This window comes from Anomaloglossus baeobatrachus, chromosome 3 (assembly GCF_048569485.1).
Source record: "Anomaloglossus baeobatrachus isolate aAnoBae1 chromosome 3, aAnoBae1.hap1, whole genome shotgun sequence".
In the NCBI taxonomy this organism is placed as follows: domain Eukaryota; kingdom Metazoa; phylum Chordata; class Amphibia; order Anura; family Aromobatidae; genus Anomaloglossus; species Anomaloglossus baeobatrachus.
In genome coordinates, this window is record NC_134355.1 from 654,395,324 (window position 1) to 654,467,412 (window position 72,089).

General features: G+C 48.1%; 2 protein-coding genes across 3 annotated transcripts in view; both read left to right on the top strand.

Annotated features, from left to right (window-relative positions):
- The first annotated feature begins 21,397 nt into the window (after positions 1-21,397).
- Positions 21,398-54,712, top strand: LOC142297383 (uncharacterized). The gene is made up of 2 exons (XM_075341609.1): positions 21,398-25,460; positions 54,570-54,712. Exons 1-2 carry the CDS (start codon positions 21,398-21,400, stop codon positions 54,710-54,712), a joined length of 4,206 nt encoding a protein of 1,401 aa, XP_075197724.1.
- Positions 54,713-61,556: 6,844 nt separating this feature from the next.
- Positions 61,557-72,089, top strand: part of LOC142296985 (adhesion G protein-coupled receptor F5-like) — a 316,164-nt gene continuing 305,631 nt past the window's right edge. For both annotated transcript variants that reach the window (XM_075341170.1, XM_075341172.1), the window contains exon 1: positions 61,557-61,594. The gene's annotated coding sequence lies outside the window, so the exon portion shown is untranslated. The remainder of the gene's footprint in view (positions 61,595-72,089) is intronic.

A 72,089-nucleotide genomic window follows, 5' to 3' on the forward strand; every position in this document is an offset into this window, starting at 1 on the left:
GCGGGCAAAGAGGGGATCCTCTGGCCCATATCCAAGTCGGGGAGCGGGTTACCGGTGGGAACCCATCGCTACCAACATTTCACTAGGTGCAGGGACAGAGACCGTCACCGCCAACTACCGGGGAAAAGCAACAGCAGCCGTCCGTGGGAACCGTCTTTCCAGCCGTGTGTTTTACCGAGAACTGTGTCAACGTCTCAGGCTGAGTGACTACCACCGTGCCGTACGGCACAGCGCTGCCCCTGCGACCCTGCACCTCACCAGGCCCCGCATCCGGCCTGCCATCCATCCCTACCCCATCACCGGGCCCCGGGACAACCAACCCCCTACCCACGGAGGGGAGAAATAACAACAAAGCTGCTCCCTGTCTCCGCTCCCGGGATCCCCATACAGAGCAGCGGTGGTGTCCACACAATCACCACAACCGTGGGTGGCGTCACGGACAACAATAAATCCCCAAAACCAATCCCCTTTTCACTCACGGGCGAGGAGCGCCGCTCGAGTCCCCGGGATCCGGCCCATCGCTCGAGCCACCGAGCAGCAGAGGCTGCAGCAGCAGCGGCAGCCGGACCCGAGCAGTGGGAGAGCGCAGCGTCCCCTCCTCCGCCCGCGACAACTTGGCGTCACAAACAGGATCTTACCGCTCTGCCGTTGGGTAGAGGTGCGCCTTGTTACCGCCGGAGGTGTCCGGCCGGAAAATTTCAGAAGCCGCCATCTTTGGCGCGAAGAGTTCCCGCTCGAGCGTCTCCTCGAGTAGTGAAGGCGCGAAGGCCAAAACCCCGCCCCGATAGAGGAGGGGCCGGAAAGACGCTAAGGGGGACGAAATGGCGACTGGTTGCATGTAGCCGCGGCTATAAAAGCGGAGACGCCAGGACTCTGCAGGAATACTAGGTTCCTGGAAGGCACGATTGCCAAGATGTACAGTTCTATTCCCGACGAGGAAGCCCCCGTGCCCGGCACGGCGACGTGGTTGAGGGACCGGACCATCCCGCTGAGTAACCGTCTGCAGGCCCACATGCAGCTCCTCCTAGAGGAGTGGGAGACCGACATGGCGGATATAGTAGCTGCTATGCGAAGACGCGAGGTGGAAGGGGATCTGGAGGAGCGGGTAGGAGACCCACGCCCCTGTATTCCCGAGGGATCGGCCACTGAAGCTGAGGAGCCCGGCCTGCCTCCGCTCACCCTGCCTCTCCCCCCGCTACCCGAGTTAGCTGCTGCTGCTCCGCCACTAGGCCCGCTACCTGCCCAACCGGTAGCGATACCCTGCCAATCCGCCCCGGCGGACCAACCGGCTGCAGACGCCCAGGACATCCCTGAATCACTCCCGGGGGAGCCGCTAAGACCGTGGCCCCTTAATAAAAATGTGCCAGAAGTCCCGGCAGTGATTGCGCCAGACCCCGAGCCCGGGACTGTAGCATGGATGAAGGCCCGGGTGATTGCGTTCCACCAACGCCAACAGGATCAGATCTTCCGGATGATGGAGCAGTGGACCAACGAGGTGGAGATGCTGATTGCAACTGCCCCGATGTACGGGAGGGGAACGGATGTAACAGAGTCGACTGGTGACCCACGTCCCTATGTCCTACCAGGACCGGCCGCTGCGGCTGAGGGGCCCGGCCTAGTCTCGACCTATGCATCATCCTTGCCGTTACTTATGGGGCGCCTCAGTGTAAACTCGCCTGACCTGCTGCCCCGTGCTACTGCAGAAGGATCTGATGTACTGGATGCTGGAGGCCAGGAGGCTGCGGCAGCTGGCGGCAACACGCCTGACGCAGGAATAATTGATGATGACTCCAGCCCCGGGCCCACTGCTGAGTTTGAAGGGGTAAGTGAGCATCCCCGCTATGAAGGAGACCCAGTGGTTGTCTACACCCCGCGCACCGGTGGAAATGGGTACCGGGCACCCTTGTCACAGCAGGCATGTCAGTGCATGTTTGATATGCTGGTGGCGGAGGATGGATCCACCTCAGCTGAGGACTCTGAGTGATGGCAGCGGAGCACCGTTGCACCGTCCCCGTTGGGACCAATAGGTGTGTTGAAAGCCCTGTTTTAAAGTTCTGAAAGTTATGAGAAAGATGAAAATGATCACCGAAGTCTCATCTGATTGTCTGCAACCGTGATTTGAAACCGGCCGTTGCCGGCACCGTTGTCCCCGAGGGGACTGATTGAAAAGTTGCGTAAGGGACTCCTTACGGACAAGCCCATGAACTTGCAGGGCAACCACAAACATTAGTGGCATGTAAATATGTTTTGTTGCAGCTTACCGTTACCGCCTCCGGAGAGGCAGGTTGGAGGGAGGGCCCGCAGTGGAGCAGGCTGGGGCCCAGCCACCACAGGAACCGGTGGCTACCCTCTGGAGGGGAAGGACAGATCCCGCTCGGGTGACTTGGTTCAGGACTGGGGTCAAGGGGTGCTGCCTGTTTCTTAGGGGCAGCATCAGGGCCAGGTTACTTGGGTGGGAGAGAGCGGCAGCCGCAACCGTTACCGTAACGTTTAAGAAAAGTGCCTCCCGTTCTGGGATGATGTTCTTCTATTTGTATTATGCTTTATCTTTTTCAGAAAAATAAAACCGGTGTTGAACGGGCAGCCCGCCGACGGTCTGCATTTTGCTAAGGGGGAATGTGACACCCTGGGCAAGCCAGGGGTCACAGGTAATGACACCACCACACCCTACACCCCGGATAGGTACACCAAAGCTACACCAGAAATCCTTGTTGCCTTCCTCCAGGGTCTGATGTCCACACCAGGGGGTGGGCCAGGCGGTTGGCTCTGCCCAGCGAGGAGTTCACAGCCCTGGAGGCGGGAAAACCAGGCAGATTAGTTGGAGCTGAAGTTGAGAGGAGAGTGAAGTGGTAGAGGAGCAAGAGAGAGGAGTTAAGGTGGAAGTGAAAGTGACAGTTGAAAGCCTGAAGTTGGTCCGGGTGTGTGCCCCGGACTGAAACAGCAAGGTTAGCAGACGGTGGTGACCGTCTGCAGGAGAGGTTGATCGGAGGTTGCCGAAAGGACCATGGATGGGTGGTGGCCCGGCGGTACCGGACCGGTATACGAAGAGAAGCCAGCACCATTGGCAGGGGCCTATAGGATCCCGGCAAGGCTAGGAGTCGCCGTGAATTTGCCAAATCCGTCAGTGAAGGGGACCTCCGGGTCTCCCAACAACTAAGTCCCGATTGAAGGCAACAGTCCAACCGTAGGAGAGAGACACCGCCACCGCCAAGGCACCAGTTTCTCAGGGCCAGCGCCTGCGGGCAAAGAGGGGCTCCTCCGGCCCATATCCAAGTCGGGAGCGGGTTACCGGTGGGAACCCATCGCTACCAACATTTCACTAGGTGCAGGGACAGAGACCGTCACCGCCAACTACCGGGGAAAAGCAACAGCAGCCGTCCGTGGGAACCGTCTTTCCAGCCGTGTGTTTTACCGAGAACTGTGTCAACGTCTCAGGCTGAGTGAGTACCACCGTGCCATACGGCACAGCGCTGCCCCTGCGACCCTGCACCTCACCAGGCCCCGCACCCGGCCTGCCATCCATCCCTACCCCATCACCGGGCCCCGGGACAACCAACCCCCTACCCACGGAGGGGAGGAATAACAACAAAGCTGCTCCCTGTCACCGCTCCCGGGATCCCCATACAGAGCAGCGGTGGTGTCCACACAATCACCACAACCGTGGGTGGCGTCACGGACAACAATAAATCCCCAAAACCAATCCCCTTTTCACTCACGGGCGAGGAGCGCCGCTTGAGTCCCCGGGATCCGGCCCATCGCTCGAGCCACTGAGCAGCAGAGGCCGCAGCGGCAGCCGGACCCGAGCAGTGGGAGAGCGCAGCGTCCCCTCCTCCGCCCGCGACACACATATATGGAATATCAGTATGTCTCTGGGGACACATATGGTAGCACTCTATATCTCTGTAGATGGAACCATTTATGGCAGCACTATATATTTCTGGAGGAATGTTAATTTAATTTTTTGCTTTTTATTACTAGAACCTATTTGTTCAATGTATTCTCATAATTCACATAGGGCTGAAAACTAAACTTTGGGGTACACAGAACTTTGTTATTTGGTTCTACAATTTTAGCACAGAGTTTTGGACCCCCCTCTAATCCTGATTTTTGCTGCTTAATTACCCATTGAAAGAATAATTTAGTTATGAGAACAGGAACAATAGAGAGCAGATATGACATCTCACCAATACAATGACCACAAATCTGGAACATCCGGTGGAATTTATTCCAGGCTGCGGACATCGGACCTCACAACTTGAAGACTTTATTTTTCTCGTATAAACAAGTTAAGTGAAGAAAATCTACTAATTACATATTCCCCTGAGGAAACGACCGCTGTGGTCGGACATGGTAAGAATAGCTGTATGAGAAACACACAAGTGGAATAATCTGCCCCCGTGTCCTCCCGTCACATCACAGGACTGGTGGACGGGAGGGAGAGGATGCATGGCTCATGTCAGGGTATATAAACTATATATTATGAAGCCTAGGTTGCATTCCCACATCCATTGGAGTAATTTTTTCTTGGATAGCATATTGACCATATCGTTTCATTGACCCAAACACAAAAATTTTAAAGCGCACCAATCACCAGGATTTTCCTATATAACCTAAAGCCAGTGCTATACTGGCACTATCAGGCTGATTCTATACATACCTTTAGTTGTCAGCTCGGATGTATAGGTTTTGAAACACAAGCAGGTAAAGTTTGTAAAATGAACAGTTTTTTGATTGACAGCAGCTGCTAATAGCTGGGGTGGGGTTTGATAGTGATTCCCACTCCCCTGCCTGTCCATCCTCCCCTATCTGTTATTAATGCTAAATCCATTATTGAGGCATTTTACTAATGGTTGTGGCTATAAATCACGGTGGCTAGAAGGACCTTGCTGACGTCATACTCATGTGACCAAAAGGGGCAGGGCCTCAGCCAACATAGCTAATACCAGGAAGCAACATTATTTTTCTGCTGGCTGAGGCCCTGCCCGTTCTGGTCACATAGGTATGACGTCAGCAAAGGTCCTTCTAGCCACCATGATTTATAGCCACGACCTTCTATAATGGAATTAGCATAAATAGTAGATAGTGGGAGGATGGACAGGCAGGGGGGCAGGAATCACTATAAATATTCACCCCAGCTGATCGGCAGCTGCTGTCACTCAATAAACTGTTCATTTTACAAACTTTACTTGCTTGTGTTTCAAAACCTATACATCCTAGCTGACCACTAAAGGTATGTATAGAATCAGCCTGATAGTGCCCGTATAGCACTGGCTTTAGGCCATATAGGAAAATCCTGGTGATTGGTGCGCTTTAAAATTCACACCTGTATCTCCGGTCCGTGAGATTCGGACCTCGTCCTATTCATTTTGTACATCAGATTTGGTCACCAAAGACTCTGCTATGGCGACAGGGAGGAAACACGTAAGACAGACTTTTTTTTTCTTCTGTTTTCCATCCAAGTTTCATCCATTTTTATCTGGCATATTGTTAAAAGTAAATGGCTAAAAGAGTGCGGATGATCTGCTGACTCCAGTGAGAAAAAAAACGAGTGCACCCAATTTAGTTTGATGTCTGAGGTCTTCAAAGTTACAGAAAGTCGCATTATAGCTGTTACTTGAAGGGCATACATAGGACGCAGACATCTCCACAAATCTTTTTGACGTTTCCTGACGTGTTTCAATGTTGAAAGAACTGTCAAAAAGTTGAAAGATGAACTTAAACTCAAACTACAATTGTAAATAGCTGGCGGGAAAATGAGACATGGCAGGAAGAATGCTACAACATAGACAGCTACATAGTCTCCTTTCTTATTTTTTAACAAAATATGCCGATATTATTTGCAGGTTCATAGGGCATATCACCTAGTTTTACTGAAGAAGCATCATTGGCTTCACTTATCTGGACACTTTGAGCTTAAAGGGAACCTGTCAGGTGCAATATGCAGCCAGAGCCGCGAGCAGTTCTGGGTGCATTTTGCTAATCCCTGCCTAACTGTCCCTGTATATGTGGCACCCCAGTGGTCTGGTTGCCACAGTAACATTGCCCTCCTCATAGGGGGTGATGCTATACCTGGAAGCAAGAGGGGTCTCCCATGCTAGGTACACCAGCACTCAACACTTCCTACTCCGGACCAGAAGGGGGAGCTCAAGAGCCTGGTTTGAGGGGAGCTTCCCTATGCATTCTGGCCTGGAGGAGGAGTTAAGAACATACACACAGACACAGAAAGTGAAACTAATCAGAACAAGAAAGAAGAAGAGTGAAGACGGTCTCTGGGAAGAGAGCTGTGATATAGTTCTTGCAGGATCAAGCACAGGAAGCAGGACACCGCGGTCCTAAGCTGAGTGGGTGCTAAAGCCCCATCAATTAAACCCGGAGGGCAGGAGATTGCAAGTCTCCTGGCCCCACAGAACACCCGAAGGTAAAGCAGCAAAGTAGAGCACGGAGTCGCGACAGAAGATGCGGTACCCGCAAAAGGCTCTCGCTGCCCGCCATATGGGTAAGAACGTCTACCGCCACGAGGAAGAGGGTCGCAGTGTGGCTCCAAGCTGCAGGGACCCACACATTAGAGCGCTAAAAGGAAGACCTACAACTCACCTTGCTAGGTGGATTCCCTCCATTGCTTCCAGGCTGACCAGACCTCTGTTAACTGCTGGACCAGTCTCCCGGGCCTGCACCATCAACTACCAAGTAAAAGATAAAGGAAACTATGGCCCTTGTGTTGTCCAGTTATTACCGGCGCCCTCAGTCCTGCACCCCAACGGTATGTCCCTCCATCAATTACAAAGACTACTACTCCCATCGTCCCTGGGGCCCAGCTCTACCTGTGGAGAGCTATCCCAACTCAGCTTCATCACCATCTGCCCCAAAGGTCCCATCCTGCAGCGTCGGCTATCTCTGGCCAAGTACCACAGGTGGCGTCACGAATAGCTATCATTATCCCTTGTAAATAATCCCCTTTTTCTAACGACACCGCCGGGGTCACAGAACTGGGCCTTGCTGCCACGACATCCCACCCAAGACAAGAACTGGCCCGGTAACGAGTGCCACACAGCCGCATATACACTAGCATAGATAAAGGAATCTTTACAAAAAGTATTTCTAAAGATCCTATATGAGATGCTAATGAGTATAGGGACTAGTTGCAAGAGCGTTACTTCCCCCGACTAGTCCGCCCTCTTAGCATGTTAATACTTCCACAGCATCCTCAGTGGTGACGTGCTTACCTGTGTCCATTGTCACCGCCTCAGACGCCAGGTTTAGGGTCAGTGTGCATGATCATGTCTTGGAACGTATGGTCATGTGCACAATGAAGCCGGGTGTACACGTCCCGGCTTCAGAGAGGTCTAGTGTGCATAACCAGAAGTGCTGAGACCTCTGAGCACGTGCACTGAGCCTAAACCCAGCATCTGAGGTGACAACGGACACAGGTACGCACATCATCACCGATGATGTTGGGCAGTGGGTATTGAATAGCATGTTTGCATGCCACTGTAGGTGTGCTAACATGTTAAGTGGGTGGACTAGCCAGGGAATGAATGCCTTTGCAATAGTCCCTGTGCTCATTAGCATATCATAAAGGATCTTTAGAAATACTTTTTCTAAAGATCTCTTTATCTTTGCTAGTGTATACAGGGACAGTTAGGCAGGGATTATACATATGCACCCAGAACTGCTCGTGGTTCTGGCTGCATATTGGACCTGACACGTTCCCTTTAAACACTGAGTCCCAATCAAATAAACTAACCCTACGGACGTTTGCTTCATTCTGCAATGCTTTTTGGACAAAGTAATGCCATTAAATTTGTATGCCTCATGATAATGATTTTGGCACTGCATGACTGTTTTGGTTGAGCACGTATAAGGAACAGAGAACCACTGTTAATCTTTTTTATTGACATTGAGGCTTTAAAATTTATGATTATTGTCTGTATTGCCACCATAAGTCAGGTGGGGCAGAGGTGATACTTGATGCTATAACATGGCGCCAGACACCATTGTAGGGAGGAGACGAGTCTATAAATTGTGTTGAGTTTTGGCTCATCTTGGAGTCACGTGTGGCACATCATGCCATGACCCGTGTTTGGAGATCTCATGGGCCACCAGAGTGACGTTGGCGTTTCCTGTCAAAGAATTGGATATTGTGTTTTCAGGCCATTTTTGTGAACCTGTTGTGAGTTGAGCTCAGGAAAAGCAAAACTGCACCCTTGACCTCCTATGACCTTTGTTAAATAGTTTATGTTACTGAATGGTTATGTAATCACCAAGCGGTGTGCCAAAGCCTGTAACCATGAAGATAAGTGTAATTGGCTATAACATTAGTGTAGCTTTACCCAGAGTCAAATTTAAAGGGTATAAGATGGCTGCTGGACATAGGAGATATGTATCACAGAGGTGTTTGTCCTCTGTGATGTAAGCCCGGGTGCACTTGAGAATTCTCAGGGCATATCAGGTTTTATGAGCAGTCGGAGAGACAGGTGGGTCTAGCTGCTCACGTACCCCCTCCCATGGGCGTGGGACATGAGTTATAATGGAGACTGTTTGCTTCCCAGATGGTCTGTGTGTGAGGTGGTTGGAACATTCCCTGTCGGAGTTTTGTGAGATCCTGTGTTGGCGAACCCGCAGATATATATTGTAACGTTGCGCCCTGCAACGTGGGGGTTTCACTCGTTTGCAGCGGTGTGAGGTAGCTTCAGCAACACACGTACACAGTCTCTTCATAGAAATTCTGGCAGTTTATTAAAACACTCAGCATAAACTGCCCTCAAACATAAACAATAAGTCCATAATGGAAGTTTAGCAACTTCCCCACTCTCTGGCTCCTGCCAGCGTACAACTCTAGCCAAGGTTCCTTCCAGCACCCAGGGCCCTCTGCAGACCCCTGTCTGTCTCTCCTCCAGGAGAGATTCGGCCCTACAGCCCTGGCCTGGCTGCACTCACCTCAGTCTCAATATCAGAGCCTTGTGATCAGCCTCCATGCAGGCTGAAACACCCAGAGCTCCTGGCTCTGCTCTCACTTGTTTCCAGTCCACACACTGGACATCTAGAGCCAGTCTCTCTCTAGACTGCCCTAGACACACTTCTCCCAGGTTCAGAGACAGGATTGCTTTAACCCCTGGAGCCACACCCACAGGTGGTAAGGAGTGTGTAATCAGCATCACACACCCTTCCATGGCTCTACATGTAATGCAATCCTGTGGAACCACAGGTCCCAGCCAGCTTCACATTGCAGAGCACCCACGCTTCTGCAAAACATGCCGGCCCTTTGTAATACAGCCGGTTGATACCTCACATACCCTCCCCCTCTGTTCAAACCCGTAGGGGAGAACACTTGCCAATGACCTGGGGCCGCGAGACAGGGCATTCCCGCTGCCATGCCCCACCAGTCGAGAGGGCCGTCCAAGAGCAGTAGTCCCTGAGACATCGCCCGACACTGTCACCAAACCCTGTCTGGTCAACCCAGGGTTAAAGGACGTCCCATTTCCAGACCGTTCTCTCCCTGACCCCCTCCCAGGGTCACCGTAGTAGAGAGAAATGTCCCCAGTCAAACCTACAGTCTTGTCCGAACCTAGGCTTTCTCGAGTACCCCCAAGGCTACTGTCGGGAACTCTAAGCTCATAGCGGCCACTATCTACAGTACATCGTAGGTTACCACTCTGTCGGCGATTCCTTTTATCGCGCGTCTGAACTACTGGACCGACACGCCATCTTCCACTTCTTTCCCCTGAACAACGGGTGGAAGACGGTTGCTGTCCCTCACACAGTTGGCGAAGCTGCTCCTTAATTTTCAGGTTTTCTTGCCACAACCGCTCCATGTCACGTACATGGTGTACCCGATATTCAATAAGGCTTCGAATGTTTCCAAGACTCTCTACAGTCCCGACACAGACAAACGGAACCATACCAGCTTCCCTGGGTATCTTGCTCTCATTAGCAGCAGGGATTCTTAATCTCATCAATCCTGATTTATTCACCATGTCTTGCATGACTCGTCCGGTTTTTCCAATGACTCTCCCCACCAGAGCCCGGGGTACTTGGACAATATCTTCCGCCAGACTCTGCGCTTTCCTTTTATACTCTAGCTGTCTAGTGGCTTCTTCCTTTTGCAGTTGGACCTGCCACTTCATACGAACACATCTGAAGTGCATGTCCTTTAGAATAGCCACCCGCTGCCCAGTAATTTCACTGGTGGACAATATCACTAACTGTTCAGCCCCTGGGGTCTCTGCAGTGCCACCCTCAGCCTGGGTGTCACACCCTTCAACATGGCACTCTGTTCCTTTTAGAGTTTTGGGGCTACATTCGCTGTCATCCACCCCAGCACTTGGTAGTTCACCAGTCTTCTCACCACGACTGTTGGGGATTATTCCTTCCCCCACACTCTCTAGGATTCCATTTCCTATACCACTCTCGCCTGACAGACTATCAACTTCACACTTTGAAACCATAGGGACCACCACCATTACGTCCTTGGTTGGCTCCTTCTCTGCACTTGCAGCGCGCTGATTTCTGTCGTCACAATGTGTCAGTTCAATCTCTGATTCCTCAGTCTTTTGTAGGATATCACCGTCTGACTCCACCGTAGCAGGTGTTATTAGCACCATGTCTTCATTAACCAGGCATGTCACTTTCTCTGCACCCTCAGACGGCCTACACTGTGCCCCCTCTCGGCGCTTATTACGTCTTCGGCGTCGGGAGGAAGTTTTGCCCTTCTCACCCATCTGTACCACACTGTACTCGTGTGTCACTTTTCTAGAGTCAGTGTCTTTACTGGAGTCATCATCACTTCCCCTGGTATCCTGGACTATCATGTCCCCACTTAACCAGATATCTGCCTCCCTTTCTGGAGCTACCCCGTTTTTAACGGTCACACTATCGGTTATTCCCTTAGTCCTTATATCACTAAGTTGGGTCCGTCCATCATTTTCTTTGGTCACCCCTAACTTAGGACAGTCAATTTTAGGAGGTGCTATCTCCTCCTTACCACACATAACTGCACAACAAGGACCCCTTTTCACCTCCCAATGTGGTGGGGTTTCCTTTGGGCTGTTCCGGCTCTTACACAAGCAACCGTATACGTCCCCCTGCTTCCACAAGTGCACAAATAATTTAGAGTCCCAACCTATAATAATTGGGTGCAGTAAATCTGAGACTACAGCAACATCATGAGAACCACTGTCCCAGGCTGTCTTAATGACCACTCTGGAGACCGGGTATTCTGTCTCATTACTGTGGGTGCAGCCGACGTGGATCTTCCTTCCAGGAATCAAGTGGACATCAGAGGTGGCCCTCACCAGGGTCACCAAGCTCCTTGAGTCTACGACTCCTGTTACAGATTCCCCATCCACTTCCACGGAACACAGACGTGGCTTCTCGTCGGATGGGTGGTCTATATTGCAAACAGGACACTTAAGGCATGAACACTGTTGTCCCTGGCTACAGTCCATCTGCACCACTTCACCCTTGGATTTGGGATGCTCCGCTCTCTTTTGGGGGACCACCGCTTTCTGGGACTCCACCCCCTTATGGGCAACCACCCCTTTATGGGACTCCACCCCCTTATGGGCAACCACCCCTTTATGGGACTCCACCCCCTTATGGGCAACCACCCCTTTATGGGACTCCACCCCCTTATGGGCAACCACCCCTTTATGGGACTCCACCCCCTTATGGGCAACCACCCCTTTATGGGACTCCACCCCCTTATGGGCAACTATTCCCTTCTGGGACTCCGCCCCCTTTTGCGGTTTCCATGCAATGTCCTTAGCCCCCAGTTCACACCGTTTGCCCTTGTCTCCCTGGGCACCCAGTGTCCATACTGGCCCCTGAAGGGAACGCTCAAACTGGTCCATGGCTGTGACATCGCTACACACCGACAGCTCCTGCTGTCCCCGGACCAGGAACTGGTACAGCTCCTCCACAATGTCCGCAGGGACCATTCCCTCTTTTTGGCTTTCAGCCCCCACTGCTGTCACTGGACCTCCAGGCACATGCTGTTGGTGCTGCTGACTCTGCAGCAGCTGGTTCAGGAGCTCCTCCATGCTGTAACGAAAAAAAGGCACAGGAGGGGCGCTCCAATGGGTAATACTCGGTGGTCAAAGACAGGGGGGGGTTAGAGAACCACTAACCTTTCCGGGTTGTACCGCCCGTACAACCAGGATCTCCAGCCTGTGGTGTATCACTGCTCACCAAGCAGGGCCTTGCAATTCCGGCTGGCCTGGAACCTCCAGTCGCTGGACTCTCGCCACTGCAGCACGGGTCCCCTGGCCTGGCTGCACTCACCTCAGTCTCAATATCAGAGCCTTGTGATCAGCCTCCATGCAGGCTGAAACACCCAGAGCTCCTGGCTCTGCTCTCACTTGTTTCCAGCACACACACTGGACATCTAGAGCCAGCCTCTCTCTAGACTGCCCTAGACACACTTCTCCCAGGTTCAGAGACAGGATTGCTTTAACCCCTGGAGCCACACCCACAGGTGATAAGGAGTGTGTAATCAGCATCACACACCCTTCCATGGCTCTGCATGTAATGCAATCCTGTGGAACCACAGGTCCCAGCCAGCTTCACATTGCAGAGCACCCACGCTTCTGCAAAACATGCCGGCCCTTTGTAATACAGCCGGTTGATACCTCACAATATATATATATCTATATATATAATTGCCTTATTCTGTCTGTCTGTCTGTCTGTCTGTCATGCTCCGAAATTGTGTCCTTACGGTGACACAAAGCTGATTGGCCGCTGGGCTCGCCATGGCCCCACCCCCCCACACGGATTGGCCGCTTGCCCAGGCTGCGCCCCCACACGGATTGGCCAGCCGCTCGCCCAGGCTCCGCCCCCCCCACAGATTGGCCTCTCGCCCCGGCACCCTGCAGGCATTGGCAATTCGGCCACGCCACGCCATGCCCCGCCCCCCTCACGCAATGCACGCTAGCTCTGGCCCCGCCCCCTCCCTCCCCCGCGCATTTCCCGAACTGACACGGCTGTCACGGAGGTGAGTACTGTACTCCCTCCCCCCCCCCCTTCCCACGGCCCCCGCTCGCACGGGAGTGGTGTGGATACGTTGGTAACCATGCTCGCATGGTTACAAGCGCTGTCACGGAGGTGAGTACTGTACTCCCTCCCCGCCCCCCCTTCCCCCGGCCCCCGCTCGCACGGGAGTGGTGCGGATACGTTGGTAACCATGCTCGCATGGTTACAAGCGCATCAAGGTCCTGCTGCCTGCTGCGGCGGAAGATCCACACGCACACACACAAACATACACACACATCAGATCACACTCACTCTCACACACACCTCACACACACCTCACACACACCTCACATCGCATTCACATACTCACAACATCCTGGGATATCGCTTGCTTCTCAGCCTGTTGTGACCTTCCAGGACCTGACGGAGGATCACATGGCCAGAGGCATGTGATATCCCCGGATGTTGTGAGTATGAGCGCGTAAGTGCGACATCGTCAGTGTCTGTGTGAGTGGATGCGATCGGGTGTGTGTGAGTGGATGCGATCGGGTGTGTGTGAGTGGATGCGATCGGGTGTGTGTGAGTGGATGCGATCGGGTGTGTGTGAGTGGATGCGATCGGGTGTGTGTGAGTGGATGCGATCGGGTGTGTGTGAGTGGATGCGATCGTGTGTGTGTGAGTGGATGCGATCGTGTGTGTGTGAGTGGATGCGATCGGGTGTGTGTGAGTGGATGCGATCGGGTGTGTGAGTGTCGGCAGAGGAGCACAGCGTGCTGGAGGAGGCTGGGAGCAGAGAGGCTGATCATGGGGAAGAGGGGAAGGCTGATGCTGAAGGAGGCTGGGATGGGGAGGCTGGGAGGAAGGAGGCTGGGAGGAGAGAGGCTGATCCTGGGGAAGGCTGGGAAGGGGAGGCTGATGCTGAGGGAGGCTGGAAGGAGAGAGTCTGATGCTGGGGGAGGCTGGAAAGAGAGAGGCTGATGCTGGTGGAGGCTGATGCTTGGGGAGGCTGATGCTGGGGGAGACTGGGAGCGGAAGGCTGATGCTGAGGGAGGCTGGAAGGAGAGAGGCTGATGCTGGGGGAGGCTGGAAGGAGAGAGGCTGATGCTGGCGGAGGCTGATGCTGGGGGAGGCTGGAAGGAGAGAGGCTGATGCTGGTGGAGGCTGATGCTTGGGGAGGCAGGGAGAGGGAGGCTGATGCTGAGGGAGGCTGGGAGGAGGGAGGCTGGGAGGAGAGAGGCTGATCCTGGGGAAGGCTGGGAAGGGGAGGCTGATGCTGAGGGAGGCTGGAAGGAGAGAGGCTGATGCTGGGGGAGGCTGGAAGGAGAGAGGCTGATGCTGGTGGAGGCTGATGCTGGGGGAGGCTGGAAGGAGAGAGGCTGATGCTGGTGGAGGCTGATGCTTGGGGAGGCTGGGAGAGGGAGGCTGATGCTGAGGGAGGCTGGGAGGAGAGAGGCTGGGAGGAGAGAGGCTGATCCTGGGGAAGGCTGGGAAGGGGAGGCTGATGCTGAGGGAGGCTGGAAGGAGAGAGGCTGATGCTGGGGGAGGCTGGAAGGAGAGAGGCTGATGCTGGCGGAGGCTGATGCTGGGGGAGGCTGGAAGGAGAGAGGCTGATGCTGGCGGAGGCTGATGCTGGGGGAGGCTGGAAGGAGAGAGGCTGATGCTGGTGGAGGCTGATGCTTGGGGAGGCTGGGAGGAAGGAGGCTGGGAGGAGAGAGGCTGATCCTGGGGAAGGCTGGGAAGGGGAGGCTGATGCTGAGGGAGGCTGGAAGGAGAGAGGCTGATGCTGGGGGAGGCTGGAAGGAGAGAGGCTGATGCTGGCGGAGGCTGATGCTGGGGGAGGCTGGAAGGAGAGAGGCTGATGCTGGTGGAGGCTGATGCTTGGGTAGGCTGGGAGAGGGAGGCTGATGCTGAGGGAGGCTGGGAGGAGGGAGGCTGGGAGGAGAGAGGCTGATCCTGGGGAAGGCTGGGAAGGGGAGGCTGATGCTGAGGGAGGCTGGAAGGAGAGAGGCTGATGCTGGGGGAGGCTGGAAGGAGAGAGGCTGATGCTGGCGGAGGCTGATGCTGGGGGAGGCTGGAAGGAGAGAGGCTGATGCTGGTGGAGGCTGATGCTTGGGGAGGCTGGGAGAGGGAGGCTGATGCTGAGGGAGGCTGGGAGGAGGGAGGCTGGGAGGAGAGAGGCTGATCCTGGGGAAGGCTGGGAAGGGGAGAGGCTGAGGCTGAGGGAGGCTGGAAGGAGAGAGGCTGATGCTGGGGGAGGCTGGAAGGAGAGAGGCTGAGGCTGGGAGGAGAGAGGCTGATGCTAGGGAAGGCTGATGCTGAGGGAGGCTGGGAGGGGAAAGCTGATGCTGGGGAAGGCTGGGAAAGGGAGGCTGATGCTGAGGGAGGCTGGAAGGAGAGAGGCTGATGCTGGCGGAGGCTGATGCTGGGGGAGGCTGGAAGGAGAGAGGCTGATGCTGGTGGAGGCTGATGCTTGGGGAGGCTGGGAGAGGGAGGCTGATGCTGAGGGAGGCTGGGAGGAGGAAGGCTGGGAGGGGTAGGTTGAGAGAAGAGAGGCTGATGCTGGGGGAGGCTGATGCTGGGTGAGGCTGGGAGGGGGAGGCTGATGCTGGGGGAGGGTGGGAGGAAGGAGGCTGGGAGGAGAGAGGCTGATGCTGGGGAAGGCTGGGAGGAGAGAGGCTGATGCTGGGAGGAGAGAGGCTGATGCTAGGATGAGAGAGGCTGATGCTGGGAGGAGAGAGGCTGATGCTGGGAGGAGAGAGGCTGATGCTGGGGGCAGAGAAGCTGATGCTGGGGGCAGAGAGGCTGATGCTGGTGCAGCATGGGGGATGGAGCACGATGGGGGGGTGTGCAGCATCGGGGATGGAGCATGATGGGGGGTGCGCAGCATCGGGGATGGAGCACGATGGGGAGTTCGCAGCATGGGGGATGGAGCACGTTTGGGAGTGCGCAGCATAGGGGATGGAGAACGATGGGGAATGCGCAGCATGGGGGTGCACACAGCTACACAGCAAGAGATCAACAAGCAAAAAATAAACCACCACGGTCGATTTGCATAGTTAGCCAATTTGTACTCTGGTTAGCAGCTTAACGACTTACACAGGTAACAATGGTATACAATCCTGTAACTATGGAAAGCATTTTCAAAAACGAACTAACTTCAGCTCTCCCCTCTTCACTCCCAAATTTTACCTCTGGTGCACGGAAACACCCTGGACCTGGGTGAGAACACATGAAGAAAAGGAGAAATTCCAGCAACTCCAGGAGAAAGTAGAATTTTCTTTAAAAATGGATTATTTATTGATAATAAAAATATTTCATCAAAGCAAAACAAAATGATTTTTAGTGAGGCAAGACAAAGGAGCCGTTTCCTACGCGTTTCAACCTAGATAGGTCTTAATCATGGAATGCCATGATTCCAACCTATCTACGTTGAAACGCGTAGGAAACGACTCCTCTGTCTTGCCTCACTATTTTTTGTCTTGCTTGGATGGAATATTTTTATTATCAATAAAGAATCCATTTTTAAATAAAATTCTACTTTCTCCTGGAGTTGCTGGAATTTCTCCTTTTCTTCATATCGAAAGCATTTTGGTTTGTTAGCCAATGTGTACTATGGTTACCAGCTTACCCCGGCTCACGGTACACGTGTGCGGGAGTCGGCGTACGCTGGTAACTATGGTACACATTGGGTAAATAAGCAAAGCAATTTGCATAGTTATTCCATTGTGTACCATGGTTACCAGTCTACGACAGTTTCCTGCACATTTAGATTGATGGTCTCCCGCTGTCAAACACGCTGATGCGTGCTGCACAGCCGAAGACCATCGAGCAAAAAATGAAACATCATTATTCAAAACTTTAACTCACACACACTGCTAAATACCTTGAACAAAAATCAAACAAAAAAAAATTACAGGCCGCTGAATACATACTTCTTGCCTGTAGTCTACCATATCATTTACCATGTCTTGCAATTTTCGTGTCTTTTTCAGATTACGTCTAGCACGATTTACACTGATTGCCTTATAATGGGGCCGAAGCGCAAGTACACCACCGACCAGGAACGAAAAGCAGCTGCAGCAAAAAGAAGGCAACTACAACGTCAAAAACAAAGGCAAATAGAACAAGAGGTCAACAGACAACGATGTGATGCCAACGCTAGCACACAGCCTCCAGAACAAGACACACGTAAACAAACTGCCTGCACAATAACCCACGAGGGTACGGCTCACACACAACAGCTACACCAAGATAATCTTTAAAAAAAGGACAACAGACAAGCCTTGGAAGTATCACCTCCCGCACTTCCACCACAACAGGAGACACCACAAGAAATTAGAAATGAAGAGGTAAGTCAGAAGAAGAAGAGAATGGACACACACAAAATACACATAGTAACTACCAAAATCATCCCACCTCACTAACATGTCTTGCCTCCATTGGCTCCAGTTTGCATCTGCCTGCGCAGATAAATTAATGCCCCAATGCATTCTCTATAAGCCAACGCCCTCTTAGCAATGGGACAAGTACTGTCACATCAACTGCCTTATATTACAAATGGAAGCAATTAACACCTCTAAAAAGTAACGAGATTTCAACCCATCTCATGCCTTGCTGTATCGTAGCCCCCAAAGGAAGCTCACTACACAATGATAAACACTCCCACACTTCTAGAGTTTTGCGCTTTGCATACTTACCTGATCGTTTACCATAGTTACCAGTATATGCCGGTTCCATGCCCATTCAGATCGATGATCTTCCGCTGTCCAACACGCTGATGCGTGCTGCACAGCGGAACACCAACAAGCAATAAATGAACAATCATTATTCAAGACTTTACCTCATAACCAATGCTACATACCTTTCTCAAAATCCTATAAAAAAAAAACAACTAACATGCTGCTGAATACATACTTCTTGCCTGTAGTCTACCATATCATTTGCCATGTCTTGCAATTTTCGTGTCTTTTTCAGATTACGTCTAGCACGATTTACACTGATTGCCTTATAATGGGGCCGAAGCGCAAGTACACCACCGACCAGGAACGAAAAGCAGCTGCAGCAAAAAGAAGGCAACTAAAACGTCAAAAACAAAGGCAAATAGAACAAGAGGTCAACAGACAACGATGTGATGCCAACGCTAGCACACAGCCTCCAGAACAAGACACACGTAAACAAACTGCCTGCACAATAACGCACGAGGGTACGGCTCACACACAACAGCTACACCAAGATAATCTTCAAAAAAAGGACAACAGACAAGCCTTGGAAGTATCACCTCCCGCACTTCCACCACAACAGGAGACACCACAAGAAATTAGAAATGAAGAGGTAAGTCAGAAGAAGAAGAGAATGGACACACACAAAATACACATAGTAACTACCAAAATCATCCCACCTCACTAAAGCTGGTGTCACACACAGCGACAACGACAACGACGTCGCTGCTACGTCACCATTTTCGGTGACGTTGCAGCGACGTCCCGTCGCTGTCGCTGTGTGTGACATCCAGCAACGACCTGGCCCCTGCTGTGAGGTCGCCGGTCGTTGCTGAATGTCCAGCTTCATTTTTTCGTCGTCACTCTCCCGCTGTGACACACACATCGCTGTGTGTGACAGCGAGAGAGCGACGAAATGAAGCGAGCAGGAGCCGGCACTGGCAGCTGCGGTAAGCTGTAACCAGCGTAAACATCGGGTAACCAAGGGAAGACCTTTCCCTGGTTACCCGATGTTTACGCTGGTTACCAGCCTCCGCTCTTGCTGCCAGCGCCGGCTCCTGCACTGTGACATGTGGCTGCAGTATGCATCGGGTAATTAACCCGATGTATACTGTAGCAAAGAGAGCAAGGAGCCAGCGCTAAGCAGTGCGCGCGGCTCCCTGCTCTCTGCACTGTGACATGTAGCTGCAGCACACATCGGGTTAATTAACCCGATGTGTACTGTACCTAGGAGAGCAAGGAGCCAGCGCTAAGCAGTGTGCGCGGCTCCCTGCTCTCTGAACATGTAACACAGCGACGTTATGATCGCTGCTTCTGCTGTGTTTGACAGCTAAGCAGCGATCATAACAGCGACTTACAAGGTCGCTGTTACGTCACCGAAAATGGTGACGTAACAGCGACGTCGTTGTCGCTGTCGTTTAGTGTGAACCCAGCTTAACATGTCTTGCCTCCATTTGTTCCAGTTTGCATCTGCCTGCGCAGATAAATTAATGCCCCAATGCATTCTCTATAAGCCAACGCCCCCTTAGCAACGGGACAAGTACTGTCACATCAACTGCCTCATATTACAAATGGAAGCAATTAACACCTCTAAAAAGTAACGAGATTTCAACCCATCTCATGCCTTGCTGTATCGTAGCCCCCAAAGGAAGCTCACTACACAATGATAAACACTTCCACACTTCTAGAGTTTTGCGCTTTGCATACTTACCTGATCGTTTACCATAGTTACCAGTATATGCCGGTTCCATGCCCATTCAGATCGATGATATTCCGCTGTCAAACACGCTGATGCGTGCTGCACAGCGGAACACCAACAAGCAATAAATGAACCATCATTATTCAAGACTTTACCTCATAACCACTGCTACATACCTTTGTCAAAATCCTATAAAAAAAAAAAAAAACTAACATGCTGCTGAATACATACTTCTTGCCTGTAGTCTACCATATCATTTGCCATGTCTTGCAATTTTCGTGTCTTTTTCAGATTACGTCTACCACAATTTACACTGATTGCCTTACAATGGGGCCTAAGCGCAACTACATCATCGACCAGCAACGAAAAGCAGCTGCAGCAAAAAGAAAGCAAATACAACATCAAAAACAAAGGCAAATACAACAAGAGGTCAACAGACAAAAATCTGATGTGAACACTAGCACACAGCCTCCAGAACAAGACACATGTAAACAAACTGCCTGCACAATAACGCACGAGGGTACGGCTCACAAACAACAGCTACAGCAAGATACTCTTCAAAAAAAAGTCAACAGACGAGCCTTAGAAGTACCACCTCCTGCACTTCCACCACAACAGGAGACACCACAAGAAATTGAAAATGAACAGGTAAGCCAGAAAAAGAAACAAATGGACACACACAAAAGACACATAGTACTTACCAAAATCATCCCATCTCACAAACATGTCTTGCCTCCACTAGCTCCAGTTTGCATCTGCTTGCGCAGAAAAATTGATGCCCCAATGCAACCTCCATAACCCAACGCCCCCTTAGCAATGGCACAAGTACTGTCACATCAACTGCCTTACATTACAAATGGAGGCAACTAACAACGCAAAAAACTATCCAGATTTCTACCCATCACATATCTTGCTGTATCGTAGCCCACAAAGAAGGTCACAACACAACGATAAACACTCCCACACTCCTACAGTTTTTCCACGTGGAACACACACATAATGTAAACCATGTAGTAACATACTTTCAGCAACATTTGTAAAGACCTGCTCACTAACACAGTGCAACATAGCTCTCACAAGTCAACTCAACACCTTCTCTCATGCACAGTACTCTAACAAAAAAATCCTTTACTTCACTCAACAGTGTAACTGTATTATTTCGTCTATCTGTCTGCCTTTTACAGCTTCACTCAAGAATACTTGACGAGCTCTGTCTTACAAGGGGGCGTAAGCGAAAATACACCAGCGAACATGATAGAAAAATAGCAGCAGCATCAATGCGACAACAACGTCGCAACATCGAGACACTTCAACAAACTACTGAAAGACAAGCCAGAGAAGCTAATTCTCAAAGACTATGTCGACACAAAGCCTCACCTAAACAAATTTCCGATAGACAAGCCCACGATGCTCAAGCTCACACACAACGTCGAAAAAAAGAGACTCTTCAACAAACTGTGGACAGAAAAGCACAAGATGCCACAGCTCACACACAACTTAGAAAACAAGAGACTCTTCAACAAACTATGGACAGACAAGCACAAGATGCCACAGCTCACACACAACGTAGAAAACAAGAGACTCTTCAACAAACTGTGGACAGACAAGCAAAAGATGCCACAGCTCACACACAACGTAGAAAACATGAGACTCTTCAACAAACTGTGGACAGACAAGCACAAGATGCTACAGCTCACACACAACGTAGAAAACAAGAGACTCTTCAACAAACTGTGGACAGACAAGCACAAGATGCTACAGCTCACACACAACGTAGAAAACAAGAGACACCACAACAAACTGCTGCAAGACAAGCTCAGGATGCAGAAGCCCACAGCCAACAACGGAGACAGGAATCCCCATCTTCCAAACTAAAAAGACAACAACATGATCGCCTAATTCATCACAAAAGAATGATCTACCATCTCAGCCAAACTCAACACAATATTCAACTTTTTACAGCCAGCAGAACACATAATGAAAATACAATTATTCAGCATTACTGTGGAAAGATGAATTCACTCTGCTCCAAATGCAACTCGCACAATTTTACCGATGAAAAACCAGCAGACAATCTGTTCACTCAATGCTGCCAAAAAGGGAAAATTCAGTTGCCCATACCTCAATACTCAGATCTGTTAGAGCAATTGATGAAAGGAAGTCATCCACACAGTAAAAATTTTATGGACAATATCCGAAGCATCAACAGTTCACATGCATTTGCTTCATTTGGAGCCAATATTGCACCGCCGCCAGGATTTGGCCCGTATTGTTTTAAAATTCATGGTCAAATTTACCACCGCACAGGGACACTTCATCCAGAAATGGGCCAAACTCCAAAATATGCTCAATTATACATTTTGGATCCAAATGAAGCAACAGAACAACGGCTGACTGTTCACGAAAACAAAAAGTGTAATACTGAAATGATGCATCAAATTGCACAACTTTTACAACAAATCAATCCATTTGCAGCTGCATATCGCATGCTAAAAGACGTAGAAGCCGAAGAAGAACAGAAGGCTATCACATATGGAACTTCAATGCCTTCTATTGTCATGGCCATTAAACAAGAACGTGGACAAGATCCACGGCGATACAACAAACCACGCATTAGTGAGGTCGCAGTAGTTTTCCAAAATGATGATGGAGAGCCTCCTTTTAACAGGGATATATTAGTTCATCTTCACCCAGACAAAAACAACCCTTTACTTCCTAAAACACAGCGGATTAGCATTTTGCACAGCAACCTTGATGCTCTTCTATATCCGCTTTTCTTTCCAAGAGGTGATCAAGGCTGGCATGAAAACCTACAACAACAAGGTACTACTAGAAGAATAACACAACTGCAATACTACAGTTTTCAACTCTCTGTCCGCAATCACTTTAATCCAATTTTAAACGGTGGAAAACTAACACAACAGTACTTAGTAGATGCATATGTTAAAATAGAAGCTAATCGCCTGAATTACATAAGACAAAATCAAAAAATCCTCAAAGTAGAAGACTACTGTGTTCTTCAAGAACATTTGCAACAAAAATCAATTGAAAAGGGAATACCTATTGGCAAAACAGTTATTCTACCTTCGTCATTTGAAGGAAGCCCCCGCAACATGCAACAACGTTATCAAGATGCAATGGCAATAGTCACTAAGTATGGAAAACCAGACATTTTTGTTACCATGACCTGTAATCCCAAATGGGTTGAAATCACCGAGCATCTGGAACCATGGCAACACGTAGAACATAGGCCTGACTTAGTTGCACGCATATTTCGGCTAAAACTAAAAAGCCTTTTACAAGACATCAAAAATGGCCTGTTTGGAACAGTCATAGCAATGGTTCATGTCATCGAGTTTCAAAAAAGAGGTCTACCACATGCACATATTCTCCTTATCTTAGACACCAATTCTAAGATTCACACTGAGGAAGACATCGACAACATAGTATGGGCTGAGATTCCTAACCAACAACAATATCCAGAGCTCTATGACATTGTAGTGTCTCATATGGTTCATGGTCCATGTGGAGTTCTTAATCCAGCAAGTCCATGCATGCAAAATGGAAAATGTACTAAAAAATTTCCAAAGGACTTAAAACAGCACACTGTTAAAGATTTAGATGACTACCCATCATACCGACGACAAGATATTGAGAACATTGTTCACAAAAATAAACATATCAATAACTCATGGATAGTTCCATACAATCCATACCTACTAAAACGCTACAACTGTCACATCAACGTGGAAATCTGTGGTTCAATCAAAAGTGTTAAATATCTTTTTAAGTATATCTACAAAGGCCATGACAAAGCTAATGTCGAAATCCAACAGAAAACTCTGAACCATGATGAATCTTCAACTTTTGTAGACTCAAGATATGTCAGTGCTCCCGAAGCTGCGTGGCGAATATTTGCCTTTCCAATGCATTCACAGTCCCATGCCATTATACGATTAGCTATTCATTTACCACATCAACAACAACTTAATTTTTTTGAAGATGCTCAAGTCGAAGATGTGTCCAAAACTTTAACCACAACCTCAACATTACTAGAATGGTTTTTGCTAAACCAACGAGATAAAAATGCAAGGCAATATTTGTATCGAGAGATTCCAGAGCATTATGTTTGGAAAAAAACTTGGAATCCAAGACTACGTGGAGTAAGCACAATAATTGGACGCATGTATACTGTTAGTCTCAAAGATCAAGAAAGATATTGCCTTCGCCTCTTACTACTGCATGTCAGAGGAGCTACAAGTTATAACCATTTAAAAACCGTTCATGGAGTATTACATGATACATTTAAAGCTGCAGCTTTGGCTTTGGGACTTCTATTTGATGATACAGTTTGGAAACTTACTTTACAAGACGCAGTAACCCTACATATGCCTAAGCAACTTCGTGAATTGTTTGCCTACATTTGCGTGTTTGGCCCCCCTACAAACCCTGATCAACTTTGGACACTTTTCAAAGAAAATCTAATTGAAGATTACTGCTTACATCTTCACAACCAAACTGGTCATTGTTGCAAATGTGAACCTTACGCCATGCAAGATGTCCAAAATATTTTATTACTACATGGAAAAACGTATGCTGACTTTAATTTGCCACACCCTGAAATACAACTTCCACAAGCTTCGCAGTATAATGAATCTTCAGAATTATTGTTAGCAACAGAGCTGAGAATCTCCTTAAATGAACAACAACAAATTGCATATGACACCATTTTAAGTGCCATTCTTAACCAAGGAAATGCGAACCCTAAATGTTTCTTTATTGACGGTCCTGGAGGAAGCGGCAAAACATACCTTTATGATGTTTTAATACATCACGTTAGAGGGTTGGGAAAAAAAGTGTTGACATCTGCTACAACAGGTATTGCAGCAAATCTATTAAACGAAGGTCGCACTATGCATTCACTATTTGGCATCCCAGTTCCAGTCAATGAAATATCCGTTTCACGAATCAAACAAGATACAGTAGCAGGAAAACTTTTACAAAATGCAAGTCTTTTAATAATTGACGAATGCACTATGGCCTCCAAATATGCTTTGACCTTAATTGACAGACTTCTACGTGAAGTAATGACCACAAAGGTAGCAGAAAAAAATGTAATTCCATTTGGTGGAAAAGTGTTTGTTATTGGGGGAGATTTTCGACAATGCCTTCCAGTTATACCAAGTGGAACAAGAACAGATATTATTGAGTCCAGCTTAAAAATGTCAGAACTTTGGAAAAACTTTACCAAACTCCAACTAATTAACAACATGCGATCTACTGATCCAGATTACAGCAAATGGCTTCTGAAACTTGGTAACGGTGAACTTACCAATCAATATAACCTTGGAGAAGACATTATAGAAATACCTGAAGACATGTTATGTAAAGACTGCATTGTAACTGAGGTTTTTGGACAACGTTTTAACATTGATATTAACGACAAAAACAATGTTAACAAAGCCTCTTCCTATGCAATTCTCTGTGCCAAAAATGAAGACGTTACTCTACTAAATTCCCGTGTAATGGATCGCATGCCAGGTGAATATAAGTTGTACAAAAGTGATGATTCAATCGATGTAGATAATGAAGATGAACGTGAACATTATCCCGTTGAATTTTTAAACAGTGTAACACCATCAGGAATGCCATCCCACATACTTCAACTTAAAATTGGAACCATTGTTATGTTGCTCCGGAATCTAAATACCAAACAAGGACTATGTAATGGAACGCGCCTTATTGTGACTGGAATGTATTCACACCTTATTCAAGCAAGAGTCATCACTGGATCAGCTAAAGAAAAGGAAGTGTTAATTCCACGTATTGATATATGTCCTTCAGACACTCGCCTTCCATTTAAACTTCGCCGTCGTCAGTTTCCCCTAAAACCTGCATTTGCCATGACAATAAACAAGTCACAAGGCCAAACTCTACACCGTGTTGGCATATATCTACCTGAACCAGTTTTTGGCCATGGACAACTGTACGTTGCGTTTTCAAGAGTGACAATGAGATGCAACGTCAAAGTACAAGTTCTTGACACACCTTTACAAGGAAAGTTACTTAAAGAGAGTGAAAAGATCTTTACACAAAATGTGGTGTATAAAAATATTTTTAATTAACTTTACACTGTTCATAACCTTCTTTCATTACAAGCCATGGACATCATTTAACATTAGACTCATCTATTAAAACTGTTCATATTAATCACCGATCATAAAAATATTTAACATGAACTAAATAACCAGGAATGTTTCCACAACCTCTTTCCATAGTACCCACTTACCTCATTGTTCCCCTGCTTTCTTCCCTAATAAAATATTCTTACCCCTCCCATCCTTTCATTTTCCTCTCATACAAAAAAAATTGTAACCATTTATAGTATATGAAATATATGTATTGATAGTTTGAAACCAATTCATTATCTAATAAATTATTGAAAATAAAATTGTTTGTTCTATTTGTCATTCTTAAACCAATAAACTATTTTAAGAATACTAAATTAAAACTAACCCATCCAAACAATTTATTACATTATTATTCAATCTACTAACAAACATACACATTCTAGACTACCCGATGCGTTAGAATCGGGCCACCTTCTAGTATATATATATACAGTTAGGTCCAGAAATATTTGGACAGTGACACAATTTTCGCGAGTTGGGCTCTGCATGCCACCACATTGGATTTGAAATGAAACCTCTACAACAGAATTCAAGTGCAGATTGTAACGTTTAATTTGAAGGTTTGAACAAAAATATCTGATAGAAATTGTAGGAATTGTACACATTTCTTTACAAACACTCCACATTTTAGGAGGTCAAAAGTAATTGGACAAATAAACCAAACCCAAACAAAATATTTTTATTTTCAATATTTTGTTGCGAATCCTTTGGAGGCAATCACTGCCTTAAGTCTGGAACCCATGGACATCACCAAACGCTGGGTTTCCTCCTTCTCAATGCTTTGCCAGGCCTTTACAGCCGCAGCCTTCAGGTCTTGCTTGTTTGTGGGTCTTTCCGTCTTAAGTCTGGATTTGAGCAAGTGAAATGCATGCTCAATTGGGTTACGATCTGGTGATTGACTTGGCCATTGCAGAATGTTCCACTTTTTTGCACTCATGAACTCCTGGGTAGCTTTGGCTGTATGCTTGGGGTCATTGTCCATCTGTACTATGAAGCGCCGTCCGATCAACTTTGCGGCATTTGGTTGAATCTGGGCTGAAAGTATATCCCGGTACACTTCAGAATTCATCCGGCTACTCTTGTCTGCTGTTATGTCATCAATAAACACAAGTGACCCAGTGCCATTGAAAGCCATGCATGCCCATGCCATCACGTTGCCTCCACCATGTTTTACAGAGGATGTGGTGTGCCTTGGATCATGTGCCGTTCCCTTTCTTCTCCAAACTTTCTTCTTCCCATCATTCTGGTACAGGTTGATCTTTGTCTCATCTGTCCATAGAATACTTTTCCAGAACTGAGCTGGCTTCATGAGGTGTTTTTCAGCAAATTTAACTCTGGCCTGTCTATTTTTGGAATTGATGAATGGTTTGCATCTAGATGTGAACCCTTTGTATTTACTTTCATGGAGTCTTCTCTTTACTGTTGACTTAGAGACAGATACACCTACTTCACTGAGAGTGTTCTGGACTTCAGTTGATGTTGTGAACGGGTTCTTCTTCACCAAAGAAAGTATGCGGCAATCATCCACCACTGTTGTCATCCGTGGACGCCCAGGCCTTTTTGAGTTCCCAAGCTCACCAGTCAATTCCTTTTTTCTCAGAATGTACCCGACTGTTGATTTTGCTACTCCAAGCATGTCTGCTATCTCTCTGATGGATTTTTTCTTTTTTTTCAGCCTCAGGATGTTCTGCTTCACCTCAATTGAGAGTTCCTTAGACCGCATGTTGTCTGGTCACAGCAACAGCTTCCAAATGCAAAACCACACACCTGTAATCAACCCCAGACCTTTTAACTACTTCATTGATTACAGGTTAACGAGGGAGACGCCTTCAGAGTTAATTGCAGCCCTTAGAGTCCCTTGTCCAATTACTTTTGGTCCCTTGAAAAAGAGGAGGCTATGCATTACAGAGCTATGATTCCTAAACCCTTTCTCCGATTTGGATGTGAAAACTCTCATATTGCAGCTGGGAGTGTGCACTTTCAGCCCATATTATATATATAATTGTATTTCTGAACATGTTTTTGTAAACAGCTAAAATAACAAAACTTGTGTCACTGTCCAAATATTTCTGGACCTAACTGTATATATATATATATATATATATATATATATATATATATATATAAAATATAATATATATATATACATATATATATACACATACTCATATATATATATATATATATATGTATATATGTATATATATATATATATATATATATAATATAGAGAGAGAGAGAGAGAGACTTTTTATTTTCATCTTTAAGACTTTGTTTTCTATTCTATTGGAGTGGTTTATAGTGTGAATAAACGGGTTGGACTTAAACGAAAGCCATTCCTGTACCTACCTCAACTAGCAGCCGAGTGAATAGCATTGTTACAAGGGGTTGTCTGACCTTATGGAACAAGTCTGCAGTCACTCTATGTGACTGCAGACTTGTGAAACCTCACAGAGTGCACACTCTGCACTGTGAAGATTCTCTGGTGCCAGCGTCGGGAGCAACAGGCATATGACCACAAGTACTGATTTGTATACATGTGGTGTGGACTAATAGGCATGGCTTCACCATATACAGTCTAGTCAGCATGTGGATGGAAGTATGAAAATCACACATGACATCCCGTTTCCAGCACCAGAGAATCCTCACAGTGCACATTGTGCGCACTGTGAGGATTCACACCTTTGCAGTCACACACAGTGACACATTGAGTGACTGCAGACTTACAGCTGAAGGCCATTTAGGCTGATTTGAGCTACAAATGTACCTGTCTGTGCTTCTACACCATCCTCAGTGCTAGATCTTGAACCCATAACCCCTTCACTACCCAGTGATTTTCCATTTTTCGTTTCATCACTCCCTTCTCCAATGAGCCATACTTTTTTATTTTTTGGTCAATATAGCCACATAAGGACTTGGTTTTTGCAGGACGAGTTGTACTTTTGAATGAAATTATTCATTCTGCCACATATTGTACTGGAAAACGGGAAAAAAAATCTGAGTGCGGTGAAATTAGAAAGTGGAATTTCACTATTGTTTTGTCTTGGGTTTTTTTTTATTTAATATGTTCACTATATGGTAAAACTGACCTGGCAGTATGATTCCCCAGGTCAGAACGAGTTTGTGGATACCAAACATGTAGAGTTTTACTTTAGCAGTGAAACAAATTCCGAAATTTGTCAAATTTTTTTTTTTTTAAAATTGCACTTTTGTCGTCATTTTCCGTCTTTCTTTAGCATTCTTAGTTTTTGGGATTTTGGGCTCAGTGATGGCTTATATTTTGAGTCCTGTGTGTCCTGCACACTATTAATTAGGACTCTTTTTCATTAAAAAAAAATCTCCCCACAGTAATTCAGCATTTAATCTCAGATCTGATCAACCTGTGTATATACACTACTCATACAAGTTCGGGATATTTGGCTTTTGGGTGAAATATCAAGAAGATCCTATAATGCACTATTACCTTTTCAGGTGACCTTAATGTGACCTCCTATACACTTTTGGATGCTGATGTCCAACTGTTCAGTGTCTCAGGACTTTTTTCACAACTTGCTGTTTTCTACCATCATCTGAACGGAAAAATTCACAACACGTGTTTAATCCATGAATCACTCAGTAAAGTTTAGGGTTCAATTAGAATTGGCATTTAAACAGTCATCCTCATCACGCGGTTCACATTTTGACCTCATGAGACCAAGACAACACCTAACAACTGCGCTATTGTGAGGTTTCAAGCAGGATGTTCTCAGGCGGAAGTGGCCACTGAGCTTAGATCATCACAGAGTGTCACCAGCAGGTTGCAATAGAGATACAGAGAGACTTGAAGAGTCACAGAGAGGCAGAAAAGTGGACGTCCTTTGACCACATCCCACACTGATGACTGCTTCATTGTGAACAATGCTGTTCAAAACCGGATGAAGAATGTCGCACAACTCCAGGTGGGAGGCCCCCAAGTGCCAATCAGACCATTCAAAACCATTTACATCAGCGTGGTCTGTGTGCTAGATGACCTGTAAGGTACCTGACCGCACCATTAGGCACATGCGTCATCTACACCGGTCGAGGGATCAATGGGCCTCAGTGCTGTTCACTGATGAAAGTCGAATCACACTGAGCAGAATTGATGGCCAACAACGATCTTGGAGACATCAAGAAGAGAGCTATGCAACAGGCACTGGTGTCACCTGACGAGCCCTTGGTGGTGGTGGTGTTACAGTGTGGGCAGGTGTGTCTAGTCACTACAGAACAGCCCTATATTTTGTGAATGGTACAGTGACAGCCCTACTACTAAAATAACATCATTAATCCAGTCATTGTGCCTCTGCACGGACAACACCTGCCTAATTTCATCTTCATGGGTGACAATGTTTCAGCTCATCAAGGTCGCATCATTGCTGGAGACTGGAGGACCTCAGATGGAGCTACCCGACCTGTACTTTCTCCAGACCTGAATCCCATAGAAAACCTCTGGGATCGGCTGAGTCGCTGTGTAGAAGCCATTAACACAGAAGACTGGGATGCCATACCTCCGCAGACAATATCTTCACTTGTGACCAACAGGCGACGTCGTTGTCAGCTGTGATTGATGTTCATGACCACAAGGCAAGTTATTGAGACACTGACATTTTTGGGAGGAGGTGGGTATACCCACCACAGTCATTGGCTCTTGTTTCAATAAATTGTTTGAGATGAGGAAATTCCCATTGCTGCTTTTACTGAAATGCCCGACTTTCATGATAAAATATCACTTAAGAGTGAAGTTTTTACATTTTGCATAAATTTTGTCCGAAAGCCAAATATCCCAAACTTTTTGGGAGTAGTGTGTGTATGAGTGCAATATGATGTTGGAGCAGCGCCTAGCCATGCACAACCTCTCCCTATATATATGTAGTGCTGCAATATGACGTCGGACAGCGCCCTATGATGCGGCATCAACAGCAGGGCACACGTGTACTGCCATTGGCGGTGACACAATGCTTTGAAGTCTCTGTAGTCAGTGAAGTCATAGTGTTCGTACATAGCCATTCTCCTCCGTGATTAATGAATGGTTCCTGTGCCATTACTTATGTCACAACTATGGAACCCGGGGAAGTCTATCTAATCTGCACTTCCTGTGTGGTTGAATACAATACTTTATTCCCTGTTATCAGCCATTTCAGAAATAAGATGCTGACAGGACAGCTAAGATAGTGTCAGCACCATGATCATTAATTATCACGTATCTCCAGTTCAAAAAACCTTCAGAAATGTTCACATCCCTATGTGTGATGGACGCCAGCAGCGGATGTCATACAGGGGCTGCTGACGATTCTTATAGAAATTCAGGGTTTTTTTATATGTTCTGCATTGCAATTTCTCACTATCTCTGCTTGCTGCCAAGTCCAGTGCACAGTGCTAATATTTTTGAGAGACTATGAAATTGAGTGTTCATTTAGTATTGAACAAAAGAGCTCAATGGACATGCCCTCAGTGCATCCACCAGCTTAAAGGGACTCTGTCAGCAGGTTTCTGCAATGTAACCTGAAGACAGCATGCTGCAATAGTTAAAACAGAGACTTCAGCCCTGTGTCTGTTATCTCACAGTCTTTTTTTGTTTACCTGCAATGTTAGCTTGAGCCTCTTATGTTTATCATTAGTGGGTCTCAGCAGTATGTGAGCTCTAGTCTGACTCCACCTACTTCTGTCTATGGAAATGTACACTGGAAGCCTAGTGTTGTTGGGGGCAGCTCTTCCAGCACTGCTACATGCAACATCTAAAATATTTCACTGTGTCAGAACCGCTGCACACAGAAATATAAGTGATACATCATTGAGCTCAGGGCCTCTCTGCCTACATTATGCTACTTCCAGATGAGGCACAAAAACCTGCTCACATATACCCTTTAAAGGATTATTTCACAAAAATTTATTTTTTTCCTATTCACAGGATAGGGAATAACATGCTGATCGCTGGGGTCTGACAACTGGGACCCTTATCAATCCTGAGGTAAGGGCATTGGAACTTTGTAAATGGACAAGCCCGCAGATGTTTGGGTTCAGCGTGTCCGGACGGATCTAAAAAAAGAGTCCAGTTTTGGATTGGACTTGAACCTGAACTTGACCCCGGACACCAAACTTAAATGTTATAAAATGGTGTTAGTAAGGGCTAGGGGGCTGCAAGAGTAAGTAAATTGGGGATTAAAGTAGGACAGTTACGCTTACTGAGTCTCCTGTGCAGCTGTCACACTGCTTCCAAGACTGCTCATTAAATCTTATGACTACTCATTGCTTTCCCCGCCCACCCTCTGTGACAGTGTCTGTGATTGGTTGCAGTGAGAGTGTCAGCATCTGTGATTGGTTGCTTTCGCAGTAGCTGTCTGGGTCCTGAAATTAAGTATAAAAATAAATAAATAATTTGAAAAAATGGTGTAGGGTCCCCAGTATTTTGATATCCAGTGCAGATAAAGCAGACAGCTGGAGGCTGAAGACCCCAGTTGTGTGCATTATCTTAGCTGTGTATCAAAATACAAGTGATCCCCTGCAGCTTTTTAAAAATTATTTAAATAAATAATTTTGAAAAATTCCATGCGATCCCCCCAATTTTGATACCCAGCCAACATAAAGTGGACAGCTGGGATCTGGTATTCTCAGGCTGGGGAGGCCCATGGTTATTAGGCCCTCCCCAGACTAAAAACAGCAGCCCCCAACTGCCTCAGAATTGATGCATCCATTAGATGCATCAATTCTGGCTCTTTACCCACCTCATCCCAATTTCTGGAGTGGTGGTAATTGAGGTAATATAATGGGTTAATGACAGCTGTGATTTGTCCAAAAATCTGTCATCAAGCCTGAGGTTAGTAACCCTGTAAGTCAAAAGAAATAAACACAAAACAAAGAGAAAAATCCTTTATTAAAAAAAAAACAACACTCTTTTTCTCCAATTTATTAACCCCCCAAAACACCCCTACAGGTATGACGTAAGTATGATTGTCCCGCTTTAATCCACATTTTGCCTTTTTTTTAATCCAGATTGCCAAACCTGAATAGTATAATGGACTTCCCTGAAAAGTCCGTGTTCAGGGTCCGTGCTCGGACACTAGCAAACAGTTAGCAAGGGTACTGGAAGCTGCAGGTAGACCGGAGACATCTTAGAGGCAGAAGACAGGTAGCAAAGGTACTGGAAGTTCCAGGCAGACAGGAGACTGGTATCAGAGGTACTGGAAGAAGTTACCAGACAGGAAACCAGTATTAGAGGCACTGGAATCAGCAGCCAGACAGGAAGCCAGTGTTATGATTCAGGGACCGAGGAGGATCAAAAAATGCGGAATCCCAAAAAGGTAACAGAGTGGCTGGAAACTTAACGGACTGCAGACCTAATCCTGACACACAATTAGAAGTAGCCGAGGGGCGTGCCTATGATGACCTGGACGCCTCGACAAAGCTGGAGAACTAAATAATCTCACAGATAGAGATATAAGAAAGCTAATCTGCCTCGGAGCAGTCCCCAAAGATAGATATATAGCCCCCCACATGTAAAGGCTACGGTGATATAGAAAAACACAATACAAAACCAGAAAAGACAGATTTCAGTAAAGGCGAGGCTCAAACTATCTTTATAGGAAAGGATAGGAAAGAGCAACTGTCTGCAGCCGTAAAAACCTTAATATTCATCAGCACTTCTGATATGGAAAAATCCTGAGGTCACACAACCTCTCCCCCACTGTATCAGCACTTATGTTACTGGGATCCAAAAACACTAATATAGATGAGGGACTGAATTAATACCAAGCATGACAAACCCAATACCTTGCAGAATCATAGAGCTAAGTATACAGACACTCCCAGTAGGGAATGATCCCATTCCACCAAGAACTCCACACAGACAAAATAGGAATCAAGCGTTAGTATGAAGCAGAAAAAAAACAACAAGAAAGTGGAAAATAAAACAGCAGAGGTACAAAGACCACTTATCTGAGAGGAGTTCTGGTAGTGAGCAGAGCTGGTTACAGAATGTACTTAACGCACAGGAGACATTGATCACCGGACCCTGATTGCCAGTCCTCCACAGGTGTGTGGCTTTCATTCCACACATCAACTGCACCGCCAGCACTGACCACAAGAGGGAGCCCCAAACTAAACCAGTATCCGAAGTACTGGAAGCAGCGCCCAGAAAGAAAACCAGTATTCGATCTACTGGAAGCCGCAGGCAGACAGGACTCAGGAAAACTAAAAGTCTTAATACCAAGACATAGGTATAATCACATTGGAGCACGCCGGATCATCTGCAAAGCCAGTCATAGAGCACTAGAGTGTTTAGTAGACTACGGTAAGGGGAGCAAAGCCTGGATCAAGGACAGGTGTGTTACACATGCTTCTTTGTCTGTAAGCATATGTGTGCCTAATGTGTGTACAATGTGTTATACATGTGTGCCTATGGGAATGCTCATGTTAATGTGTGTGTATACACATAGGATGGGCATTAAGGAAGGGGTAAAAAGTCCTAAACAGGGACTTTCTGTGATTAGTGACCCTTCCTGCACCTATGTTATGGATGAATATGGGGCAAACCCTGTACCAATTACAGGACACCATATAGAAGGATACAGGTACTCATAAGGCACTTCAGTGCTGATTTGTCACTTTCCATGAGCATGAGACTTTACTACATCATTGTCATATAAAGCATTGTCATTGTCATGTAAAGTATTACTGCATGGATAAAACACAAACATGGGCAAAACTATTTACACCTCAAAAAAACATATAAAGCTTTTTGAGAGCCTAGAATTTGTGTTTGGGAAAACTATGTGAAAGTTAAGGGTGCACCGCCCCGGAATGTCGTCCTGTACCCAAACCAATGTCACCAGCATTTACCAGGAAGGCAGAAGAAGAAAAGACACTTCCACATCTCTATGTCAGCGACCTGCACTTCCTCCTCACCGTCCATCCCTCCCTTATACACCCAGTCCGGAGTATGGGAAAACAAGACTAAGGTTAGAGGGGAGACGTGGGGTGAGAAGTATGTGTGGGAACAAGGAAATTGGGTTTTGATTCACTTTTATGAAAAGCATATGGCTTTGGACTATGATTGTTTGTAGGAATTAACCACAGGCTCTGGAGTCACACAAAACTGTCAAAATCTTTGTAAGAATATCAGGTACACAGTGTGGGAGATATTGAAGGGAACCTGCCAGGAAAAAAAAATCCAGTTCACCTGCAGATGTGGGGTTAATCTGCAGGTTAATAGCATTCTAACAGTGCCCAGTGCCCGAACTGAGAGCCCCACTGCCGGGAGGAAATTAACTTTATTCCTCCCAGCAGCCTCGAGCTTCCATGCATTGGGGTGGCACTGGCGCTGTTCAACCTTAGAAAACACTAAATCAGTGCCGAGGGCGAGGTTGCAGCCACCGCTCACTGTGACTGAAAGCCCGAAGGTGTCGGGAGGAATAAAGAGTATTTCCTCCCGGCAGCGGGGCTCTCAGTGCGGCCACGCGCAGGTTTAGAACAAACAAAGTCATAGTGAAATGCACGTCAGGTGTTTGGTGGGTGAGCCCTCTGCTATTGATTATCTGTTACTTGTGATATCTGGTGCGGGTTTACTATTTACTGGTTTCTTTGCATATACACTCTTGTATGTATTTTTATCAGGGCCACCATCAGGGTATTACAACCATGACTCATGTATGGGGCTTGGTGAGCAGAAGCCAGGAGGGGGGCCCGACCGCTGACAACCCGTGCCCCTCCACTTTCATTCTGACTCGCCCACCCCAGGGCTATGGGACACCCGGTGCCGGGCCGGACTAGTCCGGTGGTAGTCAGTGGTGGCTGGGCCCGGCTCCGTGGCCCTGGTGGGTGTCAGTAGAATATGTGGATGATGACTTTAAGTTTGTGTTCGTGACGCCACCTGTGGTATGCGGCTATTAAGCCGCCGCTGCTGTGTAAGGCCTCCGGGGTGATGAAGTGGCAGCAATGATGGTACTGCTCCCCACAGGTGGAGCGGTGCCCCGGGACACAGTTGGTGCTTGTGGAAGTCTATGGTGTTGTGTGACTAGCACGGTGCTGGGCCGACAAGCAATGAAAGAAACAGGCACAAACAGTAGTCTCTTTACCTTCTCCTCTTTTACTCGGCAGAAGTTTAGTCCAGGGAGACCGTCACAGATGGTAAAGATGGTCCGGCCGGCCTGGAAGTGCCTGGGGTGATCTTTGGCCAGTTGAGTATGAGGCCTATTCCTTAATCTTTCTTTGCTGTTTAGGACACTGCACTTTGGGTTAGCAATGGCCCTCTTGCTGCTGGGACTGGTGGTTCGTCCCTTCTTCTGTGGGGTAGACTGCGCAGGCCCTCTCTGGTGCTTCTCTGCTGGAGTCCACACCAGGCCCTTGGGATGCAGCTGTACCCTCAGTTTGCTTCTGGGCCAGGGGCTTGCAGCTCCCCTGCCCTCCGGATTCAGCCACCAGGGATGGATTTTATGCCCTGGCAACCACAGACTCCGATGTCCGAGTCTCCTCTATGCCTCTCTGCACCTCTTGCTTCACTGGGCCAAGCTATTCCAGCTCTAGGCCCCAGTTCCACAAGGCAGCACTACTCTTAGTCTGTCCTCTTTCACTCCTGTCTCCAGACTAACCACTACTTCCTCCCTTCAGCCAGACTTAAGGAATGCTCCCTGAAGTTCCAGGTTCAGAGCTCCCCCTGCTGGCCGGAGGGAGAACTGTGTTGGGTGTTAACTTACTGGCCAATAGATCTCCCAATTACCTCCAGGCTCAGCATTAACCCTTTGGGAGGGCAATGCTGTTGTGGCGACCAGGTCCTGGGGCGCCACAATTCCTCTTCTCATCGAGCCTCAGGGGGCATGGCCGTTCACATAACCACAGTTCAGGGTCATCATCAGGCCAATGAGGGGGGCCCGGGTCGCGATAGAGAGCTGCACTCTGTCTTCTTGCTCTGCACTGACCTATGTGATCGATGCAGAGCAGGACAAGTATTTTATCGAACCCGAACAGAGACTGCAGGAGCTGAGAAGGTGAAGGACCTTCTGCCCGAGTAAATTCAAGACCTTTCAGGTCATCTGACTAATCATGTGCCTGATCACATGACCGGAAAGGTGAATTGGAACAAGGTCCTGTAGCTGATCAACTGCTGCAGCAGCTTCCATACAGCCATACAGGTCCCAGTGGCTCCTCTCCTGCTCTGCACCGATCAGGAACTGCAAGATAAGGTAATGTATAGTGGGTAAGTATACTGTATGTGTCTGTTGCAGGGCTGTGTGTGTATATGTGCATGTAGTCTGTGTGTAGCAGAGCTGTGTATGTCTATGGGCATTTAGCAGAGCCGTATATGTCTATGGGCATTTAGCAGAGCGGTATATGTCTATGGGCCAGTAGTAGAGCCGTGTATGTCTATGGGCATGTAGCAGAGCCGTGCATTTCTATGGGCGTGTAGTAGAGCTGTATTTGTCTATGGGCATGTAGCAGAGCTATGTGTGTATAATATATATATGTGGCGCTCTGGACTAGCCAGGGGCCACAGGTAACAGCACACACACACCCCCACCCCCAGCAGGTCACAGCAGTCATCTCCAGTGAGACCTGATTTCCTCCCTCGGGTTCAGACAGACACACCAGGTGGGCGGAGTCAGGCAGATGGACACGCCCACCGAGGAGTCTAGCTGGTCTGAGGCAGGAAACAAGAGAGACAAGTCCAGGCAGAGGAAGGGAGAGGAGGCGTGCAGAGTGGCAGAAGCAGACGGGGGCCTAGGTTGGAGCCTAGGGCCCTCGTGTAGCAGTCAGGCAGATGGTAGTGGCCGTCTGTGGGAGCCGGGAAGACAGTCTTGGTGGAACCGTAGGTAGCCGGGGTTGGGCGGTGGCCCACCGGTACCGAACCGGGGAGCCAGCTGGAAACCGGAGCACAGGAGGAGCGTACAAGAAGGTGCAGGAAAGGACTTACACTACCCAACTTGGGTCAGGGGAAATACACCGCAGCCGTCTGTGGGACCCGTCCATCCAGCCGTTTGTTTTACCAGAGACTCCGTGTACGTTACTGGCTGAGTGAGTACCACCGTGCCGTCCGGCACTACGCTGCCCCCGTGACCCTGTACTTCCCCAACCCCACCATCTACCTTCCAGTCAACATCACTGGGCCCCGGGACCACCAAAATTCCACCTACCCACGGAGGGGAGAGAACCATCCCAGCTGCTCCCTGTCAATGCTCCTGGGATCCCCGTACAGAGCAGCGGTGGTGTCCCAACCTCACCATATACCGTGGGTGGCGTCACAAACCGACATCCCAAACCCCACCAAACCATCCCTTGCACTCACGGGCGAGGAGCGCCGCTCGAGTCCCCGGATCCGGCCCACCGCTCGAGCCACCGAGCAGCAGCAGCAGCGCCGGACCCGAGCGTGGTGAGCGCAGCGTCCCCTCCCCGCCCGCGACATATACACTGCAGAAAGACAGTAACAATAGATTTATTACCTCCCTAGTCTATCCTAGTACAATAAAATTTGTAATAATGGCCCCTCCTCTTTACACCGCCAGGGAAGTTTTAATAAGAAAAATGTTTTTTTCTATGTCTGCTGTGTAAACCTGGGGCACGTCTTATGGTAAAGAGCGTCTTATAGTCCAAAAAATATGGTCCTTAGCTTTCTTAAGCCATAGGGACCCAGTGATAGCCGTAGTTACTTAAAAGTATCCTCCAATCACCACCAAGCGCCAGGACTCCTTGAATCTTGTGTCTTCAGCATTGGAGCCGCTCACAGCTAGAGAGTATAATCTGTGTTTGTCTGTATTTCAGCTCCTGTTTCCGGCTCATATACAGCACCATACTGTATATACAGGTGCACACTAAAGTCTGCATTATGTCTGTGTATAGTATATGTATATAGTGTGGATGTGTGTGTACAGTATAGTGCTATGTATACACTATATGCGGCCCCAAGCCTCCATCTAATATATAAAGCTGAATGTGTGTATGTGTGTGTGTGTGTATGTCCGGGATTGGCATCCACACCGTCGCAGCTACAGCCACAAAATTTTGCACACTCACACTTCTGGACCCCGAGAGCGTCATAGGCTATGTTTTGAGGCGAAATTTTAACCCCACTCTTTACAGTTATTCACCAAAAAACCTGCCTCCATTAAAGCGAATGGAGCTGGGAGCCACAGTGCAGCCAGAACTTCAGAAGAACGCGCGGCCACGCCCTTATATGGAATGTTGGCATGTCACAATGCAGCCAGGGAAAGAGACAGACACAGAGCCACGCCCTTATATTGAATGTTGGCATGTCACAATGCAGCCAGGGAAAGAGACAGACACAGACAGGGAAAGAGGCAGACACAGACAGGGTAAAAAACAGACATAGACAGGGTAAGAGACAGACACAAAGAGACAGACACAGACAAAGAAACAGACTGACAGGTAAAGAGACAGACAGGGAAAGAGAGGGAAAGAGACAGACAGGGAAAGAGACAGACAGGGAAAGTGACAGAGATAGATAGACAGGCAGGGAAAGAGATAGATAGACAGACAGGGAAAGAGATTGAGACAGACAGAGAAAGAGACAGAGACAGACAGGGAAAGAGACAGACAGAGAGACAGAGAGATATATACAGAGGGGGAGACAGACAGAGAATGGGAGAAAAATAGAGAGACAGTTACTATCCCCGGCAGCGCCGGGTGCAATGTTGTAAGACGAAATTTTAACCCAGCACGTTCCAATTTACCAATCAATTTTGCCCCTATCTACATAATGGGGGAAAAGTGAAACGAAAAGCGTTGGGGGCAAATTGACAGCTGCCAGATATAAACAAGGGAGACTTAAAGAATGAGAGCGATGGCGCCAAAGAGTATATACCGTACAGTTGCTAAGGTGGGGCCCCGACATGGGATACTCACCACACTCGGGGATATGAACACACACACAAAATGCGTCACACACTACCACGTACTTGAACACATATATCACCCTCAGCACACATCTCACCACACATACACCAACCTCGCCACATAATCGCCCTAAACACACACAAGTCTAGTATTATCCTTCAAAAATAAAAATCTGATTAATAAGCAGCCAAACTAAAAGAACAACAATTGTACCACATAGGAAATATGGCAGCTGTCAGTCACATGACCTGTCTATATGTGTATGTGTGAGCTAATATATACTGTCAGGGGGAGGGCTTTCTGTTGCCTGGAGATTTATCAGGCTGCCAATAGCAACCAATCACAGCTCAGCTTCTATTTTGCTACAGTTAATTAATCTGAGCTCTGATTGGTTAATATAGGCAACAATTTAATAATTACATTTCTATCTATTTGGTTTGTGGTTTTTGTGTGCAGAATACATTTTTGTTAATACATTCTATTTTGTTAACAGCAGTTATTAACCCGGGCGAAGCCGCGTAGTACAGCTAGTATTATATATACGCAGCCAGCTGCCTATTTACTATATGTACACAGCCAGCATCCTCTATATTTTATTATATAGCTAGCAGCCTGTATCCTCTGTAATATATATATACTAGCTGTACTACCCGGCTTCGCCCGGGTTAATAACTGCTGTTAACAAAATAGAATGTATTAACAAAAATGTATTCTGCACACAAAAACCACAAAACAAATAGAAATGTAATTATAATGTCTGTCTCCCCCTCTGTATATATCTCTGTCTCTCTCTCTATCTCTTTGTCTCTGTCTCTTTCTCCGTCTGTCTCAATCTCTTTCCCTGTCTGTCTATATCTTTCCCTGTCTGTCTGTCTATCTATCTCTGTCACTTTCCCTGTCTGTCTCTTTCCCTGTCTGTCTCTTTCCCTCTCTTTCCATGTCTGTCTCTTTCCCTCTCTTTACCTGTCTGACTCTTTCCCTCTTTCCCTCTGTCTCTTTCCCTGTGCCTGTCTCTTTGTCTCTTTACCTGTCTTTCTCTGTCTCTTTCCCTGTCTGTCTGTCTCCCTGTGTCTGTCTCTGTCTCTTTGTCTGTGTCTGTCTCTTTACCTTTCTGTGTCTGTCTCTTAACCTGTCTCTCTCTTTCCCTCTCTTTTCCTGTCTGTCTCTTTGCCTGTCAGTCTGTCTTTTTGTGTCTGTTTCTTACCCTGTCTGTGTCTGCCTCTTTCCTTGTCTGTGTCTGTCTCTTTCCCTGGCTGCATTGTGACATGCCAACATTCCATTTAAGGGCGTGGCTGCGCATTCTTCTGAAGGTCTGGCTGCACTGTGGCTCCCAGCTCCATTCACTTTAATGGAGGCAGGTTTTTTGGTGAATAACTGTAAAGCGCAGGGTTAAAATTTCCCCTCAAAACATAGCCTATGACACTCTCGGGGTCCAGAAGTGTGAGTGTGCAAAATTTTGTGGCTGTAGCTGCGATGGTGCAGATGCCAATCCCGGACACACACACACACACACACACATATTCAGCTTTATATATATACTAGCTGTACGACCCGGCTTCGCCCGGGTTAATAACTGCTGTTAACAAAATAGACTGTATTAACAAAAATGTATTCTGCACACAAAAACCACAAAACAAATAGATATAAATGTAATTATTAAATTGTTGCCTATATTAACCAATCAGAGCTCAGATTAATTAACTGTAGCAAAATAGAAGCTAAGCTGTGATTGGTTGCTATTGGCAGCCTGATAAATCTCCAGGCAACAGAAAGCCCCCCCCCCCCCCCTGACAGTATATATTAGCTCACACATACACATAATAGACAGGTCATGTGACTGACAGCTGCTGTATTTCCTATATGGTACATTTGTTGTTCTTGTAGTTTGGCTGCTTATTAATCAGATTTTTATTTTTGAAGGATAATACCAGACTTGTGTGTGTTTAGGGCGATTATGTGGCGACGTTGGTGTATGTGTGGTGAGATGTGTGCTGAGGGTGGTATATGTGTTCAAGCACGTAGTAGTGTGTGACGCATTTTGTGTGTGTGTTCATATCCCCGAGTGTGGTGAGTATCCCATGTCGGGGCCCCACCTTAGCAACTGTACGGTTTATACTCTTTGACGCCATCGCTCTCATTCTTTAAGTCTCCCTTGTTTATATCTGGCAGCTGTCAATTTGCCCCCAACACTTTTCGTTTCACTTTTTCCCCATTATGTAGATAGGGGCAAAATTGATTGGTAAATTGGAACGTGCTGGGTTAAAATTTCGTCTCACAACATAGCACCCGGCGCTGCCGGGGATAGTAACTGTCTCTCTGTTTTTCTCCCATTCTCTGTCTGTCTCCCCCTCTGTATATATCTCTCTGTCTCTCTATCTCTTTGTCTGTCTGTCTCTTTCCCTGTCTGTCTCTGTCTCTTTCTCTGTCTGTCTCAATCTCTTTCCCTATCTGTCTATCTATCTCTTTCCCTGTCTGTCTATCTATCTATCTCTGTCACTTTCCCTGTCTGTCTCTTTCCCTGTCTGTCTCTTTCCCTCTCTTTCCCTGTCTGTCTCTTTCCCTCTCTTTCCCTGTCTGTCTCTTTCCCTCTCTTTCCCTCTTTCCCTCTGTCTCTTTCCCTGTGTCTGTCTCTTTACCTGTCTTTGTCTGTCTCTTACCCTGTTTGTCTCTTTCCCTCTCTTTCCCTGTCTGTCTGTTTCCCTGTGTCTGTCTCTGTCTCTTTACCTGTCTGTGTCTGTCTCTTTACCTGTCTGTGTCTGTCTCTTAACCTGTCTCTCTCTTTCCCTCTCTTTCCCTGTCTGTCTCTTTCCCTGACAGTCTGTCTCTTTGTCTGTGTCTGTCTCTTTGTGTCTGTCACTTACCCTGTCTATGTCTGTTTCTTACCCTGTCTGTGTCTGCCTCTTTCCCTGTCTATAAAGTGAAAGATAGACAAGGCACTCCCAAAATGCTTTGCATGAAAATTTATTTATGTGCTTTAGAACGTTTTCCGTCCTATTTGGACCTTCATCAGTAGCACATATGTAGTGAACAAGGTGCACATGGGCTGTCAGGCGCGGAATCCACCGCTGCATGGGGGCTGCCCCCATGCAGCGGTGGATTCCGCGCCTGACAGCCCATGTGCACCTTGTTCACTACATATGTGCTACTGATGAAGGTCCAAATAGGACCGAAAACGTTCTAAAGCACATAAATAAATTTTCATGCAAAGCATTTTGGGAGTGCCTTGTCTATCTTTCACTTTATGGCTTTGGAACCTAAAGTGCACCCCAATATCTTGTTGTCACACGGACAGGAGGTGCCATCCCCTTTTTTGTCTTTCCCTGTCTATGTCTGTCTCTTTCCCTGGCTGCATTGTGACACGCCAACATTCCATATAAGGGCGTGGCTGCGCATTCTTCTGAAGTTCTGGCTGCACTGTGCCTCCCAGCTCCATTCGCTTTAATGGAGGCAGGTTTTTTGGTGAATAACTGTAAAGCGTGGGGTTAAAATTTCCCCTCAAAACATAGCCTATGACGCTCTCGGGGTCCAGAAGTGTAAGTGTGCAAAATTTTGTGGCTGTAGCTGCGACGGTGCAGATGCCAATCCCGGACATACATACATACACACATACACACATTCAGCTTTATACAGTATATTAGATATATATATACAGGGTGTGGAAAGTATTCAGACCCCTTTACATTTTTCACTCTTTGTTTCATTGCAGCCATTTGGTAAATTTAAAAAGTTCATTTTTTTGTCATTAATGTACACTCTGCTCCCCATCCCCCATCTTGACATAAAAAAAACAGAAATGTAGAAAGTTTTGAAAATTTATTAAACAAGAAGAACTGAAATATCACATGGTCATAAGTATTCAGACCCTTTGCTCAGTATTGAGTAGACACACCTATTGAGCTAGTACAGCTATGAGTCTTCTTGGGAATGATGCAAGTTTTTCGCACCTGGATTTGGGGATCCTCTGCCATTCTTCATTGCAGATCCTCTCCAGTTCCGTCAGGTTGGATGGTGAATGTACCGCCCCCGTGCGAGCAGCCGGGTTGCTGCCGCCGCTCGGATTCGGATCCACGGTGGCTCGAGGGGTCTCCGGGCCCGGGGGTCGCTCGGCTACTCGATTAAAAGAAAGGGGGGAGATATGTACAGGGGGATTTTGGAAAGTTTGTGACACCACCCACGGTGCGTGGTAATGTGAGGGACCACCGCTACTGTTGGGGAGCGCGGTGACGATGGTGTGGCAGCCTGATGTTTAACCCCTCCATGGGTAGGGGGTTTGTGTCCCGGGGCCCGTTGATAATGGATGGTGTCTGGATGCCATTGGGGGTTAGGTACAGGGTTTTCCAATATACTCACTCAGTCCCAGAATAACCACACCAACAGCTTGTAAACTAAAGTTCTGAGCACCACTGTAGTCTGCGGGGAGCACGCCTGGATCCGTGCCCTTGGTGTTGTTGTTGGTCTGTGGCCCTATCCCTGGCACCTTATTCTCGATTGGACCCGTTGGTATGAAACTCTCCGGGTCTCGCTCACCCGTATGGCTAACGGAGTGAGCTTCCTCTCAGGGTTCATGCGTAGGATTTCTTTGGACTGTAGTGGGAAATTCCTATCCCATCGGTGCGCTAGTACCCCGATTTTGGAGCGTGTTGGGGACATCACTTGAAGTCTTCACCCCCGTCGGGTAAATTCCCGGAACACGTGAAGCTACTTTCCAGCCTGGGGTCCACGTACCCCGTCGTGCCCTGGCCCCTGCCCGGTGATAGGTCAAGGCCGCCGGCTTCCCTCCTCGGCAGTCCGTGCCCCTTGACACTGTCCCCTGCGACCGGGTTCCAGCTCCTACCAGACCCAGACCAACGTCTGCCACCTACTATACAGGAGCTCTCCTCCGTGGCGTCTCCTCACGAGAGCCACTTCACCTCGTCTCTCCTTCACTCTCAACTCTCAACTGTCACTGTCCTCACTTTCTCCTCACCAAGCTCCCCATGTGAGCGGCCCTATTCCCTTCAGGCCCCCCAATGGTGTGTCTGGTAGATTCAAGTGGGAAGTGTTCCTAGGATTTTGATTGGACAAGCTGTTAACAACACTAAAGGACTGGGATCCGTTAACCAAGGAGAGTGGATACTGTGCAGAAGGGCAGATTGTACAATACACTGTGACAACCTGATAGGCCAGGGCATCACATGAACATTGGTGGACAGCCATTTTCAGGTCTCTCCAGAGATGCTCAGTTGGGTTTAAATCAGGTCAAGAATGGTCACAGAGTTGTTCTGAAGCCACTTTTTTGTTATTTTAGCTGTGTGCTTAGGGTCATTGTCTTGTTGGAAGGTGAACCTTCGGCCATATCTGAGGTCCAGAGCACTTTGGAAGAGGTTTTCTTCCAGGATATCTCTGTACTTGGGCGCATTCATCTTTCCTTCAATTACAACCAGTCATCCTGTCCCTGCAGAGGAAAAACACCCCCATAGCATGATGCTGCCACCACCATGTTTCACTGTTGGGATTGTATTGTGCATTTGATGAGCAGTGCCTGGTTTTATCCACACATACCGCTTAGAATAATCACCAAAAATTTCTATCTTCGTCTCATCAGACCAAAGAATCTTATTTCTCATAGTCTGGGAGTCCTTTATGTGTTTTTTTGCAAACTGTATGCGGGCTTTCATATGTCTTGCACTGAGGAGAGGCTTTTGTCGAGCCACTCTGCCATACAGGCCCAACTGGTGCAGTGCTGCAGTGATAGTTGACTTCGTGGAACTTTCTCCTATGTCCCTACTGCATCTCTGGAGCTCAGCCACGGAGATCTTGGGGTTCTTCTGTGCCACCTCTAGGCAGGCAAGCTACTCGGATCCGGGATTACTGTGGCTCGAGGTTTAGCGGACACTCAATGAAGGGGGGTATTTACAAGGGAGAAGTGTTCGTGATGCCACCTGTGGGTTGCGGTAACGGGTATACCACCGATGCTGTGTAAGGGGGCCGGGGCTGATGGAATGGAGCAGCTAGATGTGAGTCCCTCCACAGGTAGGGAAGGCCCGGTGCCCTCGTGGTGTTGGATGAGGTGGATAGTGCAGGAACAGTCTCTGAGACCTCTTGGTGTTGAATGAGGTGCACAATGCAGGAAACAGGGACACACACTGCTGGTTATCGTGGTGCTGGATAAGGTTGCAGAAAGGAGACACACGCTGATGGTAAACAAAGTCTCTACTCACAATTGGAGCAGGGGACGGCCGGTTCAGGCCCCCGGTACTGTTAGTGTCCCTTGGTGATCCAGGTGCCCTTTTCTGTGCACTCCGTTTGTAGGTAATGGGTCCCCGTGGTATGTCTAAGGCCCTGGTCCCTTGCGGTCTGCTGTAGTCCTTGATTGTTAGTTGGTCGGGGGGGTCTATACAGGCTTCTTGCCTGGTCGGGTAAATTACCAGGTCGTTCAGAGCAGTTCCTGGTCTAGGGCCCCGTGCCCCGTCGTGCCTGGCCCCAGTCAAGTCCACTGCACCGTCTTGGCGTCCCCTGCCTCTCCTAGGCAGTGTCCTTGGAAAACCTCAGGTCAGCTTCCCTGATCCTGGTATCTGTCGCCTACGCCACTGGGTCACCGCTGTCCACCCAGCTAACAAGTTTGTGTCGACAGTTACTTAGCTCCTCTCACTTGGAGCTCCCCACTCAACTTCTAGCTCCTCACTCTATGGAGCCAGAAAACAGGCTCTTTCTTCTTACTCATATAGAAAAGAAAATTTGGTTATAGAAAATCATATAAAAATATGTATATATACAGTATATTCTCACAGTAAAAAAGCATATAGAAAAATATATATTGTATTATCACACATGTACAGAGTAAATAAAGAAAAAAGGAAGGAAGTAAATGCACCACAGGGGACCTTCCACACCACTCAAAATACCAAACTACAGGTCACCAAGAACTGGACCACCACAAAGATCGGAATCGCTGGAGCTAAGCTGAAGCTATTATCGGCTCAGGGAAACAGAATACCATCCCTTTAATAGCAATATGATGGCTGTGGGTGTTAATAAGCAACCTGAGATCCCAAGAGCTGTACACCAATCCACAGGACTTAACTCCTTCAGGACAGGAGAGAAATGGAAATGAATCGGCCCCGCTCTGGCTAAGCAACTAGGAGACCTCAGGTTGCCTGTCAGAGTCTACAATGTGAACAGAGTCTGATGCTGTCGTGGCACCCTGCAAGTGTGGAGCCAAACACTGCATGACATTTTCTGGGAGAAATACTTTTTCCAGAACAATTTCAAGGGTACAAATGTGACGCCCTGGCAAAACCAGGTAGTCACAAATAGGCCCCTGCACAACACCGTTCCCTCATTAGGAAACACACAGCCAACCATTAAAACACTAGTCACCCCCCTTAGGGACAGATAGACACACCAGTCGGTGTGGCCAGGCGGTTGGTGCATGCCCACCCAGGGGTTTAGACAGCCCGGACGGGAAAAGCAGAGATGAGTTTTAGAGTTCAGTGTGAGTGGAGGTCAGGCCTGTGTGTCAGGCCTGAAGGAAACTGACAGGTACCAGGGTAGGAGCCCTGGTGCCTTGGCTAGGAGGCAGACGGTGGTCTCTGGCAGCAGGAGACAGGAAGACGGCTCGGTGGAACCGAGGTGGACCGGGTCAGGGTTGTAGCCCGCCGGTACCGACATGGGGAACCGACCTGGACCCTGAAGCTAGAAACCAGAATTGACTGGAGCTGGTTAATTAACCGATTGAGGCCAGGACTAGAGTTTCTGTCTCACCCAAAGTCCCTCATAGAAGACAACAGCCCACCGATTAGGGATAAGAGGTCACCGCCAAGGTCCATAGATCCCACGGGCCAGCGTCTGCTGGCCACATCCAGCCGGGAGCGGACTCCTACGTTTCATACTAGGAAGTCTTTTCTACTTAAACAGTGCAGGAAAAGGATAGAGACCACCAGCCGGGTGGGAGACCAGAACGCAACCGGCCGCAGCACCGGCCACCATCACCTTGGTTTACCAGAGACTTGTGCGTGTTTCTAACTGTGAGTACATCAGCACCCTCTGCAGTCGTCATCTCCCCTGCACCAGCACTATCAGGTCCCGGGGCCACCATCCATGCCCACGGAGGGGTTAACAACTTGCTGCACAACATCTCCCCCGGGTGCCCCATAACAGCAGCGGTGGTGTCCCACCTCACCACACACCGTGGGTGGCGTCACAAACTTAATACGGCTCAGCCAGTACATATACGTCCCCCCATTTATTCGGCGTGTCCGCGAGACCACCGGGTCTGGAAACCCTCGAGTCACCTCCCCTGAAGGCTCGGACCCGAGCAGCGCCGGCTGCTGGCACAGGGGCGGCACACAAACACTCTTGGTCAAGACAGTATATATGAAAAAATAAAAATACATATATAGCATATACGGTATATTTAATTTTATTTTATTCATATACCTTACATGATGATTATTTCAGTAGACATTGCAAACATTAATTGTACAAACATATATAACAATAGATTTGTATGCTTCTTTCTCCACTTATGAGCGATTTCTTTTTCTCCTTTGCTTCCTCAACTCACCTCCTGAACTCTGAAAAACTGCCAAAACAAATACGTCTCAAAACAAGATAGACTGCCAGCTTACCGAGGGATGAGATTATAGCCATTACGTCTATGGAGAGCGGAGGAGAGAACTACAGTGAGACAGAATGGCAGAAATAATGGACTGATGTCTTCGAGTAAAGAAAGGAGAGCAGGAGTTCTTTGTGTCTGTGTGTTCTGTGTATGGAAAACATCATAGCAGTCAGTATCCACCCACCAGCTCAGAGACAACTGCAAATTACACAGCTAGAGAGAAATGCAAGTTACAAGTCATATTATGGCCAGAAGTTAGGTTATTTCTCATGTACAAAGACAGAACCGCTGATTATTAAAAGTGACCTGAAAAGAGCCACATGTCAGGTCAGAAATTGGTAATATTCTTTAATAGGAAAACCCTTTGGCCGTGCATATTTTTACGCTGATTTTGATGCAGATTTTCAGAAATCTGCAGCAAAATCTGCATGTCCATTGTGAAGCCAGCAAAGTCTATGAGAATTCAGAAGTGCTGTGCCCACGTTAAGTATTTTTCCCTTGCGTATTTGGTGCAGATTTCTTTTTTTTCTGCACCAAATCTGCACCAAATACGCAAGGGAAAAATAAGCAACGTGGGCACAGCACTTCTGAATTCTCAGACTTTGCTGGCTTCACAATGGACATGCAGGTTTTGCTGCAGATTTCTGAAAATACGCTTCAAAACTACACAGCGTGGGCACTGGGCCTTTTAATCTGGTTTAAATGGAACTCAATAGGTGCTATGTTATGTATTTTGGATATATAAATACTCATTGAAAAGAGCTCACCTGAATAATGATAGAAAGTCCCCAAAAATGCCTAGAAAATATAGAAAAAGAATAATGTGACCCGGCTGCTGTGAACTGCTGTGACCTCATGACGTCACCACTCGTCACTTCCGTCCGGTGGTTCTCACAGAGCGCAGCGTGAGAGCCGGCAGTGGCTGCTGTTCCAGCCTGTGGGGTTTGTTCTCTGAACATTCTTCATAAGATGGGCCACTGAACGTTGTGCAACCGCCATGTGGATTACGTTGGAACTTCAAGGCTTTTTTTATTTTTTTTTAATAAATTGGTGAATGAGGGACTGTGTCCTATCTTTATTTTTTTGTTCTTTCTTGTTATGTCTTTTGGGTTCATTTTTGTGAACTACCTCAGATTAGTTGGATTATGTCGAAATTTCAAAGTGAAAAATTGGTGAATGAAGTCAAGGGGTGTGTTTGTTTTTTAAACAAAATATTTTTTCAGTGTTTTTTTTCTATTTACATCTTCTGGGAAGTAATGGGGGTGTCTGATAGACACCCACCCATTACTAATATCAGGACCTGATACTAGCTGTCAATTCACAGCTGGGATCAACCCCATAAACCATTTTCTCAATTTCCACTGCACCAAGGCAAACAGGAAGAGCTGCATTCAGCACCAGAACTGGTGAATCGAATGGATGCGCTATTTTTGGGGTGGCTGCGGATTGCTATTTTCAGGGTGGGAAGGGCCAAATAACCATGGGCTTTCCCAACCAGCCCCCAGCTATCTGCTGTACCTTGGCTAGATATTAAAAATGTGGGGGACCCCACACCATTTTTTTAAATTACTTAAATAATTAAAAAAAAAAAACCAATTAATTTCAGTATCATGCTTTTTTTTCAGTACCAGTCATGCTGACGACCACACGGATGGACAAAATGGACCGTGCAACACATGCATTTTTTAAACAGACATGTGAGTTTTTAAGTAGCTGAGTATCTCATCTGTAGATGCCGATCACTTTGTCTGTGGTCCTTAAGGCCACTTTACACACAGAGATAAATCATTGGCAGATCTGTGGTTGCAGTGAAATCATGGACATATTGTTCCATTTTTACACAGCCACAAACCTGGCACTGATTGTCCACAATTTCACTGCAACCACAGATCTGCCAATGATTTATCTCTGTGTGTAAAGTGGCCTTTAATGTTGCCCATTTCTTGGTGTTTATGCAAAAGAGCTTGAACATCACATCTTGAAACCCCAGTCTTTGAAATCTTTGCATGGGAGAGACCTCGCTGATGTAGTATAACTCCTTGTGACTTTGTGATGCCCTGGGCAAGCCAGGGGTCACAGGTAATGATGACATCACCACACCCTACACCCCGGTTAGGTACACCTAAGCTAGACCAGAAATCCTTGTTGCCTTCCCCAGGGGCTGATGTCCACACCAGCGGGTGGAGCCAGGCGGTTGGTCTCCACCCACCAAGGAGTTCACAGTCCTGGAGGAGGGAAAACTGGCAGATAAGTTTTGGAGGAGGAAGAGAAAGGAGTGAGAGTGAAGCTAGGAAAGTAGTAACAGAGCAGCCTGAGGTTGGTCCGGGTGTGTGCCCCGGACAGAGACAGCAAGGTTAGCAGACGGCGGTGACCGTCTGCAGGAGTGGCCTATCGGAGGTGCCGTAAGGACCGTGGACGGGTGGTGGCTCGGCGGTACCGGACTGGTACACAAGGAGAAGCCAGCACCATTGGCAGGGGCCTTTCGGATCCCGGCAAGGCTTGGAGTCGCCGTAAATTTGCCAAATCCGTCAGTGAAGGGGACCTCCGAGTTTCCAAACAACTAAGTCCCGATTGAAGGCAACCGTCCAACCGTATGAGAGAGACACCACCACCGCCAAGGCACCAGTTTCTCAGGGCCAGCGCCTGCGGGCAAAGAGGGGCTCCTCCGGCCCATATCCAAGTCGGGGAGCGGGTTACCGGTGGGAACCCATCGCTACCAACATTACACAAGGTGCAGGGAAAGAGACAGTCACCGTTAACTACCGGGGAAAAGCAACAGTAGCCGTCCGTGGGAACCGTCTTTCCAGCCGTGTGTTTTACCGAGAACTGTGTCATCATCTCAGGCTGAGTGAGTACCACCGTGCCGTGCGGCACAGCGCTGTCCCCGCGACCCTGCACCTCACCAGGCCCCGCACCCGGCCTGCCATCCACCCCTACCCCATCACTGGGCCCCGGGACAACCAAACCCCTACCCACGGAGGGGAGAACTAACAACTCTGCTGCTCCCTGTCACCGCTCCCGGGATCCCCATACAGAGCAGCGGTGGTGTTACCAAAAATCACCACAACCGTGGGTGGCGTCACGGACAATAAATCCCCAAAACCAAACCCCTTTTCACTCACGGGCGAGGAGCGCCGCTCGAGTCCCCGGGATCCGGCCCATCGCTCGAGCCACCGAGCAGCAGCGGCCGCAGCAGCAGCGGCAGCCGGACCCGAGCAGTGGGAGAGCGCAGCGTCCCCTCCTCCGCCCGCGACATCTTGTTGCTGGGCTCAGCCTTGTCGTGGTGTTTGTTTTATAAGGTGCACCAATTTATAAGACACATGTGGCGTCCTGGACTAGCCAGGTCGTCACAGGTACTACACACGACACCCCCCACCCCGAGACAGGCACAACAGCCGCACATAAAATCCTTGTTGCCTCCCTCCAGGGGCTAAAAAAAAGTTGTGCACTGCACTGCTTACCACTCTGTGGAAAATGCTGCAAGAAAGTCCTTTGGCTCAATTCCATTTAGAGCTTGTCTTGTGGGTGCTTGAAGTGCAGATCAGCTGCTGTATCCTCACATTGGACTTGGCTGAAAAAAACAGCTGACGGCAAGTGGAAATCCTGAACTACCATGGTGCTATATGCTAAGAAGCCAGAGCAAGTACTAATATCATAAAAAAGAGAAGTTTTGGCAGCACTCTGGTCCTTGTGCTCCGCTCCCCCAGCTCCCTCATGTCTGTATCACCTGTCTGCAAAAAAGAAAAATAAAATAGATTTCTTGACACCGCAGAGTGCTGCCAAAACGTCTCTTTTTATGATATTTTCCCTCCAGGGGCTGATGTACACACCAGGTGGGGTGGAGCCAGGCGGTTGGCCCCACCCACTGAGGAGTTCACAGTCCTGGAGGCGGGAAAAGGAGCAGTGAAGTGAGGGAAGAGAAGTGAAGTGGTAGGAAGTGGTAGTGGAGGAGCAGAAACTGACCGTGTCCGGGTACGTGGCCCGGGCACATACAGCAAGGTTGGCAGACGGTGGTGGCCGTCTGCAGGAGAGGCTGATTGACGCGGAACCGTAGGACCGGGGACGGGCGGTGGCCCGCCGGTACCGAACCGGGGAGCGAAGTGAAGCCAGCACACACAGGCAGGGCCTGCGGACCCCGACCAGGCTTGGAGCCACCGTTAAAGGTCAAATCCGTCAGTGACCGGAACCCCAGAGGTTTCCTAGCAGCAAAGACCCGATAGAAGGCAACCGTCCAAACAGAAAGGGGAAATACAGGTACCGCCACAGCTAGAGTTCCCAGGGCCAGAGCCTGCGGGCAAAAGGGGCTCCACCTATACGCTGGGGAGCGGGCTGTCGGTGGGAAGCCATCGGAGCCGAACATACCGACAGGTGCAGGGAAAGACAGCCGTCAACAAACTGTCCGGGGAAAGCAACAGCAGCCGGCTGCGGGACCCGTCGATCCAGCCGTTTGGTTTACAGAGACTGTGTATGCGTCCGTTACTGAGTGAGTACACCAGTGCCATCCGGCACCACGCCGCGCTGTCCCTGCGACCCTGCACCTCGCCAGCCCTGCTTCCCCGTCAACCTCACCGGGCCCCGGGACCACAAACCCCTACCCACGGAGGGGGAAAGAACATCCCAGCTGCTCCCTAACAACGCTCCCGGGATCCCCGTCACCAGCAGCGGTGGTGCTCACCTTCACCACAAACCGTGGGTGGCGTCACAAACTCAAAACCCCAACCATAACCATCCCCCTTTTCATTCACGGGCGAGGAGCGCCGCCCGAGTCCCCGGATCCGGCCCACCGCTCGAGCCACCGAGCAGTGGCAGCAGCAGCAGTGTGTCGCCCTGGGCAAGCCAGGGGACACGGGTCACGCCACCACTACACCCCACACTCAGGTAGGCACATCACAGCTAACCTACAAATCCTTGTTGCCTTCCTCCAGGAGTTTGATGATGCACACCAGGGGGTGGGCCAGGCGGTTGGCTCCGCCCACCGAGGAGCTCACAACTCTGGAGGCAGGAAGAAACCAGGCAGTCTAGTCAGGGAGGAGGAAGTGGAAGGAGTGGAGGAGTAGTCTAGACGGGGAGAAAGTAAACAGGAGAGTGAAAGTGAAAGTAGAAAAGGAGGAAAGCAAGTGAAGTGACAGAAGAGAAAGACAGCCTGAAGGGTCCAGCTTTGTGGAGGGCCAGAATAGCAAGGTCAGCAACGGCGGTGACTGTCTGGAGGGGGACCGTTTGGAAGTTCCTGGAAGGACCCCGTTGGCTGTGTGCCCGGTGGTCTGGAGCAGTGTTCCGAAGGACAGTCAGCACCAGGGCAGGGGCCTCTCGGACCCCGGCAAGGCTAGGAGTCGCCAAATTTGCCGAATCCGTCAGTGACGGGGACGCAGATCCCCCAACAACCAAGTCCCGATTGAAGGCAACAGCCCAACCCGTATTGGAGAGACACCGCCACCGCCACGGCACCAGTTTCTCAGGGCCAGCGCCTGCGGGCAAAGTGTAGAGCTCCTCCGGCCCAGATTGCAGCCGGGGAGCGGGTAACCGGAGGGAATCCACCGCTACCACAAGTCAAACAAAGGTGCAAGGAAGAGGGACATCACCGTCACCTACCGGGAGTGCAGGTGCAGCCGTCTGTGGGACCGTCCTACCAGCCGTTTGGTTTACCGTACAAACTGTGTCCACGTCTCAGGCTGAGTGAGTACCACAGTGCCGCAAGGCACAGCGCTGCCCCCGCGTCCCTGCGCCCACCAGGCCCTACACTTCACATCTGATCACCGGGCCCCGGGATCACCACCCCTACCCACGGAGGGGCAACACAACACCTGGCTGCTCCGCATCACCATCCCCGGGAGCCCCGTACATAGCAGCGGTGGTGAAATCACCACAACCGTGGGTGGCGTCACGAACTATAACAATCCCCACACCCAACAAACGCCCCCTTTCACTCACGGGCGAGGAGTGTCGCTCGAGAAACCCCGGGATCCGGCCCACAGCTCGAGCCACCAGGAGCAGCTGCCGGACCCGAGCAGAAGGGGTGAGCGCGGTGTGCTGACACCCTCCTCCCCGCCCGCGACAGCAGCAGTAGCAGCAGCCGGACCCGAGCGCCCGCGCAGCCGGGCGGCGCACCCCCCCGCCCGCGACACACACACCATATTTGAAGGCGGAAAATAGGAAAAAAATGATTTTTACTGTTAAAATGAGAGTCCGTCTTATAATCCTAGTGCGTCTTATATTAGCTCACTAGGGGGGAGCGGTGGTGGTGGAGCGGCTCAGGAAGGTCACAGGAGGCAGGGTCGGCGATGCTGCAGGCTCAGAGGAGGGGATGTCACAGCTCAAGAGGGTCAGTGTGTGGCGGGTCGACGATACTGCAGGCTCATTGGGTGTCATGGTGGTGGGCGCCATTGATCTGCCAGTGGGCTTGGAGGAGAGGGTGTCATAGCTCAAGAGGGTCAGTGGGCAGCAGCAGAGGGTCGGCGATACTGTGGGCTCATGGGGTGTCATGGCAGCAAGGACCATTAATCTGCCGGCGGATTGAGGGTTGCTTTTAATCGCCCGCAGTTGACGAGATGGACTTCGAGAAAATGGCCGTGGAGGCGGCATGTGCACAGATTGATGCGATGGACTTCAAGAAAATGGCGCACGCCAAAAACTTCTCACTAATCTTTGATAATCTTTCATGCACATATGAAGAATCCCACTAATTTGCAGCTCATCATGGTTAGCAAATACCGGCCAGTTACTGTATATTAAGTTATCAAATATTAGTAAACAGAGAAAGATTTTGGAACTTCAAACTATACTAAAACTTGTTTACTGTTACAATCTGGTGGGACAGCGCCTTTATTTCGTCAGTTTTTTGTTGTATTTTCCAATTTTTAATCCCTGATGGGATTGACGATGAGTGCTGCACTCTCATATATGTCTTCACCAGTGTGGACCCAGGTGGACCAGTGAAAGCACCCCTAGAGGTGCGAAACGGTACCGTCGTCCTACGTGCTCTCTCCCCTCCCTCTCCCCCTGGTGCCATTGTCTCACCTGTCTGCATGAAGCAAAATTAAAGTCTACATATGTGACGCCCTGGGCAAGACAGGGGTCACAGGTCATCACACCCCCACACCCTACACCCCAGTTAGGCACATTCAGCTAACCCAAAATCCTTGTTGCCTTCCTCCAGGTGCTGATGTTCACACCAGGGGGTGGGCCAGGCGGTTGGCTCCGCCCACCGAGGAGTACACAGCCCTGGAGGCGGGAGGAACCAGGCAGATCAGTGTTAGAGTCAGCTCAGGGAAGAGCTAGAGTGAAGGAGTAAACAGTGAAGTGTAAAGAGAGTGAAAAGTGACAGAAGTAAAGCCTGAAGTTGGTCCGGCTGTGTGCCAGGACAGTGTCAGCAAGGTCAGCAGACGGCGGTGATTGTCTGGAGGGGTGACTGCTCGGAGGTTGCTGGAAGGACCGCGGATGGGTAGTGGCCCGGCGGTCTGGAGCAGTATACAAAGGACAGTCAGCACCAGGGCAGGGGCCTTTCGGATCCCGGCAAGGCTAGGAGTCGCCATAATTTGCCAAATCCGTCAGTGAAGGGGACGACTGTCTCCAAACAACCAAGTCCCGATTTGAAGGCAACAGTCCAACCATTGAGGAGAGACACCGCCACCGCCAGGGCACCAGTTTCTCAGGGCCAGCGCCTGCGGGCAAAGTAGGGCTCCTCCGGCCAATATCCAAGCCGGGGAGCGGGTTACCGGTGGGAACCCATCGCAACCATCATCAACATAGGTGCAGGACAGAGGGACCGTCACCGTCACCTACTGGGGAAAGCAAGTGCAGCCGTCCGTGGGAACCGTCTTTCCAGCCGTGTGGTTTACCAAAAACTGTGTCAACGTCTCAGGCTGAGTGAGTACCACAGTGCCGCAAGGCACAGCGCTGCCCCCGCGTCCCTGCACCCCACCAAGCCCTGCATCTCCCACCTCATCACTGGGCCCCGGGATCACCAACCCCTACCCACGGAGGGGCAACACAACAACTGGCTGCTCATACCATCCTTCCCGGGATCCCCATACAGAGCAGCGGTGGTGTCAACCAAATCACCACAACCGTGGGTGGCGTCACGGACAATAGACTATATCCCAAAACCCAATCCCCTTTCACTCACGGGTGAGGAGTGCCGCTCGAGACCCCCGGGATCCGGCCCACCGCTCGAGCCACCACTGAGCAGCAGCAGCCGGACCCGAGCAGAGGGGTGAGCGCAGTGCTGACACCCTCCTCCCCGCCCGCGACAACTTGGCATCACGAACAGGATCTTACCGCTCTGCCGTTGGGTAGAGGTGCGCCTTGTAACCGCCGGAGGTATCCGGCTGAAAAATTTCAGAAGCCGCCATCTTTGGCGCGAAAAGTTCCCGCTCGACCGTCTTCTCGAGTAGCAGAGGCGCGAAGGCCAAAACCCCGCCCGATAGGGGAGTGGCTGAAGAGAAGCTAAGGGGGACGCGATGGCGGCTGGCTGCATGTGAGAGCAGCTATAAAAGCAGGGACGCCAGGACTCTGCAGACATATTGTTCCTGGGAAAAGCCGCCAGCAGCATGTGGATGCCGTCCCGCAACACCGTAGCCCCCGCGCCTGGAACCGCGGCGTGGGTGGAGATCCGGACCGCGCAGCTCTACCAACGGCTGCAGGTTAAGATGCAGCTCCTCATGGAGGAGTGGGAGACCGACATGGCGGACGTTATAGCGACCGTGCGGAGACGCGAGGAGGAAGCGGAGAAAGGGAGGGTGAGTGACCCACGCCCCGATGCCCTTGAAGGGTCGGTCATCGCGGCTGCGGGACCCGGTCCAAGCCCTCTCCCCCCGCTGCCTCCCTCGCCACCCGTCTCGGAAGCTGTGACCCCGCCACTAGGCCTGCTACCACCGCAACCGGTAGCATCACCCAGCATGCCCGCCCAGGCGGGCCGACCTGTAGCCGGAGCCCGTAGTCGAGCGGAGGTGCTGCCTTGGAAGGCTCCGAAAACCGCACCGGAGGCGTCGCCAGAGAAAATTCCCGAGCCGGAGCCGATGACCCGCTCCAAGCCGGAGGCCCAGCTGCGGAAAGCCCCTGTGCCCATCCCCCACACCTCGGCTGAGGTAGCGCCGGGTTGTCGCTGCAAGGTGGCGCCCAAGGCCAAGACACCGCGGGACTTGTCGCCCAGATCCCTGACAGTGGGCAACATCCAGAATGTCCCGCGGGGCCCGACCCATGCGCCGGAGCTCGCAGCAGCGCCGTATTGGGACAGGGAGCCGGTACCGCTGGGCCTGGAGATCGGAGAGAGAGAAAGGAAGAAGGCGGAGCTGGTGGCCCGAGCCATTAGAGAAAAGGAGAACCTCCGGCAAGCAACATTCCGTGTCCGGGGACCGCTGTATGAAGGACAGGTGAGGCGGTTTGATGTCCGCCGGGGCTATGGGTTTATATACGAACAGGGCCTGGAGGTCGAAGTGTTTATAGCCCGGCGGGATGTGAATGCCCACCTGCCCGAGGAGCACCCCGGCCGTAACCTGATGCCGGGTGACATAGTACAGTATACCCGGCACTGTGGAGAGAGGGGGTGGTTTGCCCTAGATGCCAAACTGAGGGGCAGCCAGGAGAGCCGAGTGAGTCCTGCACCCTCTCCCTCAGATGAAGCTGAAAGTCCGGAGTAAGGGCAGCGGATGCCCGCTGCAGCAGTCCCCGTTGGGACCCCCTGTTTGTTTGTTGAAAAAGAATGATAAGCAAAAATGATTACCGAAGTTTCATCAGATTGTCTACAACCGTGATTGTAAGAAAACCGGCTGTTGCCGGCACCGTTGTCCCCAAGGGGACCGTTTAAAACGTTTGCATGAGGAACTGCTCATGGACAAGCCCGTGAACTTGCAGGGCAACCACAAACGTTAGTGGCTTGTAAATAAGTTGTTTTACCGTTACCGTTTCCGCAGTTGCCGCCTCCGGAGAGGCAGGTTGGAGGGAGGGCCCTCAGCAGAGCAGGCTGGGGCCCAGCCACCACAGGAACCGGTGGCTACCCTCTGGAGGGGAAGGACAGATCCCGCTCGGGTAACTTGTGCTGGACTTGGGTCAAGGGGTGCTGCCTGGGTTTTAGGGGCAGCATCAGGGCCAGGTTGCTTGGGTGGGAGAGAGCGGAAACCGTAACCGTAAACCGTTATGCAACGTTTAAGAAAAGTGCCTCCCGATATGGGAAGATGTTATAAAATGTAAATATGTTACCGTTTACCTTTTATATATTTTTCAGAAAATAAAACCGGTGTTGGACGGGCAGCCCGCGGACGGTCTGCATTTTGCTAAGGGGGAATGTGACGCCCTGGGCAAGCCAGGGGTCACAGGTCATCACACCACCACACCCTACACCCCAGTTAGGCACATTCAGCTAACCCAAAATCCTTGTTGCCTTCCTCCAGGGGCTGATGTTCACACCAGGGGGTGGGCCAGGCGGTTGGCTCCGCCCACCGAGGAGTACACAGCCCTGGAGGCAGGAGGAACCAGGCAGATCAGTGTTAAAGTCAGCTCAGGGAAGAGCTAGAGTGAAGGAGTAAACAGTGAAGTGTAAAGAGAGTGAAAAGTGACAGAAGTAAAGCCTGAAGTTGGTCTGGCTGTGTGCCAGGACAGTGTCAGCAAGGTCAGCAGATGGCGGTGATTGTCTGGAGGGGTGACTGCTCGGAGGTTGCTGGAAGGACCGCGGACGGGTAGTGGCCCGGCGGTCTGGAGCAGTATACAAAGGACAGTCAGCACCAGGGCAGGGGCCTTTCGGATCCCGGCAAGGCTAGGAGTCGCCATAATTTGCCAAATCCGTCAGTGAAGGGGACGACTGTCTCCAAACAACCAAGTCCCGATTGAAGGCAACAGTCCAACCATTGAGGAGAGACACCGCCACCGCCAGGGCACCAGTTTCTCAGGGCCAGCGCCTGCGGGCAAAGTAGGGCTCCTCCGGCCCATATCCAAGCCGGGGAGCGGGTTACCGGTGGGAACCCATCGCAACCATCATCAACATAGGTGCAGGACAGAGGGACTGTCACCGTCACCTACTGGGGAAAGCAAGTGCAGCCGTCCGTGGGAACCGTCTTTCCAGCCGTGTGTTTTACCGAAAACTGTGTCAACGTCTCAGGCTGAGTGAGTACCACAGTGCCGCAAGGCACAGCGCTGCCCCCGCGTCCCTGCACCCCACCAAGCCCTGCATCTCCCACCTCATCACTGGGCCCCGGGATCACCAACCCCTACCCACGGAGGGGCAACACAACAACTGGCTGCTCCATACCATCCTTCCCGGGATCCCCATACAGAGCAGCGGTGGTGTCAACCAAATCACCACAACCGTGGGTGGCGTCACGGACAATAGACTATATCCCAAAACCCAATCCCCTTTCACTCACGGGCGAGGAGTGCCGCTCGAGACCCCCGGGATCCGGCCCACCGCTTGAGCCACCACTGAGCAGCAGCAGCCGGACCTGAGCAGAGGGGTGAGCGCAGTGCTGACACCCTCCTCCCCGCCCGCGACACATACACCGCAGTGTGCTGCCAATCTCTTCTTTGGGGAGTGTAATTTTCCCAGTTGAGCCTTTCTAATCTGTGCTGATTCACGTAGAAAGCACCTCTGGCTCTTTTTTTCTTTGCTTGAAACTGTCTTCCACAACCTCACCAAGTTGGCTGTTCCTCACCCAGTTTTAAAGAAGAAGCCCCATTAACGGTTTTCCTTCCAAACCTGTGTAAATAGTAGTGTAGTGTGTATGTGTTAATATACTCACTGATCGCCATCTTCCCCAGTTTCCAGCTCTGTTCCGCTCCTCCGTAATACACCGTACGCTTTGTCTCGGAAGTGTCTGTTGCAAGGTAAGTCTACAAAGAGTCAAAATGAGTCTCCATTGAATTACAGACTTCCCGCTCAAGCATCAACTCCCAAAAAGTCTGAAATTCCCATCACATGACTCAGAAGAGAAGCATATTGGCTCTGGATGTCGGAGAAGATGGCAATTGTTGAGAATATGAACACACTACAGTATATGGACATTTAAATAGGCTTACAAAAAGGTTCTTTTCCATACTTCTGACACTGAGTTTTATGCTGAGGACACAAGAGAGTTTTTTTCTTCTGATGACTCTTTCATGAAGGACATATTTGTGCAGGTGTGTCTAAACAGTAGAACAATGTACCACAACTTCAGAGTCTGCTAAATGTTCCTGAAGGTCTTTTGCAGTCAAGCCGGGGGATCTGATTTGCCTCTCTAGCAATCCTATGAGCAGCTCTCACAGAAATTTTGCTTGGTCTTCCAGACCTTATCTTGACCTCCACTGTTTCTGGTAACTAACATTTCTTAATTACATTTCGCACCAAGGAAAGGGCAACTTGAAAATGTTTTTCTATTTTCTTATAGTCTTCTCCTGCTTTCAATTTCAGAGTGCTAGGCAGTTGATTAGAAGAACCCATTTCTGCTGTTTTTTGGCATAAAGTTAGAGTAGACTGAGTTTTTATAAAGCTGTGAAATTTAGATCACCTAGCCTTTCCTAACGATGATAGTGAACACAACATAACCCTAAGGCCATGTGCTCATGTTGCATTCTGGCGTGACAAATAAAATGCAGTGTTTTGTCACTGCATGTGCGTTTCAAAACGCAGCCAAAATGCTAATTTTGGATGCATTTTGAATGCAGAATTGATGCATTCTGGATGCTGGCTCTATCATAGAGAGAGAGGGAAAAGCATCCAAAACGCACAAAAGAAGTGTCATGTTGCTTTTTAGAACGCATCGATTTTGTCAAAAATTTGGCATCCAAAACGCTGCGTTTCTAAACGCAACGTGTGCATGGAATTTCCTTAATTCTCATAGACTTTGCTGGGGACGCAGAACGCATGCATTTACGCTGCAGTTTAAAACGCTGTGTAAACGCATGAAAAAACGCAACGTGCGCACAGACCATAACAAGCTAATTAAGATCTCAAACCTTGGTCAAAATTATCAGAGCACATAACTCTCCAAGGGTGTCCAAACTTTTCCATTGACCTTTTTATAATTTTTAAAATGTAAAAAAAAATCTGGCGGCTTAAAATACAAAGGAAATGTGTCATGTTTAACTTTACGCCGTTTAGAGATCACTTCATGTTCAACTGTTCACAATAACAATAATTTTAACCAGAGGTGCACAAACTATTGCATGCCAATATATATATCAAAATAATGATAATTATCACCTGTCTGGTAGAATTGGTCACTCATACATCTGATTATAATCCTCCAACATTCCTGACTTTGTACGTGTTAGCGCAGAAGAATCGATGCTGCAGTTTGGGATGGGATTTAGATTTCTCATTTGTTCACTCACTTCGCATTTTGTAAACACTTCTATTTTTTAGAAACTTTTTTTTCTCAGCAGCATTTTTTTTTTCGCACATGCTTAAAACTTTTGCATAGTATTGCATATGGATGGTGGTATAGACGTGCAGTAGGACTTGAGCAGGGGGCTGCGTTGCTCTCACCGGAGGTGTGGTCTTCCCCTGGATATTAAGGATACAGCAGACCCTGCAGGATTCTGCCAGACATTTCCAGGACTCGCTGCGGACCTGGAGCTGGGACACTCACAAAAGGGTAGGAACTATATGAAAGTGTCTGAAGACATTAAATTGTGGATTTCCAGCTGCGGCTGCAGATCCTGACGTCTCTTCTTCTTTAGCTTCTTGAGTAGAATTTATGGAACGGGACATTTTTATCCTGAGTTTCAAATTCAAATATTCTTTACTTTTCTGTATGAGGTTGATATGCAGATTCTAATATATGGTGGAACCAGAACTGATTGGAAGGAACATTTTGCCTATATGTTTTTCCTACATTGACACATTGTGCATTTATCCCCATCCTCATGCTATAAAGGTCTGGTCCTTCAGTATTTTCTGCTGCTGAAAAACTACAAGTCTCAGCAATCTAAGAAGAAAATTTGGTCTTGTGCTCAATATTCTGTGAATTGCTCCTAAGTCTGCAGGATAAGGCTTTTGTGGTTGTAATGAGTTTGTTGTGGTGTGTTTTTTTTTAAATCACTGTAAAAAAAATTTTTTTTGTCTCTATTGCGGTACCTAAAAAAAAAATGCATTAAGACGGCAGCGACTTGTGAACGCATCCTAAGGAATTAAATGTTTTTCCTACATTGACACATTGTGCATTTTTCCCCATCCTCATGCTATAAATGTCTGGTCCTTCAGTATTTTCTGCTGCTGAAAAACTACAAGTCTCAGCAATCTAAGAAGAAAATTTGGTCTTGTGCTCAATATTCTGTGAATTGCTCCTAAGTCTGCAGGATAAGGCTTTTGTGGTTGTAATAAGTTTGTTGTGGTGTGTTTTTTTTTTTTTTTAAATCACTGTAAAACATTTTTTTTTTGTCTCTATTGTGGTACCTAAAAAAAAAAATGCATTAAGACGGTGGCGACTTGTGAACGCATCCTAAGGAATTAAATGTTTTTCCTACATTGACACATTGTGCATTTTTCCCGATCCTCATGCTATAAATGTCTGGTCCTTCAGTATTTTCTGCTGCTGAAAAACTACAAGTCTCAGCAATCTAAGAAGAAAATTTGGTCTTGTGCCCAATATTCTGTGAATTGCTCCTAAGTCTGCAGGATAAGGCTTTTGTGGTTGTAATGAGTTTGTTGTGGTGTATTTTTGGTTTTTTTTTTAAATCACTGTAAAAAAATGTTTTTGTCTCTATTGCGGTACCTAAAAAAAAAATGCATCAAGACGGTGGCGACTTGTGAACGCATCCTAAGGAATTAAATTATCTCCTATTAATTGAAGAACTACAAGTCTCAGGTAGCAGAAAGGGGACTCCAAGCTGGTTTTAAGGGTCAGACACTGTAAACTTTTGCTGGGACTTGTGGTTCTTGGCTTTGCAGCACATTACGTTATTTGTGGTGTTTACAATGTAGTTTATGGGTTCAGTTGAAATGAGGGAAAAGTTTGAGTTTTTGGGGTCCGGCGGTTTTCACCTCCATTATTATCATGACTTGCATTGATTACCATTGGACGATAGTTGGTATGTGTGGCTTACGTGGCTACTACAGGGCAAATTAGTGGTCCACCACATCAAGGTTGGGAAACATGGAGGCCCCAGGGGTCCTGAGCATTTATTATTGAGGGTCTAGTAAATTTCTAAAGTCAGTCTTGCTCTCGGTATATGCAACTATACCCAGCTCGTCCTGATCATCCACAGCGGCCTGGATAACCGGACCCCACTAATCAATGTATCATCACCCACCCAACCTTCTATTTATGCCCACCATGGGGCAATGAACCAAGTTACAGGCAGATAGAAGGTCGCAGCCGGCATCACTTTGATTTCAGTCCCATTCATCTCATCCGTACGCCGGCGTACCGACTGAATGTACTTTGTGCCAAATACTTAGTTTAATTTGCACCTTTTTTGAAGTCTATTTTATGTGTCCACCATTTTTTTTTACATTTAGCAATTTTGGTGTGGGTTTCTGTTGGCGGACAATTCAATTGCAACTTTTTAAAAAGTTTTTGGTGCAAATTTACACCGGTCCCCAACCCCATTTTTGCATCTTTTTAGGCCACTCCACTTTTTCATGCTGTATTTTTTCTATCTTCTCTGAATTTTGTGGGGGGTTTTTGCTGCGTTTTTGGATGTTTTTCCTTATTTTTGATGGTTTTTGGTACCTTACTATCACAGATTAGTTTTCACTCCTATTTTTCATGCTGCATTTTTTCTATGCAGTAGCAATCTGCTTTGAATTTTCTGTGGTTTTTTGCAGTGTTTTTTGGATGTTTTTCCTTATTTTTGATGGTTTTTGGTACCTTCCTATCACAGATTTTTTTTCACTCCTATTTTTCATGCTGCATTTTTTTCTATGCAGTAGCAATCTGCTTTGAATTTTCTGTGGGTTTTTTTGCAGCGTTTTTTTGGATGTTTTTCCTTATTATTGATGCTTTGATGCTTTTTGGTCATTCATCATCACAGATTTTTTTTTCCACTCTACTTTTTCATGCTGAATTTTTTCTGCTCAGTAGCAATCTGCTTTGAATTTTGTGGTTTTTTTTGCTGTGTTTTTAGATGTTTTTCCTTACTTTTGATGCTTTTTTGGTAATTTATTATCACAGATTTTTTTTTACTGTATTTTTTCGTGCTGCATTTTTTTCTACGTAGTAGCAATCTGCTCTGAATTTTTTGGGGTTTTTTTTTCTGTATTTTTGTATGTTTTACCTTATTTTTTATGCATTCTTGTACTTTTTTATCACAGATTTTTTTTCATACATTTTTAGTACAGAAATAGACAGAATCTGCAGTCAAAAAAGGCAAAAGCTTTTTCAGATGTGTTTTTCCAAGCTCCATAAGGAAAAAAATGCACAAATCCTGAAATGCAGTGTGCAGGAGTTTTCATGAAATCACATACACTTTTTTTATGCAAAAAAAAACACAAAGGGAAAAACTCAGGGGTTTTTTTTTTGCTTCATGAGAACATGGCCTAATGGTGAATTCCCACATTTTTTGTAGAATTTTAGTTTTCATGCAACTGAATGGGGTTGTTTCAATTGTAATTCATATGTAAATCACCATGAAATTAATGGTGCTATAATAAATAATAAATAATAATAATAATAATAATAATAAGACAGAACTTTTGGTAATAAAATCTGCAGCAAATGCGCAATGTATGAACTTGGCCTTAGAGTAAAAAAAAAAAAAAAAAGAAACGCAAGATCCTTTTAATATGGTTGTAAGCTTTGCCTGTTAGTAAAATGATAGAACATTTGGAAAAATCGCTAATGTTGAGGTTGAACTATAAGGCTGTGTTTCTGATGTGTTTGTTGTAGAGTTTTTTTTAAAAAACATCGCTGTAAAATTTTTTTTTCTATTGCGGTAACAAAAAAAATGTAGCAAGGCGACGACTTGTGAGCGCATCCTAAGGATTTTAGTCCATAAATAACATTATCTCCTATATCATCTCTGGGGTCTGCACTGGGGTCCTTACAATTATGATAGCGGATTGTGGTCTTCACAATTAATATATCAATAGTTCTTAGGTTTTATTTGGGATTTTTGGCACCTGCTGTGGTGCAGGACGACCCCCAGACTCCCACGTCCTCTACCTTCTGGATTGCAGCTGTGTTTCGCTCACGTTGTTGATGTTCTTGATGTCTAATGATAGAAACGTGCTGGACGCCTTCCCTTGTGCGCAGGAAATGGAAGTGACTAGCGGGACACCCTGCTGTTCAGGAAGGCAGGATATTATGTGCTGAAATCCTCTGTGACCCCTGCACCAGCCATATCTGTTCTCTCCATTTCATCATCGTACAGGACAATATCTGTCATCGTAACATCATGGCGCAGAACTAAACTGTATCATGTCATAAGCTACTTTCCCATCTTTACAATCTGTGCTTAGAGAGAAAAAGAAAGCATGATAAATATAATTCTACCAAATAATAGCTCCATATAGTGCACTTATACCAGAACATGAGTGTCATATAACAGCAGAATACAAGTCCACAAAACAAGGGCTTCCATTATGCCCACATAAGTTTTTCAAAGTGTTTACAGCTGTTCACTACCAGGGTAAACAGCTGATTGGTGGGGAGCCACGTGTCGGACCCCCGCCAATCTGACACTGATGAAATCTCCTATAGAATAGTCATCAATATCTTATAACCAGATAACGCCTAGAAGAGGATATGGGCAAAGAGTAATACTGCTCCTCTGCTCTACAAAGGATGGCAAGGAGGAGACAATAACCTGTGCTGTTGAGTCTTGTGAAGGGGACCCAATTATTGTATTTTATAGAGCTTCCGCTATTTAATGTAATGCTTAAATTATCCATACTGTGCTTAAATAATACCACCATACTGTGCTTAAATAATACCACCATACTGTGAGTAAATAATACTACCATACTGTGAGTAAATAATACTACCATAATGTGCTACAATAATACCACCATACTATGCATAAATAATACCATCATATTGTGCATAAAAATACCACCATACTGTGCATAAATAATACCCTCATACTGTGCATAAATAATACCACCATACTGTGCATAAATAATACCACCATAATGTGAGTAAATTATACTACTATAATGTGCTTTAATAATACCACCATACTGTGCATAAATAATACCACCATACTGTGCATAATAATATCACCATACTGTGCTTAAATAATACCACCAATACTGTGCTTAAATAATACCACCTTATCATGCATAAATAATACTACCATACTGTGAGTAAATAATACTACCATAATATACTACAATAATACTACCATACTGTGAGTAAATAATACCATAATATTGTACATAAAAATACCACCATACTGTGTTTAAATAATGCCACCATACTGTGCATAAAAATACCACCATACTGTGCACAATACGGTAATACCACCATACCATTCATAAATAATACCACCATACCATGCATAAATAATACCACCATACTGTGGTTAAATAATACCACTATACTGTGTATAATAATATCAACATACTGTGCTTAAATAATGCCACCATACTATGAATAAAAAATACCACCGTACTGTGCTTAAATAATACCATCATACTGTGCTTAAATAACAACTCCATATATTGCCTAAAGGTTACTACTATAAGGTGCAAAAGTAACAGACCCATACACTGACTAAATATTACCACAATACTGTGCCTACATAACAATGTCTTACCGAGCTGTCTGGAGTTTTTGGTTTGGCGCCTTATTCTGAGTCATGTGGTAAGGCTCATAAACCGCTCAATATTGACTGAGTACTGCCACAGATCAGGTCCTCTTTCTCTCTATTTTTGCATACTGAGGTTAAGGAATTGCACTATGGTTGTGTAAACTGTTACTGTCATGCTGTGCATAAAGCCTGCTTTACATGTTTCAATATGTCGTGCGATCGCACCCGCCCCCATCGTTTGTGCGGCACGGGCAATTTGTTGCCCGTGTCGCACAATGTTGTAACCCCCCATCACACGTACTTACCTCCCGAACGACCTCACTGTGGGCGACGGACATCCACTTCCTGAAGGGGGAGGGACGTTCGGCGTCACAGCGACGTCACACAGAAGCCGCCCAATAGAAGCGGAGGGGCGGAGATGACTGGGACATAACATCCCGCCCACCTCCTTCCTTCAGGATTGCCGGCGACCGCAGGTAAGCTGTGTTCATCATTCCCGGGGTGTCACACGGAGCGATGTGTGCTGCCACGGGTACGATGAACAACCGGACGTTCGATTTTTAGAAAATGAGCGACGTGTCAACGATGAACGAGAAGGTGAGTATTTCTGCTCGTTCATAGCTGTCACGCGCTACGATATCACTAATGATGCCGGATGTGCATCACTTACGACGTGACCCCGACGACATCTCGTTAGGTATATCGTAGCGTGTAAAGCCCGCTTAAGACTCCCTTCACAAGTCCATGTCTCCCATACATGTCGTGTCCATTTTCACACGTACCATACATCCATGTGACGTGCACCGGAAAAAACACATGACACTGAAGTCAATGGTATTTCGTGTGTTAAAGATGTGCAAAGATAGATAAATAGAGGGATAGATAGATGGATAGATAAAAAAAAGAGATGTCAGGAACATCACCGCTCATCACTCAGTGGTGTGACTTTCTTGACCTCACTGTTCATCCCAACCCCCAGGTCAAAGAGAATGCTGCGAGAGTTGGGACTAGCTGCTGCTCAAACCCTATGGAGCCTCGTTCTGAGCCTCGTTCTGAGACTCCATAGACTTTGATACAAGCAATCGAGGAATGGCATGGAAACTCCTGGATTACGTCAGATGTGGGAACTTTACTTTCTAATAAATTGGTGAATGAGGGAGTCTCTTGTTTTTGGTAATACCTCTTCACACACTGCAATAAATAATCTGCATTACACTATGCTCACATCTAGTGCTCACAGAATATTACCACGACAAGGAAACATCACAGGGAGTGATGGGATAACTGGTGACCAGGGCTCCTAAGCTGGCCCTCATGCTAGGGCGGTCCTAGCTGTCCCTGATCTCAGAGATAAGTCTGATGGTGACAATATCTGGGCCGCCTTCCTTGCCCTGCTCCTGTGCAGCCCTGATCTAATACCCCTTCTGCCTCACCCCAGGGGAGGGTCGGGACAGAAGTGGTAGAACCCACAGATAAGAATAAACAGGGGAAACCAAAACTCAATCACACAGCACGTTCACACAGAGGCTTTAGACAACAAGTGATAAGTAGAAAAATAAGAGCAGGGAGGAAACAACAAGATGAGAGAACTTCACAACAACTCCACACACAAAGTAATACAATCACCAGCAGGCCTGGGATACAACAGCACATGGACCGTGTGTAGCTAAAGCTATAGTCGGCATGGAAAGACAGGCTCCTCCATCTTAAAAAGGTAGGGAGTGACTTTGATAGGTCTCTCACAACATGTGATCCAAAAGGTAACCAGCAGATTAGCAGAAATTAACTCCTGCAAGTCTGATCACTAATGACAACACAGCTGGTCGACACTCGATCCTGTCTGTGTAACTCAAAAGCACCAAAGGAGGCACAGTGTGGAGTGTCAGACTCTGCTGTGTGAACCAGGTCAGATGCCACCATGACACTTAGTGAATTTAGGGCCAAATACCGTGTGATCGAAACTCAGTGATCTCAATTTAACTAGAAAGATGTACTCCAGTCTGTGAGCCGAGAGGTGCGCCAAATTGATTAAGAGGTGCATAGCTATACAATACCGCAATAATACTGCCAAACACTATCCACAAATGATGGTGGTATTGAGCCTAAATCGTGGCAGGTGCTCTCTTTCGATGTTAGGAGTGGGCCTTCACATTAATGATTTTTGCGGCTCTCTCCAATCTATAACCCTGGTAGATGTCTGCACATTCCTTTCGGGTGTCCTAATCTCCGGTCCTTCCAGTTCACTATCAGAAGAGCAGTTACTAATCCACTAATGGGTCTCTACGTGCTCTCAGATCGGGCTGATTTATGGCCAAGCCTTCTGCCAAACACCTTGTAAATTCACCATTTCCTTTGTGGATAAATTACAGATAGAAACAAATCCAGTAAATGCCAAGCACAAAACTCTCCAGGAACCAGAGAGCTCGGAGTAGAAGACAGTGGAGTATGAATCAGTAGATTGGGGGGTGTACAGAACAGATGGCCAACATTGTCCCCCCCTTCCACCAGCACCACCACTCGTGCTGCCGTCATAACACTCCCCCACCCAAAACAGGAGGACCTTGTGTTTATGAACCACTCACCTCTGTTTATGGACCTCTCGGCCGGTATTTGTTGGTGTCTCGTTGTCTTGGAGAGAAGTCCTGCACCGGTTCTCACCATCTATATAAAATGTTGTTTTGATGCTTCTACACAACAAAGAGCTCCATTTCTCCAAACGTAAAGTGTTTGAAAGTGCTCATAGTTCCTGCAAATTACTCCCTTCTTCACATATTCAGTATTTTATATGCGCTCTATATGTAAAGAATATCTCCACAATACACCTCCAGGAATTGTCTGACCTCCCATCCTACCACCATAGATGTTAATATGGAGTCAGTCTCCACTTTGTAGATATAACAGCTTTCACTCTTCTGGGAAGGATTGCTACAAGATTTTTGACGTCTCCGTGGGAATTATTGACCCTTTATTCTAAAGAGCATTTGTGAGGTGACACTGATGTTGGGGAGGAGGCCGGGCTCATAATCTCCATTTTAGGTGTCATATGGGGCTGAGGTCTGGGCTCTGTGCGGACTGTCATGGTCTTCCGACCAAACTCCCTCAACCACGATTTTATGGACCTTCTGTACTGGCCATAATCATGGGGAACAGAAAATGGCCTTCCCTAAACTGTTCCCATAAAGATGAAGCTACAATTGTCCACAATTTCTTGTGCTGAAGCATTAGGATTTCTTTTCACTGAAACTAAGGGGCCAATGCCGACCCCTGATAACAAGCCTACAGCATTATCCTCCTCCACCAAATGGGGCAACAGGCAAAATGCAGTCAGGCGGGTAACGTTCTCCTGGCATGAAACCCAGACTTGTTCATCAGCTGCAGATAGAGCAGTGTGAGCCATCACTACTCAGAACACATCTCCTTTAGAGTTCAGTGGGGGCAGCTTTACACTATTTCATCGAACACTCGGCATTGTGCTTGGTGATGTATGGCTCGGTATTGTGCTTGGTGATGTATGGCTCAGTATTGTGCTTGGTGATGTACGGCTCACTATTGTGCTTGGAGATGTACGGCTCGGCATTGTGCTTGGTGATTTACGGCTCAGTATTTTGCTTGGTGATGTACGTCTCAGGATTGTGCTTGGTAATGTATGACTCGGCATTGTGCTTGATGATGTACGCCTCAATATTATGCTTGGTGATGTACGCCTTGGTATTGTGCTTGGTGATGTACAGATCAGTATTGTGCTTGGTGATGTACAGTTCGGCATTGTGCTTGTGTGACGCCCTGGACTAGCCAGGTAGTCACAGACATTACACCTTACACCCCTTCCCCTGGACAGTAACACCAGTCAAACAAAAACCCTTGTTGCCTCCCTCCAGGGTCTGATGTCCACACCAGGTGGGGCGGAGCCAGGCGGTTGGCCCCACCCACCGAGGAGTTCACAGGCCTGGAGGCGGGAAAAGTGTCAGATTCGTTTTGGAGGTGAAAGTGTGAGGAGTAGAAACTGCAAGTGTCTGGGTCGGAGCCCAGGCACTGACAGCAAGGTTGGCAGACGGTGGTGGCCATCTGCAGGAGTTAGTGGACCTCTGCAGAACCGTAGGACCGGGGTCGGGCGGTGGCCCGCCGGTACCGAACTGGGGAGTGGAATGAAGCTAAGCACACAGGCAGGGCCATCGGACCCCGACGAGGCTTGGAGCTGCCGACAACGGTCAAATCCGAGTGTGACCGGAACGCCAGGGGTTTCCTACAACAAAGACCCGACAAAAGGCAACAGTCCACACCGTGAGGATATACTGCCACTGCCATAGGCTAGAGATCCAAGGGCCAGCACCTGCGGGCAAAACGGGCTCCTTCGGTACCTATACATCGGGGAGCGGACTACCGGTGGGCAACCACAGGAGTCAGAACATTCTAACCAGGTGCAGGGAAAGACAGCCACCATCACACTGTCCGGGGAGAGAGCACAAACACTGCAGCCGGCTGTGGGACCCGTCCATCCAGCCGTTTGGTTTACCAGAGACTCTGTCATTGACTGCCTGAGTGAGTACACCAGTGCCATCCGGCACCGCGCCGCGCTGCCCCTGCAACCCTGCACCCCAGCCATCCAGCCTCCCCGTTACACCACCGGGCCCTGGGATCACCAACCCCTACCCACGGAGGGGACAACATCCTAGCTGCTCCCTACCATCGCTCCCGGGATCCCCGTCACCAGCAGCGGTGGTGCCCTTTATCACCACGACCCGTGGGTGGCGTCACGAACTATCTCCCTAAACAAACCACCCCCTTTTCACTCGTGGACGAGGAGCGCCGCTCGAGTCCCCGGGTCCGGCCCACCGCTCGAGCCACCAAGCAGCAGCAGAAGCCCCGGACCCGAGCGTGGCGAGCGAGTCCCCTCCGCCCGCGACAATTGGTGATGTACGGCTCAGCATTATGCTTGGTGATGTATGGCTCGGCATTGTGCTTGGTGATGTACGGCTCAGCATTGTGCTTGGTAATTTATGGCTCATCATTGTGCTTGGTGATGTACGGCTTGGCATTGTGCTTGGTGATGTATGGCTGCAGTTGTTCAGCCTTGAAGCCCCCGCCGGGCGCAGTGTTTGTGCCAATGTTACCAAGAGAGGTCTGGTTCAACTGGTTCAACTGATCGCTTATGAAAAGGTCTTTTATTACCACGATACCACACAAGAAACATCTCATGATGGTTAAAACCAGGGAGCAGTCTGAAATCCTTTGTAAACTTATTTTTGCAAAACATATTGATGGCATTGTTTACAGAAGAATTTCTAATTTCTAATTTCTTTCAGTAGAAGATTCTGGTGAGCACCTTTAGGGCCATAATCCAGAAGTGTAAAGAATATAATTTCACCATAAACCAGACATAACCAGGTATTCCCCACA

Coding starts and splice junctions, on each gene's coding strand:
- LOC142297383 (XM_075341609.1), top strand. CDS start 21,398: ATGAATTCACTCTGCTCCAAATGCAACTCGCACAATTTTACCGATGAA. Junction 25,461..54,569: donor AGGAAAGTTACTTAAAGAGA/GTGAAAAGATCT, acceptor AATCGCCCGCAG/TTGACGAGATGGACTTCGAG.